The sequence below is a fragment of the Phoenix dactylifera genome, chromosome 1 (assembly GCF_051530095.1).
Source record: "Phoenix dactylifera cultivar Ajwa chromosome 1, Ajwa_hap1_PhDact_Kaust_v1.1, whole genome shotgun sequence".
Taxonomy (NCBI): domain Eukaryota; kingdom Viridiplantae; phylum Streptophyta; class Magnoliopsida; order Arecales; family Arecaceae; genus Phoenix; species Phoenix dactylifera.
This window is the reverse complement of record NC_143190.1, coordinates 75,157,572-75,229,038: the sequence shown is the minus strand read 5'-3', so window position 1 is coordinate 75,229,038 and position 71,467 is coordinate 75,157,572. Positions and strand designations below refer to the sequence as shown.

Genomic DNA, 71,467 nt, shown 5'->3' with positions numbered 1-71,467 from the left:
AAATTATTACTTAAGAAAAATAGAATTAATTTTGATGCCTTGGTTGATTGCTCCGATACGCATCTCAAACATATCATTTCTTATCTTTAAAGTGTACTAAAATTGGTCTAAATGATGTGTCTTTCAATGATCTTGATTGCGAACAAATGTTTCTAAATATATGATTTTATTTTGATATTAAAAAGATTTATTATGTTTCACGTATACATTGCTATGACACTATGATTAAGAAATTGAGTTCTATAAATATATACTTCAATGATCATCTATATGTTTTCTCTCCTGCATAATTAAATGCCTACATCATTAAAAGAAAAAGCTTTTTTTAAAGAAGAGTGAATGATCTTAAAGCTAGAAACATTTCAACTCACTCAAATAATTCTTAAAGGAAAGAAAATGTAATTGCTTTTGAAAGAAATTTAAGCTTCAAAAGAATTATTTTCTGATTAATATTTTAGTGCACATTCTCAAAAATTAAGAGAAAGCATGACTTATTTTTAAGAGATTAAAAAGAGTGATTGCTATAAATTTTAAAAAAATTCTAGATCACTCTACATTCTTGATATTATAGAATTTCAGTTTTATTCACACTTATCATTAAAATATGAAATTCAACAAAAATAAAAGAATGATTAAATAAGAATGCATCTTTTGAGGGGGAGCTTTAGACATTTAATCTCTTTACATGTTGCATCTTATTCAAAAGTCACCATCATTTGATGCATATCTTGAATATTTTATGGATTGATTTTGATGAACCTCTTTGTGCTGCCATAACTTGCCTTTGTAATATAATAGCTTATATTTTGTGTTTGGTTCTATAGATCTTTTCTTATCTCAAATGATTATGATTTAATACTTGAAAATATGCTCTCAATGGGTTAAGTTGTGCTGAAACTCATAGAAAATATATTTTTGAGATTGACAATTTTGAATGTTTTATTGAAAAGTATCTTCAAATTCTAAACTCTTAAATGAAATGATCAACTAAGAGGGAGAAAGAAAATTTCAGGAGAAGATATCATATGGAACTTAATCGCATAAATCTATAACTAAAGACGAGATAAAGAATACTAAATGAGAAGTGATCCAAATACTCTCCAATATGTATCATTTGAAATTTAAATCTGAAAATCTTTATGATACACCTAAAGGCTTGCTATTTGGTTAATATATCTTGTGCATCAATCATGAATCAAATTGTAATTCAAATGGTTGATCTTAAGTATCTCTAATTTAATAAAAAAAGGAGAAGAAAAATAAAAGTGAAAAATCAGCTAGGAACGTAATGTTTTATGTTTGATTCATGATCATTGTTGTCGATATCTGAAAAGCATGAATAGATCTCAAGAGGCTTACATAAATAAAAAAAAATGAATGTTCTTAAAAGCTAAATCATTAAAGATTACTCTTTAAATTTGGCAAAGGACTTTTAGTATGCTTTTAATGTCTAATTGGTTTAAAATTGATATCAATTTAAGGAGATTTTTGGTATCAAACTTTGTGCTTCATTGAATATCTTTTGAAAGTTAAATTTACATCCGTACTTAATTGGTAAATTATTTGTTGTGAAGGATTTCATCTGTCTTAGTACCAAAAATTTACATTGGAATCTACTAATAAGTTCTTATTGGCTTGCGCTTTAGAGTTTCAATCATGTGCCAATTCATTTTAATTGATTTTGATGTTATTCTCTTTAATGGAGTAAAAGAAAGTCTTTAAAAGAGCTCTAAAAGAATTTTCAAAGCTTTGAATTTTATGTGTACTCTAAGATATATCATAAATTGCATGAATTCATGTTTTGGTATTTGTGCCCCAATGCTTTTATTATCATAAAAGAACTTTGAAGTCATTAAGAATTAATGATCCAACATGATGGTATATTTTTCAAGTATATAAGTTTTGATCTTATGCTCTGAAAATTAATTAGTTTGCTCTCATGTTGCTAAATACTTAATATATTGGGCAAAAGATCTTAAATAAATAAACTTTCTTACTTGTTATTAAAGATCTTTCAAAAAATGAGGTTAGATTTCCATTCATGCTTTCTTTGAATATCATTCTTAACACTTCTTGAATTAACTTGAAAAAAGTTCCACCTGCACTTGATTTGAAAACTATCTTTGGAATCACATTCGATGTGCTCTCATTATAATTTGCTTTGAAATCATCTTATTTAGCTCTGATCTATGCTCATTAATCTTACACTAACACTACTGCCTTGAATGACATGATTCATATTCTTGCAATAATTTGACATACATTGAATGAAAATTAGAGTACAATAAGGGGGAGAAATTAGAGTATATGTTGCTTCATGTTTCATTATCTTGTAACCTTTTTGATATTGTCAAAAAGGAGGAGAGATATTTAAGTATATGCTCATAATGCTTTATGTATTTTCAATGAAATATAAATCAGCTTAGATTGAAATGTATTGATTAGGCTAAGTTGATTAAATCTAAAGCATTAAAATGAAGTATGTTTTAAATATGCATGTTTTCTACTTCATGCAACTTAGCTATGCATTAGTTGTAGAACATAATCTACTTTATATTGCATATACTCCAAGTTTTGTCATCATCAAAAGGGGAAGATTGCTGACCTAAAGATTGATTTTGATGATCACAAAATCTTGAAGTATAATTACTAATATTTGTATTGCAAGAAAAAGGATAATTTATTTTACAAGGAACATATCAAGTTGGAAAAATACAATAAGGCCTTAAAAGCTCTTAAGAAAAGTTGGAAGAAAGCCACACTTCATTCGCCCAAGGTTCAAGTTCAAAGGATTCAAGTTGGAGGAGCAAACTCCAAGAAAAATTCAAAAGAACAGTCCTCGAGTCGACTCCTGGAAGTTCAGAGTCGACTCTGGCACTCTGGAGTCTTAAGGAACAATGTATAGTCGACTCCTACTGTTCACGAGCCGACTCCTGCAGAAAAAGATAGAAAGATGATTTTCAGCACTACAGTGCTCGAACCGACTCCTACTATTCACGAGCCGACTCCAGCTGTAGTGCCAAGTCGACTCCTACTTCATTCGAGCTGTCTCTCTCAGTCAGGACAGGAAGTAGTTTTCAGTGCTACAGTTCTCGAGCCGACTCCAGCTACAGTGCGAGCCGACTCCAGCTACAGTGCCGGGCAGACTCCTATTCACGAGTCGACTCCTGCTTCAGCCGAGTCGACTTGAGCACACTGGGAGGCATAACGGCTAGTTTTTTCTCGACTCCAACGACTCTATTTTTATCTCTAACGACTAGATCTTTGTTTTCACGCTATCCAAATCTATAAAATCAAGGGAAGAGCGAGAGGAGAAGGAGAGAAGCGAGAGAGAACACATAGAAAAGAGATTTCAAAGAGATTTTAAGAGAAACCTCCCAAAAGCACAAAAGGGCCATTCAAAGCAAAAAAGAGAGAATAAGAGCATCTGAGTGAATCCGAAAGCTTCCTCTCCAACTGTGTGCTGCCTTAGTAATCCTCTACCTCGTGTGAAATCAAAAGAGGGTCAAGTAAAGAAGAAGCTGAGTTCTTTCATCTGCAAAACTTGTTTGAGGGCTTCTTCTCTTTACTCTATTTATTTATATTGTTATATCTGCTTGTTTGAGAAGTTTGTATTTGATTTAAACTTCTATTCTGACATCTTGTAACTTGATTCAATCAAGGGATTGAATCAAGGGGCTAAGAATTGTTGGTGAGCTAGTGAAAACCAACGTTGTAGGTTGTAATTGGTAATCCGGGGAAAACCAATTGGGTTGGATTGTGAGCCTGTGAAAAACAGTTGGATTGGTTCTAGTCGGTGAGCATGTGAAAATCGACCGAGTTCGTTGTGATCTCGTGAAAATAACAAGTTAAGTTGTGAGCTTGTAAAACAACGGCTGTAATCTGAGGGATTATAGTGACATTTTCAAGAGATCTTGGGGAGTGGATGTAGGTGCTGGAGTGCACCGAATCACTATACATCTTTGTATTTGTGATGCCTTATCTCTTGTGCTTCATGTCTTACATTCATACTTGATTGTGCAGTATCTCTAGCATTATTTTTTATTGATTTATATGTGATTGTTTAGAGCTTGCTTAGATTCCACTCCATTCATACCATTCACATAGATTAAAATTGATCATACAACTATAAATTAATTTTAGATCAATTGCACGTTAAAGCCATAGTGAAGTTGCTCTAGCTTAATTTTTCACTGCTTTACTTGTAATTGTCTAGAGCTTAAGTAAGATAACATCTTATCATTCCGCTGCATTCAATTCAAAGTTAATTAGGGAACATATTTTTTTTTTAAAACCCAATTCATCCTCCCTCTTGGGTTGTCACCTTGGGCAATATCTCATACCTAATTTCTTGGAGGTCTTAGATGACTCCTTGATCATGCTTTGCAGCCGCATATGTGCCCGGCCCCTATAGATTGTCCACGCGAAGCCCTAGATAGATCATTTTCCGCGGAAGTGCTAGCTCGCACAGGAACACTGTAGTGGCTGAAGCTTTCTCCTTCTAAACACTCAACCTTTGATTGTTCTTCAAGGAGATGGAGGGTGGACATGAGGAAGAAGGAGAAGAAGGGATGGAGGCCCTCAGAAAATTTTTTCAGAATTTTTTGAAACCTCTAAATATTGTATATCTTGAACCCTAGGCATGGGGGTCTTTTATAGCCAAAAGACCCCCCACGCCTCACACCCAAATTAATTTGGCCGATAAAATCTCCAAAAAATTCTGATGAATTGATAGCTAAGAGCAGATAAACATATCCAAATTTTGTGCATTTTTGATTCCTAAAAGATAGGAATTCATGCATCCAAAGTTCAGCTGCAGACCATCCCGTTTTATGCGCCATGCAATTCCTACAAATTAGAAAATCCATATAAATTTTTTAGGAAGATTTGAGGTGTCATTTTTATAAAAAAAATTGCCCCACGCCTCCTCTCTTCTCATGCCATTTTTTGGCCAAAAATAAATAGGATAGGCATGGAAAATCTTAGGGATAAATTAAGGGGTCATTCTTCTCCAAGAAGGATAAGGATGGGTTCCTAAAATTTAGGGATTCTTCTCCTTATCCAATTCTGATTATTTGGACTCATAATCCTCATCAAATAAGATCTTCTAATTGATTTGGATCAAGCCCAATCCAATTAGGTCAAGTTCCATTAATTGGGTCAAGCTCAATCTACTTGGGTTGAACCCAATCCAATTAGGTCAAATCCTAATGCTGCCCAAATTGAATCCTATTCAATTTGGCTCAATCTAAGCCCAATTACTCAATCAAATTGAGTTCATTAGCAATCTAATTGCTAATTAATCCTCCAATAATTCAATAATTATTTTAATGCAACTTTTGCTTAAGATAATTTGTCAATCGAATTGACCAAATTATCCCTGAATGATTCTTAATCATCAATCAGCCATTTGATCAACCTAGAAACTTCTATGCGTATGACCCCACAGATCGAACGTAAGCCGGTAGCACAAGAGCAACTTCTTGTACTAATCGAAATGACCATCCAGCAATGGTACCCGACGTCCGGATAGGCCGAATGATTGCAAAGCAACATTCAAGAATCCTTAGACTATGGTTACCGTATAATTCATCCCTATGACTCCAAATGCTCAGGACGACTTCATAGTTCACTGTCAACTCGATAATAAGTACATCCTCTATGTGATCAACTTTAGAAATTCTGTGACTCCTCACAAAGATTATCCTGGCCAAGGTTTTGCTAAATTGAACACAAAGCATTATTTCCTGTTTCTAGGAGGGGTCAATTCTATCTTGACTCACGTACTGATTTTGCAAGTACTTGACTGCACTCAGTAACCTTCCGTCCCAGAATTAGAAATTCTGCTAGTCCGGTACCAAAGTATAATGAGCAAGCCCTACTTGTTGAACTGTACTCGACCCTTCGTAATCAGGATCCCTTCTTTCGTCCGTCCACGACGTCCTCTATCCACACATAGAAAGCTTCCCCTCTTCCACACCCTACACGCCTCCGACGGTTCTTTCCTTTTGGCTCGGCGGAGCTGTTGCTTGCTAATCACTGTGGTGATCTCAGGTCTGAGGAATACTTATACCCATATCCACTCGGAACATCTCTTGACAGTAGAGATTCCAGAATTGGTCAAGTTCAGTAAAATGTACCCCTACACTTCACCTGTGTGATATATCAGTGTCTCCACACTCCTTGGTTGAGAGGACAACCAACATATATGTTACACAACGACCTAATCTCGACTATGTTGTCGTCCTAGGTAACAGCATATCATTTGGTCACGAACAGGTTTAAGGACTCGAAGATAAATCCTTCTTTATCATAAAATAAGTCCTAAGTACTTCATCATATAAGAGTTCATTTGAAGATGTACAATAAAATGATGAATAATGCCAAATAACACTTTATTAATTTGTCAATTCATTTACAAAATTCAATCATCAACATACTGACGATTGACACTTAGGATACAATTCCCAACAATCGGAATACCAGATTTTTTTGCCAGTCGACCATCATCAGGAGACAGCGGAACCGAATCGGCCGGATCAGGGACGATAGTGGGCAGGTGTCTGAGGACCAGGAGATAGTCAGGAGGATCTTGGTGTAGTTTTTTCGCGACAGATGGACCGAGTCAGGAGGTACAGATGGAGGAGCATGTGGACCGGCACCAGGGAGGCAGGTGTCAGTGGAGGAGAATGCAGCTTTGGTCAGTCTGGTGTCCGAGGATGAGGTACAGGCGGCCCTCTGATCTTTGGGCTAGGACAGAACTTCGGGCCCAGATGGTTTCCCTCTTTTCTTCTTCAGGAGGTACTGTCACATAGTCAGACAGGAGGTGGTTGCGGCGGTCCAGCAGTTTTTTATGTCGACGATGATGCCCGTGGAGTGGAGGACCTTCATCATATTGATTCCGAAGAGACAGGATCCTATTGAGCTGAGCCACTACAGACTGATTAGCTTGTGCATCATCTTGTATAAGGTGGTGGTGAGGATCCTGGTCCAGAGGATGAGGGGCATTCTACCCAGACTCATTTGCCCTGAGCAGGGGGCGTTCATTGGGGGGCGATCCATTTTCGATAATATCCTCATTGCTCATGAGTTCATGGCTGACTTCTAGAAAGCGTCTAAGGCAGGTGCTTGATGGGTGTCAAACTCGATATGGAGCGGGCATTTGACAAGATGAGATGGGAGTTTGTGCGGCGATGTTTGAAGGGTTTGGATTTCACCCACAGTGGGTCAGATGGGTGCTCGGATGTATACTGTCCCCGTCCTTTGCCTTACTGGTCAACGGCTCACCATCGAGTTTCTTCGAGTCGTTGGTAGGATTGAGATAGGGCTGCCCTTTGTCACCATTGTTGTTCATCCTAAATGCAGATTCTTTGTCCCGTGCACTCAGACAGGCCATCCAGGAGCAGGAGTTGGAGGTCTATGGCACGGCGGCCGGGACGACTAGGGTTTCACATCTGTTATTCGCTGATGATTGTATACTGTTAACTTGCGTGACGAGTAGATCAGCACGAGATATTAGCAGGATCTTGGGGGCATATTGTGGAGTGTCAGATTAGCAGGTCAATCTGACCAAGTCTGCCATTTCTTTCAGCCCGAAGACTGACCATAGGGTGAAGCATTCTATCATGAGCCTTCTAGGGATTGGAGAGCAGGAGGGGACCCTTACATATCTCGGGGTACCTATTACGGGACGTCGCCTATGCTGGGGGGAGTATACATCCATAGAGCTGGGCATCACCCACCGATTGGAGAGCTGACAGCTGAGTGCGTTGTCGATGATGGACCGAGTCATTTTGATACGGTCAGTGTTGAGCTCCATCCCCACTTACTTGCTTTCCAATACCCTGGTCCCTTTTGCAGCGATCCGGGGATTGGAGAGGATGTTTCGCACCTTCATTTGGGGACGGTGGGGAGGTAGAGACGACGTTCATCTGGTGGCATGGGAGACTATTTGCCAGCCGACCAGCAGGGGAGGACTTGGTATCCATTCGTTGGTTGAGCGCAGGGAGTTACTGTCGACCAGGATGGTAGCCTGGTTTCTTTTAGAGACTGAGAGCCTTTGGGGCTCATTGTTGAGGGCGAAGTACGGAGATCCTGCCCCCCCACTTTGCCCTACATGCTGGCCGAGGAGCTTCCTTTATCTGGAGAGAGATCTGTGCCCGCGCCCTGGGAGTGATACCGGAGATCAGGTGAAAGATTGGGGATGGGAGGACGATTAGTATTCTGAAGGACAGATGGCTGGCTGAGATAGCACTAATGGTTGGCTCACCGAGATTAACCATGGCTGGATGGAGGGACGCAGAGTATGTACCTTATTTGCCCGGGGGAGCAGAGGTGGGATGCGGGTCTTGTTCGGCAGGTATTCGGGGAGCACTTGCTGAGCGTGTCCTTCCTCTGCCGATCCCAGAGGGGAGGCAGTGGATAGGAGGGTGTGGAGCAGGACAGGGAGGACGACTGTGAGAGCTCGGGACCTCTCGTGGATAGGTAGAGGGCCCTCAGTGCGACAGATGGACTGCGGTTGGATTTGGAGGATACACATTCACCTCCGAGTGGCCTTGTTTCTGTGGAAGGTAGCTTGGGAGTGTTTACCTACCAGTGGGGTACTGGTAAGGCAGGGAGTGAGGGTTCCTCCCGGATGTGAAGCTTGTCAGGTGACGGAGGAGACCATCTACCATGTTCTTTTTGGATGCCCAAGAGCCAGTCAGATATGGAGATGTGCTTCAGCTCAGCCTGACCAGAGGTAGATGTGGGCGTCCACTAAGGAGTTCCTAGGACATTTGGAGGCCTCGATCCGAGGGTCCGTACGAGAGGAGAGGGGACTCGTGATGCCTACGTGGCCTATCACTACTGGCTGGAGAGGAATACACGAGTTTTCGACGGCGAGAGCCTCCATTCGAGGGTGGTGGCGGACCGAGCTCTATGGCATGCGGCGGAGATCACCGACACTATTGAGGCTTCACCTATTGGGTTGGTCAGGGATATCTGGGGCCCCCATTCTACTCTTGCAGCGTACAGGACGATATTGGTATCCTGGGTGTTCCCACCCCCTGGCTTTCTCAAAGTGAACTTCGATGGCAGCGTAGTAGCGGACGGGAGCTGCAGAGGTATGGGATTTATTATCAGGGATCATGACGCCAGACTTGTAGCGGTAGGTGGGCAGAGGATTTTTTATTCATCAGTGGTGACCGCGGAGCTTCGGGCGGTCTGGGAGGGTGTCTCCTATGCGAGGCGGGTACTAGGTGCGAGTCGCATCCTTCTCGAGAGGGACTCGACCACGATGATCGAGTGGATCCGAGAAGAAGGGTGCTCAGTTGAGGACCGGCCGCTGCTCCACGATATTCGCAGAGCTTTGGGAGAGGCTGACTCCTAGCAGGCCACGCACGTATATCGGAAGGCGAACAGTGTTGCAGATTAGGTTGCTTCCTTCACGGCTCATCACTCGAAAGGCTTTTTCTGGATAGACCATGGGGTTGTGCCTATGCCTTTGCGCAGCATTTTGTTTTCTAATTTTGTTGGCCATCTTCATACTCGTCAGGTGTGAGCCATCGATGTATCAAAAAAAAAGAAAGAAGAAATGGTTCATTTATTTACGTTTCTGCCATAGGTTGAGCTGCCTTACTTCTGTGGATCGTCTATTCGTCTCCATTAAATAATTTATGTAATACCACTATGTCTTGGATATTGAGAACGATGGAATTAAAATTCAGGCATAAATAGCATTCAGACTTCTATCTGGAGTTATTGGAGGCGCCTCCAATGCCGCAATATTTTATTGGAAAATGCCTGGTCCGTCAGGCTGGGTACCATAGATAGCCATAGGTGGGGGCTCTGCAGGATCTATTCTAACGAGTTGCACAGAGTTTCTTGGAACAGGTTTCTCGAACGCGTCGTAGCTCCATCACCGTCGAGTCACGAAATCATATCTCTGCTTGCTAGATGCCGACTCTATTTCAAGATTTCGACTCAGCTGCATGTTTTAATTAACAACGCCCTGTTAGGGGGAGAGGTATTTTTCACCGCTAATCGGTCATGACCATTTCAATCATGCCACTTGACCTCTAAGAAGTCCTTCCTCATGCTGTAAAGCTTTCAGCACCCGGCTCGAGCGTTACCTAGTTCTTTCCCCTACTGCTGAGACCACGAGCAAATCTTGGCTCCTGGAGAAGACAGTAGTGGAAGTTCTTAATCTCCATGCAACATGCTTTGTAAATGTTAACCTCTGGTAATAATAAGTTTAACTGGGTGGCTAAACCTCCCATTTTATCACACAAAAAAAAAAAAAAAAAATTGCTGCTCGTTCTACTTAAAATCTTTGCGTGCCTTTGGGTCTGGCTTGTTGATAAACATGTTCCCAACCTGCGAATCAGCTCTGGTTGAAGGAATAGATGGAGACACTCTTGTTGCTCGTGAAATAGACGATGCTGCAGCTTATGATCTAAATCACCCTGTTCTTTGTTTCCTAGTGCAGCATCATATGTTGTATCGGCACACTAGATAACGAGACCATGATAAGCGTACTAGATGATACGTCCATTGTGGGGCCCAAATGAAATTCCAATATGAGAGAAAAAGAAAAATACATATAAAAATTTCTCAATTTTATTTGTTTCTGATTGCTTGATCAGATTATTAAGATGCTTGCTGGTTTGTTTTTAATTAGACTAATTTTTGCTCTTTCTATTTGTGCAGCAATTGGCCTGGATGTCCTTATATTTTTCTCAAGGTGTAGTTCATTGAAGCATCTGATATTGTTTTTAATGTGCCTCAGGTAGAACATACATACCTTCTCTCTCTCTCTCTCTCTCTCTCTCTCTCTCTCTCTCTCTCTCTCGTTCATGACATGCTGCCGGGCTTCTTTTAGCTGCACAATGGTGAAATCAAGGAATTGGTGGACATTGAGGCATGAAACTCTTTCCAAGTCTATCAGGGTGTTGTTGGATGATAATCTTTTCAGTTCTATTGTTTCTTGACCTTCCAAGATGAATGTACTTGATACTTTTTCATCCATTATATGATTCCGGATCCCATGGTGGTTCTTCATAATTTTGTATCGTTAATTATGTCTGTTAGACGGAGGAAGAGCTTCCATAGCTTTTCTTTTCTCTTTATCCTAGGGGGCGCACGCAAATGGTTGCTGAATCTCATTCAAGTGATTGCTAAATCTAGCATCAGTTAATTGCTAAAAAAAAAAAAAAAAATCTAGCATCCATGAGTGCATGCTCTTTGCCATCAGAGCAGCCTTCGACCTGTCTGCTCCTAGCTACAGTCCACAACAGCATGCCTTCACCTGGTAATTACTACTACTGTTACTAAGGTGCCTTTATTCGCCCACTCGATTGCTGGCTCTCCTTCTGTAATTTTTGGTCATGTTGATTCTTAGGTACGTTAATATTTGATGCATAGAAAACCATTGGACTTATCTTCGCTGAGGGTGTCACGCTCCGGATCCGGATCCGTGACACGGCCGTGCTATTGCCGACTATCGCCCACAGTAGCACGCAGCCTCATACAGGGGTAACAGGTAGCCAAAAAGGATTCATCCTTATATATATATTAAAAGTTTGCAGTACAACCTTCAAGTTTGAAACCAAAAATACAGAACTTCTATGCTATTCAAATGTACAGAAGTATATAAGCTTCTCCAAAAATACGAAGCTCTGTAACAAAAATAAAAACATATCTGATGGCGATCACTGGTGAGGATCTGAAAGAAAACGAAACATAAACAGATGTGAGCTACACGGCTCAGTAAGTAATCCTGCATAATCCTACCGGATCAACCAGTAGACTAAACATGTAAATCAGGGTTTTGAGAAGCTGACATGCATGTTTATCTAATAATCATCCTGGCATAATAAGTATGCAATTTAAACAAAGCAGTAGTGCAAATCACAAAATTTTCATATTATATGCATATGAAACCGTGCCCCCCGGCATGCCGTGGTCCTTTTACTCTCGGATGCTACTGCGAAGTCAGACTCGGCCACTGGTGGGGCCAGCTCAGTTACTATTCAGCCACTGGCGGGGCAAGCTCAGTTACTATTCAGCCACTGGCGGGGCAGGCCCAATTCCAATTCAGCCACTGGCGGGGCAGGCTCAGTTACTATTCAGCCACTGGCGGGGCAGCTCAGTTACTATTCAGCCACTGGCGGGGCAGCTCAGTTACTATTCAGCCACTGGCGGCTCAGTCATTCTCAGTAGCATCTTTGAGCCCATTATAGTGCCTCTGGGCTAGCTAAGACTTTATAAACTTACATGCATGATTATAATATCAGTATCATCATGTTGCATACATAGCCATAGCTTCTGGGATCATTAAAGTTACTTATGCATTGTAACATATCATGTATGAAACATATATACTTAAAATAAATGCTTAGGAAACATTAATAACATAACATGATCCATAACAGGATTAGGACAGGTTACTTACAGTGATTCGTTTTCTCCCAAGTTTCTTACGTCCTGGTGACGGATCCTGAGTCACCTAAAATCACATTATAATGAGCATATTATTTTCTTTTACTTGTTTGGATTCTACCCGAAATTTAGCCCAAGTCTAATGTGTTCATATTGGAGCCTTGATTGGGTCCATATGGTTTAATTGGCCTTCTAATTGGTCATTAGGCTTAATCCCAAGTTTAATTTGGGTTTAATTTTAGTTAAATTTATAGTCTGGCTTGTCCAGACTTAGCCCAATTTGATTGGGCTCGGGTTTAGTCAAATTTGGCTAAACCCTTTCCCCCTCCTTTTTTTTTCTTTCTCTTTTTCTTTTTCTTTTTCTTTTTCTTTTTCTTTTTCTTTGGGCTTAACGGGTTGCGGGTTCGGATTCGGATCCGACCCGCGAACCCGTTATCAGGTTTTCTTCTCCCCTTCCAGAGGCTTCCGCCTCTTCATCTCCCGCTCTCCTCTCTCTCCTCTCTTTTCTCCTTCGTCTCCACCGAAACCCACGCCTCCGGCCAGTCCTCCGGCCCCCTCCTTCTCCTCCGGCCAGATCTGTGGCCTTCTCCCTCTCGGTCACTCCCTCTCCTTCTCTCTCTCTTTCTCTTTCTTTCTTCTTTGTTTTCGCCGAGACCCTAGCCTCCGGCCGAGCCCTCGGCTTTCTTCTTCTCCTCCGGCCGGATCTACGGCCTCCTCTCTCTCTCCTTACCTCCCTTGCTCTCTCTTTCTTCTTTTTTTTTTCTTTATTTTCACCGAAACCCTGACTTCCGGCCCACCGAAACCCTCCTCTTCTTCCTTTTTCTTCCCTTGCAGGCGGCCGGGGAGACGAGGCTCCCCCCGATCTACCAACCGAGGTGGAGTTTCCCCCCCGGAGCGCCGGCGGAAGGAAAGGCCAGCCCTTCCTCCCTCCGAATTAATGCCGGAGAGGGGAAGGGCTCGGAGATGGGTCGGGATCCGGCTATAAACGAGAGCCTCCACCCGCTCCGTCCACGGCAAGGCATGGCCGGAGGGGATGAAGCCTCAAGGTCCGGTGAGTTCTTTTTTTTTTTTCTTTCTTTCTTTCTTTCTTTCTTCTTTTTCTTTTCTTCGGTCCTTCCTTCCGGCACCACCACCCCTTGCCGGAGAAGAGGTGGTGGTCCGGCCGGGGCTGGCGGCCCTGTGGCCGCCTCTGTTGTCGTCCCGGCCAGATATGGCGGCCTGGGTTGCCCCCCCCCCGAACCCCAAGGTACCCGCGGCCGAGGCCGCGGTGTCCGGTTCGTCAACAGGCCGAACCCGGTTGGGTTCGGTCCGGATGGTCGCGGCCTGTGAGTCCGGCCCGACCCAGGGATTGTGGGTTTTTCTCCCTCTCCTGTGCCGGCCTCCTCCCCTCTATGTCACTGTTGACACAGAGGGAAAGAGCACCCCACAGAGGGGTTTCTCCATGCTTTATAATTTTATTAACAGGGAGTCCATACCTGGTTTTAGTCGGGTGTAGTCGGGCAGTGCTTCCTCCCTGGTAGTCCCCCCTTCTTCAGAGCTTCAGGGCTCCTTGGCCTTAGGCTCCAGGGCTTCGGCTCCCTCTCTCTTTCTCTCGTTCGGTGTTTAGGGGGGTCTGTGATTTGGGGTTGCCGGCAGAGGCTTAAATATTTGTTTAGAGGATGAAACCCCCCTCTGAGAGGTCCCATCCTCTCCTTTCCTCCATACTTCGGGACTGGCCGCCGCCCCCCTGTCTCCGGCGCGCCGGCATCGGCTGCCAGCAGGGGGTGCGGTAACCCCTCCCTGTCGGTCTTATCCCTTCGTTTTTTTTTTTTAAACATTATAACAGCACTGCCCACAGTGAAATTTGGGCCCAAACCCTTAACTGGGCCCATTTCTTATTGGGCCTAGTAGGTTGTGGGCCCGGACATTACAGAGGGAGCCATAGACGTTCATGTTGTAGCTTCTGGGCGATGTGGTAACCTACTTCTCTGTAGCAGTCTTCTCTCCAGCAAGGATGTGCCAAATGTTCCGGCCTGATCACTCCTAAGTTGTATGCTAGATTTTATTAGGTCTTTCCCTAATCGGATCCAACAATTTTATTCCTTGAAGAGTGAAGCTGCAAACCGTGTAACAGCGAACCAAAATGACAGGTGTGGTAGAATTGAGATCAACATCCAAATTGAAGTTAAAATTGACAAATCTATGTTTGTGCGAGGCCTTTTGTTGCATCTATGGATCGTTGTCGTGGGAACGCCGACATGGAAGTGATGCGGCAGCAGGGTTATTGGGGTAGCCAATTTGGGTGGTCTTTGTTTTGGGCATTAATTAAACATAAATTTGATGTTTATTGGACATACTGTTAGCATAATTTTAAAGATCCCGTAACAATCTGTATCAACCCAAAATATTTTTTTTTTATTAGTGTGATCCTCTATTGGTCAGTATTATTTTTTTTTATTAACATGATCTTGTTAGAGTGATTTTAAGAAACACATAACAACTTGTATTAGGGAGTATTATTTTTCTTTGTTAGCATGATCATAAATCAGTTTATATTATTTTTCTTGTATGGAGTCTGTACGCGAGCATATATAATCCCTAAGATGTACCAAATATGCTGGAACAGAGAAATAAAATTATTTTTTTCTTTCCTTTTTTTCTTCTGTAAATTTTTTAACATGGTATTACGGCCATCGATCATCTAATCTGCCGCCACCATCTTTTGTATCATTGTTGTAGTCGTCGTTGCTATGTTTAGAAGTTTTGAGGACCCCCATTGCTGATCTATCAATCTCTATTAACAAGCAAATCAACACTCAAAGATTTTCTATTTTTCGGTGGATCTGCAAAAATTCTTTGTTTCCTAGTGAATCAACATTCGAAGATCTCATATTTCTCAGTAAATTGCATATCCTCTATTTTTGGTAGACTAATATCCAAAGATTTTTTGTTTTCTATGGATCTGCAGCTCCTCTCCACCACTTTTTTTCTCAGCTTCAGATCTTCGGTTGTCTCTCCTCACCGTCGCTCAGCCCCTTTCTCTCTATCTTTGGTTTTGTTTAATGTTTCTGGCTCCTTCATCATCTTGTTCGAGGTCTCTTGCTCCTCTTTCGTGGTGCCTTCGTTTACAAAGATCGTCGACCTTCAGTTGCCTTCTCTCTGAGCTCTGTCCTCGCTGCAATTGTTATCTTTTATATATCTTCTCGCTACCACATCATCAGATAAGTCAATCAACTGATGCTCCTCTTCAATGGTGCCTCTATCTTTGAGAATCATCGATCTTCGATTGTCTTCTCTCTGCGCTCTGTCCTCGCTGTAAGTGTCATCTTCTATATGTATTCTCGCTGCCATATCATCAGACAAATCAATCAGTCACATCGACAGATATGTTAGTTTGTTATGTTAGTCAAACACATCAGTTTCTCATATTGATTTCTGAGTTATATCAATTCCTAATCTACTACGTCAACTTCTGAGTTGTTGTAATAGCTCATGTTCTACCACATTGAGCTCTATGCTGCCACATTAGTTCTTGATCTATCACCACGTCAGCCTCTAAGCTGTTATGTCAGCTCTTAATCTATCACATCAATTTTTGAACTGCTACTTCAGCTTTTGATCTAATAAGTCAGTTTGTAGATACATTTGTGATCTAGTTTCCAAATTCAAGTTAGCACCTGTAGTACTATCTTGAGTTTAAAGAGGGATGTTAACATAATTTTAGGAATTATGTAACAACCTGTATCAATCAATAATATTTTCTTTTTGGTAGTATGATTGTCTATCGGTCAGTATTATTTTTCTTTATTAGCATAATTTTGTTAGATTAATTATTTTTCTTTAGGCATGATCCTAAATCAGCTTATATTATTTTTCTTAAGTGGAGTCTGTACCTGAGTATATACAACTCTTAAAATGTACCGAGTATACTAGAATAGAGAAATAAAATTATTTTTTGCTTTGAGATCTTTTAACACATATGGTTGCCGGACGCATTGTTGGTTGCCCTTCATGCATGTTTGCGACTGCTTCTGGATCATAGTGAATGCAATGTATCTCTCGCATCTTGAGGGTACAACCAATGGCTGATGTTGCATCAGACAAGGTGCACATATATTTGGACTTCATGCTGTCTATCAAGAGGAAACCAAAATGGCTGGTTCATGCATGTGTGTTAACCTAGTCCGATTGGGTTCCCGGGCATGGTGAGGGAGGGAAATAGGCTTCCGTCCCGGTAGATGGAGGAAATCTGCACGCAAACAACGGAACAAGTCGATAACAATCCCGTTTCCCAATCACATCATGATCTATATATCGCGTTTTAGTTGCCAGGCTGGAAGAGCTGGGGTCGGCGAAGCTGAAACTGCCCCGGATCGAGTTTCCCTCTCTCTCTCTCTCTCTCTCTCTCTCTCTCTCTCTCTGATACTCTCTTTCGAATCTTTCAAGTACATTTCCAAGTAGAAACGACCGCTTCCCTAACCGCGTCGTACAAGACCGGGAGCCATCGCCATCGGAAACTAACGGCCCGGGAAGCCGGCGAGGAGGGCAAAGCAAGGAGAAGGAAAAAAAAAGAAGAAAAAAATTGTTGTTCATCATCAACGCCGCCGCCGCCGCCTATTGAAACACCATTATTCTGTTATCTGGATCTTTCACGGATTTCGTTTTCGATCCTTCTACATCATCGCTTGCTTCCGCCTATTTAGAAAGAGAGCGATAACATAGTTGTCATGGGTCCTCCCGGGAGCTCCAAGTCCCTCTCCGATCCTCAGGTTGTTCTCTCTCTCTCTCTCTCTTGTTCCTTTTCTTTTCTGCCATCCTTCTCTTCAAGCCGTAAAAAACCGAATCTCCATTTCTTGAATGCACTCTTTTATTCGATGTATCATGTCATTGAATCACCATTATTCTGTTTTCTTGGTCTTTCACGGAACGCCGTTTTCGTTTTCCATCCTTCTACATCATCACTTGCTCATTTGTCTTGGACTCTAGGATTGCCAATGAATAAGTTTCGTCATTCATTGGCATGAGAACCAGGGGATTTTTAAGAATTTAAGGATTATAAAAGACCCAAAAATCCATTTGTATTTCTTCAGATCTTACATATATTCAAGTCTACCGAACTAGTCTGAAAAAGTCTCCTACTACATTCACGAGTTTCATAATGCATTGTTCGCTCAAGAAACAGAGAGACAGAGATCAAAAAGTTTCATCATCCACTGGCATGAGAACCAGAGGATTTTCAAGAATTTAATGATCCTATCTTTTCGCATGCTCCAATCTCCAATTTCCTATTTCGTAACTATAATCTTGTTATTCTAAGAGCTCGTGATATTCAAACTTTAAAAGGAAAAAAGAAAAAGAAAAAAAGTTCCCCGCCACCCCCCCCTGATTTGGTGCTTCAGCTGTTTCAATTTTTTTTTATATAGCAGTATAATAATTCTTGTAATCAATGTAGGAGGATGGCACACGGAAGCATCTTCAACTCGAGGCCGTCGAGAATACCAGAGCTATTCTTGAGAGCGAAAATTCTTGGGGCCGGGCTACCGCTTTTCCGAATGCAGAGGTTTCTGTAATTCCTCCATGCTTGGCGACTGCATCTGTCTCTCAGGCTGAATCCGTTGCGACTTCTGGTAACATGAATGTAACTCTGTTAAGAAACTTCTACGGGTATCCCCCATCCGGAATACCACATTGGTCATCTACATCACCGGAAACCCATATGTCTGTCCTTAATGGCAGAAACTTCCCTGTGATAGCTCGTAGCTTACCCGGAACTGGCTTACATTTACGTACCATTCGAAGCACACAAGTGCCTGAAGACGACGGTATGAGAGTACTGGGAGAAACGCCGCTGTCTGGCCATGCCTATCGACGACCAGATTCTTCCATTAGTTATCAATACCCAGTTGATGCAGAAGCACCTTTAATCAGCTCTCCACTGCCGAATCATATTCATGCGAATCAAGATGATATTAAAAGCATGGCCTGTCCGCCAAATAAAAACAGCACGGCTTCGGGACATGCCGATGGCCTCACCGAGTCAGCCCAGATCAGCACTAGTAACAAAATGCAAGCGTATGTTGCTTCGCCTCAGTTGGTGTTTTAATCCTGCTTTTTCTTTTCCTCCTGTCATCCTACTGTGTGCTTGAGATGTTCAGGAAAAAACCAAGTGGGAAAGAGGACAGCCAGCGTTGCTCTTGTGCCAAGTCCAACTGCTTGAAACGGTAAGTGATCCTTGAATTTTTTTCGAAGAACATTTCTTTGGGAAAAGAATCCGCATGCACACAAAACTGCACCTGCTCCTCTTGCATTGATGTTTGTCTCCTCTTCCCATGAGCAGCTACTGTGGCTGCTTTTCATCAGGATCATTTTGTGGAGAACATTGTCAATGCCAAGACTGCTATAATAAAAGTGAACATGAAGACGTAGTGAGCGAGGCGAAAGAACATGTAAAATCTCGCGTCCCGTATGCATTTGCTCCTAAGATTATCCGGCCTGTCACCATTAGTGGGGTAAGGATTCCTTGCTGTGTCCTTCGCTTTGGTGAGATAAAACCGACTGCCCTTATATCTTTGCAGGAAAGTACGACTATGATAACAACCTCCGGCTCGCTCCGGATGGGATGCAACTGCAGGAAGTCCCTGTGCATGAAAAACTACTGCGAATGCTTTAAGGTTTTCTTTTTTATCAGTTGCATGATTTACTTTTATGCTTGAGTTGTTCCGTTTAATGGGTGCCGATCTAGTGTTCTAGTTTATTATTCCTCTCCTGCAGGCTCGTGTTGGATGCTCCTCTGCGTGCCGATGTGAAGTCTGTAAGAATGCTTTCGGCGTTAAATGTGGTAAAAGGCTTTCTCAAATCCTATATATTTTTGCTCTCACAAGTATCAGTTTCTCATCCTGTCTTGACCGAATGAGTAGTTACTAAGAAGCTTTTTAGCTGCTACCTACGGTCACCAAACTGCCACAGGAAGCATGCTTTATAAAGTAAATAGCCTCTATCCGTATTAATCTAGGTGCTTTGTCCAGGAGGAGCTATTATAATGTTCGAGCATGACTAATATTAGAAAAACTTATTGAAGAAAACTAGTATTAATATTGTGTCTGCAAAATTCCCCTAAAATATGTCTACTAACATCATTTCAGGTGATACCATATATCCAATGTAGGTTGATTGGAGTGCAGAACCTAACCCTGGAACCTAACATTTTCTAGGTCCAAGTACTGGGTTTCTACTAAACTTTGATTCGGGAGACAACAAATTAAGTATCTACAACCTGGAAGTAACATATTGAATAGCTTTCTTTACCTGTTCATACCATGCATGAACTAACCAAAGCTTATAATAGAGTCCAAACTAAAGTTGAGTTTGTGTATCAATAAATTTAACAGCATTATTAGTCCATTTTAAAGTTGGATAGTTTGAGACATGGAAGAATTTTAGCCCAGAAACCATCTAATGGAATGTCTTCCGAGAGAAACCACATAATAGGATGTCATTGTCATTTCCATACCAGTTTGAAATGCCGGTGTTTGTAAGAAGTTCCCTAATTCAAGAATAATTAAGATGCTCTACCGCACCTGTCAAAATGTAGGAACCTTCAATCAAAATGCTCTGTTATGTAATATTGATTTTATTCAAATTTATACATATTACTTTTAAATAGTGTCTCTAATTTATGTTTAGAAATTATTTTGTGAGCAACCCCTAGACATTGTTAGATTTGATAACTTTCTGGTTTTTGTTGAACCATTTGTGCACTAATCCAAGCATGTTTCAATGAATTTCATTTTGATCGGACTGACCGAAGTGCCGGGCACTCCCGTTTGGTCAGCCCTATGAGGGTGTTATATGATTTTTATTTTTTTAAAAAAGTAATTATGATGAAATTTTAATGAAAAATATGATTTTTGGATATTAGGCGCTAAGAAGGATTAATTAGATGCGTTAGTTGGATTGCGTTCTCAAGGTAAGTAATGTTTCACTTTTTTCTAAATTTATCGGCAATCATTAAACTATTTTATTCATGACTTTTGAGTGGTATTATTCATGATGCATAAATTTGATGAATAGTATATTATTACGGAATATATTATTTTGGAATACTATGATGATATGTGATCTTATTATGAATATGATTGATTGATTTTGACACCGCATAATTTTAGATCTGAAATATGCAACCTAGAACTATTTGAATTTTAACATGGCTATATTGAGAACTCTGCCAATAAGGGCTAATACGTTGGCACATGATTTATCCTAAAACTTACATCCAAAATGATGAACGACATACCACAAGCAGATACGTGATCCTGAAGGACTTTGCTGCAAGATGATATGTAGCTCATCGCAAGAAATTAGCTGGCATTATGACCCTGCCATAGGAAAGATGTAGTCATAGCTCAGGATCGATAAGACTGATTGAATATTTGAAAGAATTTGAATCTATGAATAGAATTTAATATTTTAAAAAATATTTGATTCGTATATTAGCATTGTGTATATGTTTATTTTCTACAAAATATTATCTATTTGATTGTCTGATTTGTTTAACTAAAGTGATCATTACTTACTGAGTTGTTTAGCTCATTATACGATTTCTTATTATTTTACAGATTCAAAGTATTGGACTGATCGGAGTTTTCAATATGGGAGAATGACTAGCAGAATTCTGGCACATATTATCTTAGATTAGAGTTCATTTAAATTGATGTATTACCTTAGAATAATATTAGAATTGTAAGACATTTAAATGTTGAGTTGGCAAATTTATAATATCATATTGAGATGTCCTGCATGCTTGTGGGGAGGGTTTTCTATGAGCATACGGCAGTTGACGCAACCCCCAGTTTGTGATCTCGGATCGGGGGTGCAACAATATATATGTATGTATGCAATTGAAACGTGCCTGCTTCATCAGCTTCATCTGGTCCATCTATTTTATCATCTTATGTGGATTCCGGAACTCTCCATTTGGTTCAATAAGCAGAACTAGTTTTGCAAAAACAGGACAGAAACTCCAACTTTCACCTCCAATTATCAGGCATCAGGCAGTCATGATGCAGAGAATTTTGGTTCATTCTTACCGCACCGCGATAACTTTTCTGGCAAATCGTATTCAGTCCTGCGTCAAATACTGCGTCAAATTGCGCGAGCTTTTACAGCTGAATCTATTTCAAGGAAGTGATTGCTTGTCAGTTAATTCGTTTCCTCTCCCTGGTGAAAGCATTATTAATGAATTAGAGCCGGATTCAAAATATGGACTGCCCAGCAATCTTGAACACGATTATGAGAGTCTGAAGGATTCTTCTTCGTCTATTGAGGCCGCGAAAACAAACTCACCCAAACAAGAGTGACTATTATCTCCATCACACAAAAACATTCAGGGGAAGCAGTTGAAGATGCTCATCCAACTTGCTTATTTAACGCGGCAGAGTTTGTCCTAGGACTTCAGATTGAACACGGTCTCTTTTATTCTCCAATTTGTATATGCATATGAGCTTGTTTATCACCCTTGCTGCACTCATCATCAGATAGAATTGAGGATAGAAGGCACTATGAGCATCCTGTACTAATATTTGGATGCTCGATCCTCTAGTGCTTACACAAACGATTCAGTATCCTCATGCATCAGAGCATCACTAGCTCTCCAAAACAGAGACTATGCATTCAATCCAGTCTTGAGCATGCACATATCCAATCTATTTAAACCATAAAATAATTCTCGATGATGCGATCACGTCGTGGCATATTCGATGAGCTCAACCATATATAATACTGCAGTTTGCATGGGATCAATGTTGATTAACATTAACAACATAGAAATAGTACCATTGCCGGCGAGCCTCAACCACCAGGAAGTATTTTCAAAATCTTTCATGTCATAGAGAAATAGTCACTTAACAATTAGATAACACACAGGTAAAATCCATATCCATACCACTAACATCTGAAAGAGTGATATTACTATAAATGTCTAGAGACATTAATGCCAAGCCAACCAGCCGAAGAAACAAACTTGTGAATATGTCTGTGTTTGTGTGTGTATATATATATTTGTCTATTCATTGTAGTTATTAGATAGTTCTTTCCCCCATTTTGTGGTGTTATCAAAGTCCTACTGAAGCTCCCTAGTTATGAGCGGGACCTATCGAGCCCCAATCTTTCAGTAAGCCACCTGCAAACATCATCCATTTCTTCAGGGACCGTGTAGTGGCCAAGCCTGCATAGTGCCAATAACTTGATCATGTAAAAAGCAGCTAATACTCTTTTCTGGGAAAAATCTTGCTAAACAAATGTTTTCATACCCGTTGTAAGTTTTGAACGTTAAATTTCGAAATCCAGATGATCTTAAAACCTCAGCAGATCTTTCCCCATGTTTATAAAGGACCACATCATCCCCTGCAAAAATAGAGAGAGTAGAAATCAAGACACCTGGCATCCATCACTTCTCCAATTTCAATGTCATTATTTAATCCATGGCTTATTCATCACTGGAATTGTGCTTCATGGCAGAAAAAATATATGTAAGCGAATGCATTTAAGGTTATTAACAGCTTAGTTGTTTGTCTGCACATAGATATACCTCTTCCATGACAGACCAGAAGAGGCAAGGAGGCAGCCCGTCTTGCAGCATCTGGTGAACTTTCCACCCTGTACTTCAAGGTCCTAGATAATGTGTGTGGAATAAACTGAAGGGCTTGATTTCGTTCGAGATATGAGAAAGATGATGAAAAGATCTCTGTGTGCCAAAATGGAACGTACCTAGCACACGGAAGCCAGCCACTTAGACCAATGACTGCACTTAGGTTGACTGGATACAGATTACTGTTTCCATATCTACCATAAGCGTAGCAAGAGGCAGAGTATAGGGCAATCGCAGAACCCATGCTAAAGCCACCGATACCGAGTTTTACTGTAACAAGCAATTTAATATTCTCGAGGTTAGCAAGCATTCCGGAATACAAGCCCATATAGATTATGCACTGCACATACATGGTACAGCATAGGTGATATAGATAGGATATGAAAAATTGCAAAAGATTAATCCTTGGATACATATTTTCTTATCAACATCTAGGAGACATCCACATTTTTCAAGCTACGTTCTTTTTCATTTCTTATTGGAACCTAAAGCTTGCTAGCTAGTTATTTGCGCATCTATTAGTTTCGACCATACAATATTAACAATGGGGCAAATTCTTTGCTTGACGTTGTATTCTTTAAAGAGAAAGATGTAGGAAGATCTGTCCGCTTTATAATCACCCAGGCCAAATATTCAACGATGCAGCTCCCATGACTCGATTTCAGAACCTCTACTAAAGAGAGAGCTTAGCATTATAGTAATGTCTTTGGCTAATCGCCCTCCCTCCATGGGAAAGTGTTCTATTTTGTTGCATGTGTGGGTTAACATGCGTCAGCCTATGATTGAAATAAAAAGAAAGTGAAATATATAAGCCAATACGAATATATGAACTTCATGACCTGATGAATATGTGGAAATACAGTAATGAACAAGCTAAGTATCCTTCTTGAAGAGCTTACCATCGGCAGGCTCAGTTGACAGGAGGTTTGCAACATGTGCAGCTGAAACATCCATTCCTTCAACATCACCAGGACCATCCTCTGGAAGTTCTCCAACGTCAAACCCTACGGCAAAAGGAAAAAAAAATGGAGGCTCAAAATATAATTAAGCATTCTTCTTAGCTCTACATCAGACGGGACCTTGATGTGACTATCAGCGAAAGAAAATAGAGAAAGTCGCTATCAAAACCGGCGAGCATGTAGTTCAATGGTTGTTCGAAACAAAGCTAGGAAGTTGGTAATTAAGCTAGAGAAATTACAGGCAGTGCACGGGAATCCACCGAAAGCTGCCACAGGTCGGGTAGGAGCAGTGGGGCATATCCATTTAATCTGCACTTAATAAGCTTTGGTGTAAATAAGCTATTAAAATTATGCTGGCAAACCACCAGATTATGCAGCAACCGAGTTAAAAAAGTCGATAGCTTTGGTAAGGAACAGAATAGCTCTGTATGATGTAATTTGAGAAATTGTCGAGTGCTTCAAGTAAAACATGATCATTCTACTTACATTCGGAAGAGGAAGAGTTTCCAAGAGCCGGGAGCCGCTGCGAAAGAAATCCAGAAACGAGAAATTACGCATGCATGTTTTGCAAATTTTATCAAAGTAATGAATGAATGCTGATTCACACATTTGAAAGCAGATCATTTCGAAAAAAGGACAGCGGTTAGCGTTTGGTTAATATGTGCCATTCCAGCAACAAGCCGATCGACCACACGCGTTTAATTATATACCAACACGCGCGAGAGACCCGGGGGGGGGGGAGAAAGAGGGTAGAAGAGCAAAAAGGAAAGTGAACCAACCATGATGCTTCATCTATGTTCATCATATCAAGCATCAACCTTTTTTCATAGAACAAAAGGATACTGGAATAACCATTGGCTCAACAAGCACGGCTCTTTTTTGGAGCAAGGAGAACACCCCATTTGCCTGGCTATACCTTTAAGCCCGGATATATGCGTGCCAATGTACTCGATATGGATATACTTCATTAATTATCGTAGAAAGGAGAAAATGGGCTGCTAATTAGATACTAAGGTTTGAGGCAGAAAAAGAAAAGATCTGAATCAAAAAGCATCGCAGGAACCAGGGAGGCACCAGTTCTTGCTTGCTTGGCATGCACAGTTGGTACCTAGAATTAAGCAACGAATAACTTCCTGCATGAGGTGGAAACAAAGACACCGAACCAGTGGTCCCCTTCTCTAATTCATGACCGTCGTAATCCAAGCAAGTCACTAAAAGAAAGGATAAGATACGACAAGCGCAAGGTAATACTGTCTTTGTTATTATGTTCACGGTTGTCGTGGCCCCTCCAATCGAATCATTTGGAGTGGGAATCTCTGCATGAACTAGACGGGGTCCCTACGTCTCAAAAGACATGATTCCCCCATGAGCTGCCAAGAGGGCATTGACATTCTCCACCTCCTTTCAGTCCCTCAGTCTGCACCAAAAAGAGAACAGCAGCACATACCAAGCACATGCTTTCGGAAAGAAGGAAAAACATATGCATCATTTCAGGTAAAGCAATACTAGGAATATGTGCGGGAAAAGAAAAAGGAACAAAACCTCTCCTTAATCATTTTCAGTAAAAATTGGAACAAAGTCATGGGCACAAGAATACTGTAAGAACAATCTTCAACAGTCTTTGCTGGCCATCTCATATCTATAAAGATAACTATGAACTGGTAGCACTTCGGTAATGTTTAAACAGACCCCAAACAATTTTCTCGAGATAACTCGAGCAACCACATGTACTAGAAACTCGTGTCTTGAATTAGAACGCGGATTCATTAACACGATGGGAAGCCAACTGGGGTTGAGGGCAATCTTAGCTTCAACATGCATGAAGGTGCACGGTGTGCAAATGGGTGAGGAGGTTTGGTTACGGATAAATAAATACCTTGCTCCATTATCACCAAGACCATGAAGCCACACGATGGTGGCCTGGTGCCTTCCCTTCGGTCTGACCACATAGGTTCTCCCATACTCAAGAGACCTCCTAGTCGTAGTCCTAGGACCTGCATTTGTCCATGTCAACACCCTAAACCACTAAAAAAACGTATCACGCATCAAACTACAGCTCTACGGTGCACCAAAGTAAAGGATTTAAACCAGAAGCATAAGAGCTGCTCCCGTTGTTCATCTTGGTGGCACAACTGGAAACCCCTGCCTCCCGAGTCCTGAGATGAGTGCTGCTGCCTAATCTACCTCTATTTATACACATCTGTGGGAAGCGGAATGTGCATGGAGGCCCATGGATCCCCTTCCCACTAGGCTACTGCTTACACCAGCTGCAAGTAGTTTCTGGAAAAGGCCTATAAGCCCAAGGTAAAAGGGGGGACAGACAGCACCGAATAAGGAAAGATAAAGCTAGAAGGGAAAAGCATGGGAGCTTTTTTTCTCGGGTAGAGAATCTATGGGCGCACCACACACTCCCATGCATGAGCGATCGAGCCAAAAAGGGACATGTGCGATGGAGCCAAATAAGAGACAAAGTGAAAATATAAAGGAAAAGGTGCGCAATGAAGAAAGGCAGTGATGCTTTGGGTTTGCATACAGGAATCAATGCCTGGGGGCAGTGGAGGGGGAACCCATGCCAACCCCAAGAATCTACAATAATAACACCATTAAATAGTCTTTCGTTACCGGCGTTCTCAATGGGATAACTAGCCCCGAAGAATCACATCATGATCACGTCATCAATACAGCGGTATAATATATATTAATGAATAAAATATAAGAGAAGGAGGTGGAAAGAAAATAAAGAAGGAGCTTGAAGTAGATGGAAGAGGGCTATGCTTTGCCAAGTTTAACTACTAACCTCAAATTGATGAGAGACAGCAGAAACATAGGATTTTTTTTTTTGTTTGTTTGCTTGTTTCATATTTTTTACCCTTTTTTTGCATTTTCTGTGTGGAATATTTTGTCCTTTTTGTTTCTTGGCTACAAAGAATACTTTGTCCTTAAATGGGCAGATTTATACCTGAAAATTAATCGGCCATCGGTCAACTATAAAAAATGGTCAAAAAATATATTGCTCGACCAATATCGGGTTCATTATTAGTTTATGCATGATGACTATGTTTGATCACTTGCACTCATATATGTAGCCACATATGGACGGTCTTTTACTGGAATTTAACTTTCTAAAAGAAATTATTTAGAATAAAAAAGTGAATCATGCAAGCAACCTCAGAATTGAAGTTACCAGGACAAGAAGCAACCATCCCAGGTGAAGTTTTGGTTGGAAATAACTCTCTCTTTCATAACAGATAACAAGACGGCCTCATCGACTCTCTCTCAAATATCCTCATACAAGACTATACGACAGATCTACTATGGTGTCTACACCAAATAGCCTACTTCAACCTTGTATCTTAGCTCTAGGATTCTTCACTATAGCAAAGATTCGATCTACTCTAGAGTGCATCTTATATAATTTTAGTGTATGAAAGACACTTGAAATTAGATTAAATAATATTTAAGCATTAATTCCCCCTTCTTTTTGTAATCTCATTTCTCTCTTCGATGCCTCACTTATATTATCTTATCTTTATAAATTATATATATTGGATCTATCAGTATTGCAAAATTTTAGATTAAATAAAAGTTGATTCAATATCTTTACTTTTAATTATCTTGTTCATGCTTTTGGTGCATGTTTTACTTTTCTTTTTCTTTTAGCCGCTCGGCAATATTGGGCTCTCTCATTTGAGGCGTGAAAAAGGAAACCAAGTATTTCTTTCATTGATCTAAATCAAAAAACATATATGTATTATTAGAAAAATATTAAAACAGTAGGTAATAGATATGAAAAATATTAAAAAGAAATCAAGATCGATCACAAGAAAAATATTGGAAAATGAAGAGCCCATGGCAAGTACACTCCCACTTCTATTTTAGGTTGGTTTGGGAATGCCCCTTTGCAAATCCTTCTTTTTATAAACCTTTTGCGGGTGGCAAGTCGATCCGTCCCATCATGCAAACGTAATAAACAACTGGAGTGAATCTAAACTACCATCTCCTTTTCTCGCGGGGAATATTAGAGAGCTTGGCTTACAATTAGGCCCGTCAGCTCCTCCGCATGCAAAGAGAATCTTATGCAACTCCACCTTCCCATTTTCTATTATTTGCATGGGGATGATGGCGAACAACTCGACCCAAAAACCAAAGTACTAGAGTGTGACGTCAAGTCATTATGTCCCTATGCCGAGAGCGCACACGTGTTACAAGTAGTCGGAACAAGGAATTGCAATCCTGCGAGGATAAGCTGTCTATAAAAATCTGTCCTTGGTTTGGATTGCAGGCTGATTCCATGGAACATTGTATCTATGTGCATTAGGATCTCAATTTATGGATCTATGGATTCGGAAAACAAGAGGATCAAACTATTTCCAATCAAACTACTTGTTACAAATAACATCTTGTTGTTGCATCGAAACATACAAATTTTAACTGATCTAGCGGACATTGAACCTAGTAAAATGAAATGGTTGAACAATTAAAAGATTAGATTATTCAAGAAGATGATATACGGTTCCGGTTGTTGCATTTCTTTGTTTCGAACAATTCTACTTTCTTTTTTTCTTCCAGATACTATCCTCGAGTTTGTTTCTTTTTTTTAACATTTCAAAGAATTTTTTAGAAATCCTATAAGATCAATTTATTCTTTTTTCTCTAATAGATGATCAGAAGTTTGTCTAGATTCAAATCCTACTAGGAAGTCTACTGGAGATTAAAAATTGTTGCAGAAAATAAAGATGCTTCTTTTGCCCCTTCCATGTGTTTGGAAAATCAAAAAATATTTGTTATATTAAAAATAATTATATATCTACAAAATGCCGTCTCAATTCATTCTATTTTATTATTTTATTTTTTATGAATAATATTGCTTGCTTTTGGTATTGAGGGGACTTGACAACGAATTGCTCAACAACAACAATGATTTGGGTAATGATTAAAATTGTTGCTGCTTCCTGATCTGGTTTCTACAACTTTCAACCCTATCTTAATTTATTCTCCAGCTATTGGTGGAGTTCTGTCCTAACTCCATCTTGCATCGAGTTTTCTATGAACAATGCATGACCATGGGGATCATTTGCTTTGGTTGTCAAAACCTCCATTGCTAGGTGATCCAGCTAAACTCCGCATGGTTAATTCAAAAGATTCCTTGGATCAGCGAAACTAACGAAATGCTTCCTGCAATTTTATCATGTCCGGCCATGGAGACAAACTAGCATGGGCGCGGCCCCGTCAAGTGGTTGATCATAGGATCCCCAAAGCGCGTGCTTGGAGCTTTGCCGTGGTCCAAATTGCTAGAGTGGAAGCCATCAGAAACAACCAAGAAAAGGAGGAGGACAAATCTAGCTAGCTACCTCGATTGTCAAACCCTTTGTTCATATTGTAATAGCCCAGCCTTGGCCTTGTGGGCCGGCCCGAAGAGGCCAGGCCCAAGCTCGGGCATGCCCTGTTGCACACAAAGGAGGAGAAGACTTCCAATCAGAGTCTTCTTCCTCCTCCAATATTACCGGACTCTGGGAGTCCTGAGGCAATCCCAACACCGGCTAGAACTCCGGGATTCAATCTATTTAAGGCTCCTTTTCTCTCTTTGAGATATCTATTTGATTCATCGTCAAAAAGGGCCGCCAAAATCTTGTCGGATCGAGGCGAGTGACGCTTGCCTTCCTCTCCTTCTTTTTCTAGATTTATAGCTGTCTTTGCTTGAATTTGAGCCAGCTAATAATCACTAGGATTTAATTAGAAACAGGGGTGCCTTGTTTCAGCATCTCTTCCCTCCGTGTTCACTGGCATCAGCTGCCGAAAAAAGGGCGAGCCTTGCCGCCCCTGAGGACCTTGAGATCATGTGGTGGTGGGTTAAAAAATATCCATGATCAGGCCAAGTTTGATTAGTTCTTTGATGATATTCTTCCTCCTTTTTTTCCTTCTTCTCATCGGCCAACCGCCGTCGCCGATGGTGCCACGGCTAAAGGTCGCTATCGCCGAAACTCGACCACCTTGGGTTGCCACCCCCTAATCCAAGAAGAAGAGGGTAAGATCGGGCTCTCCCCTATTTTGGAGAAGAAGAAGAGAGCCCTCTCTCTTTTTTCTCTCTCCTCTCTCTCTCTTGGTTTATCTTTCTTTGTTTTTCTCTCTTTGCATGATTCTCTGGACCCAATAGAAGAGTCCCAAATATTCTCATTGTAGACTCGGATTGACCTACTAGAGAGTTCTGGACTAGTGTCACTGCGACCACCCATCATGCTAGCCTTATCCTGACCATTGCCAAGTTTCGTTGGGCTCTATCATCATGAATCTCTATTGCGTTACTTGTACTATAAGCTGATTCTTGTTTCATGAGTTGACTAGCTTGATTGACCAGAGCGGACCGACCTGGATCGTTGGATGCTGCTACCTAGTTGACCCTGTCTGTCCTGCACCCCTACTGCTGTCAGTTACCATTAGATCTATAATTGATAACCCGTGATCTATTTCATTGATTGGATATATATATTTCTTGATCAGATAGATTAAGTTACGCTGTAGTGATTGATTCAAATAATTAAGCGTTGTTATCTAGTTGGCCTTGTATATCTTCATATATAAGTCTATTTTCACAGTGAGCCCTAATTTTGTATAGGGTTATAGTCATCTGGATAGGAACAAAGCCCAACAAAATTTTATACCCTAGTTTCTCTCTCTTTCTGGTTCTTTCTGTTGGTATTTTCTCTCTCTAGCTTGATCCAAAGAAATTTTAGTTAAAGGGGCTCAAAGGGTAGTCCTAGATTGCTACATAATGGTAAACCCTTGAGTGGACCAGTAAAGGGTTCTGGGTTGTCAGATATCTCAAATAATTTTTTATGTTGATTTGGTTCTATAGAAGAACAATTTTCTGGACAAAAGAACATTGAGCAGGATTCTGCGCACCCCCGGTTCGTAGACCACGGTGTGGGTAGATGATTAGTATATCTGGGCTATCAGCAAAGAGGTAAAAATTCTTATACACTAACCTGCATAATATAGATATTTTTGTATCTATATATATATGGTATGTTAAGGATCTAGATAAGTAAGAAGCAAGAATAGTTTTATGATGGTTTCTGTATTAAATCATATTTTGATCATATATGCTTATAATTGATAGTATGATGGATGCATATATATACATAACTTACACTTGCATAATCAGACTAATGGATGTGTTGCTTTGGACTAACCATGTTATATTGATTGTCCCATCAGGTAGAAAAATGTGACCGTGATTATTCTAAAGCTAGAAATAAAAAGAAACTAATGTGTGAATGTGAACTAAATTGAATAAATAAGAACTTGGAGCTTATCTCGTTACTATGGTAGACTCCATCACAGGCCAAAAATGTGATACTTTGATAGGCCCATCACAGGCTGGAAATGTGAAATTATAGCAACCCCCATCATAGGTTGGAAATGCGAAACTATAGCAAGCCCCGTCATATGTTGGATATGTGATATCTTGGCAGACCCCTTCATAGGGTAGGAAATGGAACTGAAATTTGGTCCAAAGTTGGAAAGATAATTGATCCGGATCAAGTTAAAAAGGAATAGAATGAAAAGCATTGAAAATACTAATAAAAATTTATGAGATATCATCCGATATATCACTCTTGAGTAGCTAGATTTCTATTAATTTTTTATATACATATTTATATTGATTATTCGAGCATTATTTGTAGTCGGTTTGTAATTTCATAATATGTTAAATAATTTTTTATGGTTTTCAAACTTAAATTATTATTGTATTGGTGTGGATGTGCAAGGATTCTTACTAGGTTGTAAAGCTCACAACTTTTTATTCTTTCTCTTTTTCAGAGTTGCATGTTGCATAATACATAGCTATAGTTGAGATCACAGGTGAAGGGGATGATTAGATAAAGCATCACTAGTACTAGTTGGATGATCAAATTTTGTAATTGGATCAACTTTATTGTTTGGTATAAATTGAGATCATTATTGATTACGAATATTGAGGTTGTAATATATTTTTAGGCCTCGCATATTTTCTAGGGTTCTGCCCTAAGAAGTGTGCAATCATGTCGCATGCCGGACCTAGGTGCTGGGTTCGTGACGTGACACATATCCCTATCATTCTTTTCCTTTAGATTATCAGATATAATTGAAAGCACTATTATTCTCTCTTTTTGCTTGTCAAAAAAAAGAAATTTGAAGCTGCACAGCAACTGATTCTATTCTCACCTTTGCACCTATGCACCTATGCACGGGCTCTGAGGGAGGACCTCTACAACTGGGACTTGGCATTTTGTAGGTACATGTACATGCATCATAGGGTTTACTATATATGTGGATGCTTCGATATCTTATGCGTAAATGCGAACTTGGGGCATCAAATTTCCAAATACATAGGGAGGGGCGGAGTAATTAGTGGACATGATATTCTGTATTATCTAGAATCATCTTTGGGGTCTGGCCTTTATCAATATCCTTTCACCTCAAACCCCTAAATTAGCATTGCAAGTAAATAGCTATTTGCTAGGAGAATTGAATGATGGTGTTCTAATTAATTAGGATATCGAAGCATCCCCTTCCGCGTATCATGGTTACAGATTGGACAGTGTTGTGAATGGAAGGAAAAGCTTGCACTTCTCTCAAAGAAACAAATAATTTATGGTTGCATTTCGCATGTCAAATATTAGTGCCATCTTGTTCCTTAAGAAGGGACAAATTATCACCATCATGTAAGGGACAATCAGGGACCCATTAGGTGCCTGTTGTGGTGGTAATGTATTTAGTTGAATCTGTCAAAATTGACGGTTTTAATATCAGGGTGCTATATTTTTACAAGATAATCATTAAAACCTAATGAATAAATCTACGCATATTTTAAGATGCATATATCATGACTACAAAATAATTTTTTTAATTTATATACCCTATCATATATTTTATCGCGCTAGGTGATTAAAAATATTCTTTTTTGTATTGACTTGATCGATGCATAGATCAAAGAGCACAAATATACATGAATTTTGATTTGCAGATCATGATCAATAATTTTGGTTTTCAATTTAGACGGCGTTATTATTGATTTTGAAGATGAGAGAACAAATATGTTACCCTGCGTCTCTATGAGTGCACGTATATAGAGACCACAAATATAGGTATCGTTGTATGTATATATGGATGTATTGACAAAAGCAAGAGGGTTACTCCCAACTCAGCGCGGTTCAGATTTAGGCACCATCCAAACAATATATGTGTTTATGCATGTGTCTGTGTATGGAATCAATAACAAATATTTTATAGTCGATAATCTGAGTAAAAAGGAACAGGACTGGAGGACATCATCATGCATGTTTTAGGACAAAGGATAGATTCTTCAGTCATCATCTCTACTGTTTGATGTGTGGTCACGAGATCTCGGCAGATGCACTTCGTCATCATAAAAATGAAAGCTCGCCTACCAAGTTGATATCTCTCTGGGCCATTTTGGAAGAGAATGATTGCAAAACGAACCAAGAATCCTCTGGATATGATTGAATGGTGATAGAAAGATGCAGAGAGAGATAGAGACTGAGAATTTTTGCTGCTTTAGGCTCTTGATGTGGTCTAGACGCGTGGGGCGAAATTCTTAAAAGTAAAGCAAGAAAGCACCGAAGGCAATAAATAGCAAATAGCTCCAGAGAAGAACTGAAAAGATTTAGTGCCTGAGAATATATAGAGGTAGAATCCAAGTTAGGTACCAATCGGATCTCAAATCTTTTATCATGAAACAGCGACTGTTCCTTTTGATTGTCAAATGGATTTAAAAGCACTATTAATTTCCTCTCTTTTCTTTTCTTTTCTTTTTTTTCACTTGTCTCGTAATATGAAGATGTACAGGATTTGACTCCAGTTACGCATGAGCCTCTATTAACTTACGTGATCCGACAAGCTCATTATTTAAGTAACAGGACTCCATGTACGACCATGACTATATGCTTGTAGATATATAATATGATAATTATAGCAAAAGAAAATGAGACTTAATCGTGCTTGTTGCAACCAAACGCCATTTCTGCCATCTCAACAGAGATGTGTTGCCAATTAAGGGGTAGACAAATAACAATTTAACCAGCCCTGTGGTTAATTGGTTAGGTGATAATTATCGGCGCTCAACACTAGCCATCCCCAATTAGCTATCCAGAAACCTAAAGTTATCCAGCCAATCAACCACACACCATACAAAAGATATGATAACCTTATTCAAGATGGATGGCCAGTTTAAAGCTAATTCAACGCCCCTATTTTCTTCATCACTTGTACCCTGGATGGTATTTATTACCATCCCCTCAACAAAACAAAGAATAACTTTATTCGCTGATTAGCTCATTGAACGATGAATATGAGCGAGTAAAAAGGTTATCCAGGGATAGTTAATTATTCGGCATCGAGACACAACCTTATGATTCTAATAAAATATGTATGCATATACATGCATAATATGTATATAAGTATTTAATCGTTGGTAATCAAAGCATTAATATACAATAGACCTATAACAGCACAAATTAAACACTTGATTCCTATTTGAGCCCAAAAATAGCTGCTGAAGCAATTCATAGAGTTTGAGATCTTGAAAAAAGGCTATAAGAATGCAGCTCATAAACCTTCCCACTTCTTCTTCCACTTCTTTCTCTCTTTTTTTTCTTTCTTTCTTTTTTCTTTTTTTCTTTTTTTTCTTTTTTTTTTTACAACGGCGGCTCACACACAACGAATATGAATGCAGCCAACAAGATCGAAAAAGAAATACTACACAAGGGCTCAGACAATGACACATGGTTCACCTAGATAAAAGTGGTGAGCTGCAAAGGAGGCAACCCAGTTTGTACCACCATTTGCCTCCCTATGTATATGGGTGGCCTGATGGAAGCTGCACCCCTCGAATAGTCAGTGGATGTCGTGGAGCAGCGATCTGCCCCAGTAGCGCATCCTCGACTCTGAATCCACTCGATCACTGTGGCCGAGTACCTCTCGAGGAGGATGCGATCCCAGCACCAGCTTTGCATAGTTAATGCAACCCAACACACGATGCCTCAGTAGTGCTGAAAATCTACGCCGCATGCAGTAGAGCCCTGTCCACCACCACCCTCGGATAAGAGCTGCCATTCTTGAAGATCCGAGCATTCTTATCCAGCCAACAATGGCAGACCAAGTAGGCAGGCACGTGTCCTCCTCTCCTCAAGCCCGAACCCCCGCACGGAGGCCTTCAAGAAGCACAAGTAGTCCTCAATGGACGTCCACCCCTACTGCAGATCGGGGTGAGCCATGGCATACTCCCAAATTTGACTAGCTTGCAGACACTCAATGAAAACATTGTAGATAGACTCCTCCAGCTCCGAACAAACCGCACAGACTAAAGAGATCCTCACTTTCTGCCGCACCAGTACGCCTCTAATAAGCAAATACCCCCAAGCCACCTTCTAGAGAAACATGGCTACACAGAGATGGATATGCGCGTCCTCCAAATCCATCCTTTATTAATCTGCCAAGCCAGAAATCTCTCGACCATTCCAGATAAGTCCCAGGCTGGCACGACAGACCTCTCGATCATACTTCAGACTCTCCTATCTACTCTCCCTGCAAGGATCGACAAAGGCAAGACCCGCTCAGCAATCTGCTCTCCAAACATCCGCCTGACAAGGGCCTCGTCCCACCTCCGCTCCTCTGGAGCGAACAAATCACAAACTCTGCATCCCACCTTCCCACTTCTTTAGTAACACAGATAAATTGAACGAAATCTTACCATAGATGATAACATACATGAGAAGCAGTCTTGAATACAGAAATCCACTTTTCCAGTCCCACAAAAACCCCCTTTCATATGTATATACAATCCTCATCGGGAGCATGCCAGGGATAGGACCTCCTCAAGTTATAAGATCTTGCCACTCCTAAAATAGCAACCTCTAAATAAGGCGGGCTCCAGTTAGGACCTTCTCTCCCTTGGGAATTGAACCTGCAACCTGAATATAATATATCTTGCATACCCCAGGCAGACGGTCCTACAGTCCCCTCTGCAATAGGCTCAAACTTACAGTGGCTCCACAATTCTCCACATAGTCAGCACTCAGTAGCCATTTGGGCTTGCCCTGAACACACATGGAAAATCAATCATGATCCTGTCTTACACTTCGCAATGTCAACATTTTTCAACATAGTTACTTGAATTCATAGTTGGATCCTAATTGATAAAAAGCTCAGTTACTCTTAACTACACCAACCATTATTTGAATACGATTGAAAGATAACGGTATTATAACCACAATGTTGGTGGAACCTTTTGGTCATCCCTAAAGAATCCATCCACACACTCGCTGCTCCTCTAGCAGCAGCAACATAAATACCAACAGACTATAGCAACTAGAAAGCAAATTGCAGCCCTACCTGAGCAATTTTCTTGACATGTTGCTTCTAAGAGCAAAGGTTTCCTGCAAATAGATAGATCAAATATAGCAAACTATAGATGAAAGTACATGCAAACTAACACCACAGGAAAAAACCTTTCTGATTTACTACAAGCAAAGGAAAGAACAGAACTTAACGTGGCCATTGATTATTCGACAATGCATCAAAAGGCATAAAATAATCCAAAGGTCACGTAGATGACCATTACACCATGCAAGCAAAACAGCCAACAGGAAATGCCTTCAGATTCACAGGCAAGAATATTGGTCAAACAGAATGACCTAAAGCTCTCTGAAGATTCACGGTATGACAGAAACCAACCATCTCACCAAATATTTTTATTTCCAGGAGTCCTATCCCTAGTGATGTTCATCATCACTGTGTGCTTCTGGGTCCCCTCCCTCACCAATCACCTCCAACTGCAAAATGATATGAAATTAATCAGGAACTCTTACTCCTAGACATAAAAGCAGCCAAAAATATAGAATATTTCTATATAATCCTGTTTGGTGGTACACTAGGAATTTTACAAGCCATCTCAATTACCACAAAATATTGGGAGCACACAGGGCACTCGTGTGGTTTGTCTTTCTCCAGCCAGAACCAGACAACATCATGCTCATCCTCTGCAAACACATCAAGAATTTGAACTAACATCAAACGCGGTCAACTGGTGGCATCTTATTTTAGAACTTTCCTTCCTTTCAGTTTCCTTTTCATATAACAGAAATTGAAAGATAAACATTCTTTTCCTCATACTTCTTTTCTTGGAGAAATTGAAAGATGATGAGCCAGGGTCAATCAAAATACAACAGATGTCAAAGAACTAGCTTGTCATAAGTGTGACAAAAGTAACTTACCACCTTCACCACCAGGGCAGCCAACTATTCTCTTGTTATAGTAGGACTTAACGACAGCAGGTGTTTCCTACAAGCAAGCCAAATAAAATTTTATGGCACAGTTCAATACTCAATGTTTTAATAACAAGTTAATACTGTGGACCAGCATAAACATTGTTATATTCACAATCAATATCCAGGAAAAGCTAATTTAATTTTAAAAACAAAGGGAAAATTTTCATTATACTCGAGGAAAGGAAAATTTCTAAACTATTGATGAGGAAGATCTGAGGAACGAAAAAATTAAAGGATACAGGTTGAATGTTGGCTGTATGCAATAAAGAGACAGATTATAAAATATATGGATTATGTTTTCAGTATGACACCATTTTCCTCATAAACCATGCCACAAATTGAACCAGTAGCATGGTAACAGAATGCGCAATGGCTGCCATGAGCATCACCGATCAGGGATACATGACTATGAAACCTGGTAACACCAATGGAGTGGCAAAGTTCCTGAACCAAAGATCTTGGGTGGACAAAGGATCTTCCACACAAAATTGAATAACTAGACCAAACCCATTAAGGGCACAAACATATTCAGGGATTAATTTGCTTTGTGCATCAATTTTAATGATGTGATATATTACATTCTACTAAAAGGAAAATGTGAAAAAGGTAAAAAAGAAAAAGTAAAAGCACACAGAACAAGTTGCAACAATGCCACATACACAAGCTGCATGACATGAATATCTGAAGGCAGACCTGAACATTAAGAAAATATAGTAACGAATGTGCATGAACCATCAATTTTTACTATCCTTCCACAATGCTCTCAGAAAAGAAAAGCCTCCAAAGAGATGAAACAAGCTAAAACAATCCCACTACATCCCACAAAGCATCAGTCTCTAGCATAAAGTCATAACTATTCTTTTCAAAACAAGAAATTTTGCCAAGGAGTTATATATATGGAGAATAAGGCAGAAAGTTTTGTTTGGACCAAATGACGGCTTTTCATTTACTACCACAAAGTTGGACCAACATGAACCAGTAATGAGGATATCATACTTATAATATATCAAAAAAATGATGTAAATATGAAAAAGCTAATTAAACAATATGCAAGACATAAAGTATTAAACAGTTGACACTAAGACCACTTAGATTTCCATAGATAGTTGATAGTTTTGGCAATGTTTAACAGGGATGATCTTTGGAAATGAATATATATTCTCCATACTGAATACTGTTCTACTCCTCTATGATGAAAGTCAGGTGTTTTGTCCAGAATCATGTGTTTCGTCCAGAATCATGTGTTTCAACCAAGGACATACCAGTTCTGTCCACAACATATCAAAACAAGATAAAAATGTACAAATAACAATTTGGTGTAATGTTTTGGTTAGATATGCCACAACTACCATTTCAGGTGTTACATTTTTTTTGCCTCAAAAAAAGTTGTAAAACATCGGAAACTAATGCAACTTCCACATGCCTCTCAACCAGAAGCATTTTTGTTGTCTAAAATCCAAATAAGATATGATAAGCATAGTACATATACACCCAAAATGGTTCCAATAGAAACTGGAAAATGCTTCTCATGATGCCAATGCAAAAAAGTTTACAAATATATACAATACGTATTTTTAGGAGACTAAAACCTGAGCATCCTACTTTCAACCATCAACATAACCAAAAGCCTCAGACCATGTATTTGTTGTTATCCTAGCAAATCCTTTATCACCACTATCATGATTAAAGTTGCATCATATACTAAGGCAAGCTTTTTCAATTTTAAGTCACAATATCTTGGAGGTTACAATCAACTCACCTCTTCTTTTACTCTGCAACAGATAGCAAGTTCATAATTTCACCTGGCACACCTAGTAACTTCAATGAACAAAGGAAGCCTAGGACCGCCAAAATCGGGTGGAGCCCTAGGGCTTTTCTATAAATAGAGATGCCTTCTTCTCTAGTACCCCACCGTCGAGATTCCCTCCAAATCACCGTCAATTGCAAGTTCTTTGGTCGAGATTTCCTTGGATTCTTGTTGGAAGACCTCACCGAGCCCCCATCATATCTCATCAGAATCGAGGTAATAACCCCTAATCTTTCTCCTCCTCCCTGTTTCGGTTCCATGGTTGTCATCATCACCTTGAATAGCACCAGCAAGTCGTCGGATTTGGTTGAACAAGACCACCCTTGCTTTGCGATTCTTCTCCTCTATTCCGGCTATAATCTCTTCTATTCCGCCAACCCTGTTGTGGGTTAAGGCTAAGGTTCTTGCCAAAGCTCTAATCGAGCTCTCAACCACCTCTTATTTTAGGCCAACCTATCATCAATTTTCTTCACCCTTTCGCCGTCGCTATCTTCGTCGAAGGCTGAACCTCGAGCGGAAGCTTGCGGCTGCCGCTAACAGCCCGAGCTTCCTCCATCTAGATCCAGCCCAAGCCGCCCTTTCCTATTTGATATGTTTTTCTTTCTCACTCTTGCTCTCTCTTCATCACTCTTTCTCTCTCTACATACTTTAAAGGACCAATGAAGTGTCCAAACACCTTTGTGAATCCCGATCAATCCTAAGCGAGGTCTCGAACCAGCATTGTGCGACCATCTACCATGTCATGTAATTTTCCACCATCGACCGTGGTTGTTTATGATTATTTTGTTGATGAGACTTGGCTTTGTAGGTGAGCGATCATTTGGGCAAGAAGATGCTGAGAATGATGTTCTATGCCTTAGTTCTTAGATCAAGAAGTGTGGTACGCATTGTGGTTTGAGTCTATCACACGTAGAGATCAGAATCCCTGAACATTGATCGTCTATATATATGTTATTTTCGTGCATCAATGATTTTGGCTTCGCTTGGAATATGATCGCAGCTCATTGCATGATTATATGTTGGGGATGTATGGTTCTTTATGTATCAATGTAGCATATGTTGCTGATTTTGGGTTGCATGGATTTTGATACTCGTGTGCATCGAATTTCATAAAGAATATAGCTTTATTTACTTAACAAGTATAAAAAATAAATTGTATAATCGAACGATTGTGGTGCTCTAAACTAGCCATGTAGTTCATGCTCCGTCATGGACTGAAAATGTGGTACTTGTTGATGCCCCACCACAGATTGAAAATATGGTACTGTTGATGCCCTACCATAAATCATAAATGTGGTACTATTGATACCCTATCAAAAACAATAACGCCACGGGCTAGAAACGTGGCACCATTGATGCCACACCATGGGCAGAAAATATGGTCATGGTTAGTCCAAAGTCCAAATGCTAAAACATTATTTGATCAGAATTATGCAAAACAAAAACAAAGATAATTAATGGGTGTCATTATTGCATGGAAAGGTATTTTGATGCTATATGATATATTGCTGATCTAGCATACTTATGTTATTATATTGGATAGTTGGTGTCAAGAGTTTTATAGCATTATACTTTAATTATTTGTCATTTTCAAAATTATATTACTATTATGCTGGTATGGGTGTGTGGAAATTCTTACTAGACTGTAAAGCTTGCACCACTCCTTCACTTCTCTCTTCAGATTTGCGGAATGCTTATTGCTTGGTTGCATTTTGGGATTATTGGTGAAAGAATGAATAGTTAGAGCATCATTGACACCGATCAAATAGCTGAATTGGTAACTAAATAATTTGTTACTTATTAATGATAGAACTATTTTATTGTTAATTAAGATCATTATTATCCAATTATGAAGACGTTGTATTGAATTTATAAGCCTTGCATATTCTTTTGGGCCTTGCACTAGGAGATGCACAGCCATGTCATGTGATCAACCCTGATGATGGGTTCAAGGCATGACAAAAGTGGTAATCAAAGCTTATATTTATGATCACTAGGAATTGAGACAGAAATGATCCATAGGATTTCTATAGAGGGGATGGTGAATTTGTCTCCGGTTATAATCTATGGGGTGTGGTTTAACAAATTTTGGGTCATATTGATTTAAGTATAGAGTAGTATTTTGATCGAAAATTATGTATCTAACTTAGAGAATTTTGGTGGGTTTAGATCAGAGTTGCGCAATGGAAGTGTGAAGGGTTGAGTCATTGTGAAGCTAATCGAAAAACATCAACTTTGATTCAGAGCGTGTTATGATGGAGAGGTTTCAATTCAAATCATAGACAAAAGGAAGGCTACTTAAGAGCTCGAGGATGAGATAAGGATTTAGCATCTTCAACTCTTTGAAGCCTCAAGTACATGAATTTCGAGGACGAAATTACTTTAAGGGGGGAGAATGTGAGAACCCAATTTTGAACTTGGTTGGGCCAACTGAGAAAGGGCACGTACTGACCCTCGTGCATGCCTCGCACGTGAGGCAAGGGCGCATGCCTTACACGAGGATGCATGCCTTACACGTGAGGCGGTGGATGCAGACTCCCGATGGAAGTCTGTATCCTCTTTTGACTCTATCGAGGGAAGGAAGCCCAGGGCCGCCACAATTAGGCGGAGCCCTAGGGCTTTTCTATAAATAGAGATGCCTTCTTTAGTACCCCACCATCAAGATTCCCTCCAAATCATCATCGATCGCAAATTCTTTGAAAGAAATTTCCTTGGAAGACCTTACGGAGCCCCCCATCATACCTCATCGGAATCGAGGTAACGACCCCTAATCTTTCTCCTCCTTTTTCCAATCCTATGGCTGTCGTCGTCGCCTTGAGTAGCATTGGTGAGTCATCGAATTTGGTTGAACAAGATTGCCCCGAATTGTGATTCTTCTCCCTTATTCTGGCTATAACCTCTTCTATTTCACCAGCTACGTCGTGAATTGAGGCTAAGGTTCTTGCCAGAGCTTTATTCGAGCTCTCAGCCACCCCTATGATCATTGAAAGAGACCCATCACTGGCCAACGAGCCAAGCAACTTTCGTTCCCTATTTTAGGCCGAACTATCATCAGTTTTCTTCACCTTTTCGCCATCACCTGCCACCATGGTCGTTGATACCATCAGTCTCCGTTGGAGGCCGAACCTCAAGCAGACGCTTGGCACTGCCACTGACCACTTGGGCTTCCCCCATCTAGATCAAGCCGAAGCTACCCTCCCCTATTTGATCTGCTCTTCTTCTTTCTCTCTCTTGCTCTCTCTCCTCCCTCTCTCTTCATCACTCTCTCTCTACATACTTTAGGGGATCAATGGTAGGTCTCGACACCTATGTGAATTCCGGTCGATCCTAACGGGGTCCTAGACTGGCATTGTGTGACCATCTACCATGTCCTGGACAAGAAGACACTAAGTAGGGTACTCTACATCTTAGTTCTCGGATCAAGTGGGTCAGCACGCATTGTGTTTGTGTCTGTCATTGGTAGTGGCATGAATCCTTGGACATTGATCACCTATATATATATATATATATATATATATATATATATATATATATATATATATATACCATTTTTGTGCATCAATGATTTTGGCTTAGCTTGGAATATGATAACCACTCATTGCATGACTATCTGTTGAGGATGTATGGTTCTTTATGTATATATGTAGCATATGTTGCTGATTTGGGTTGCATGAATTTTGATACTCGTGCACATCGAATTTTGCAAAGAATATAGCTTTATTTACTTCATAAGTATAAAAAATAAATTGTATAATTGGACAGTTGGTTGTAGCGCTCCAAACTAGCCATGTTGCTAATGCCCCACCATCCCCAAACGTGGTGCTTGTTGATGCCCCGCTATAGGCCGAAAATGTGGTACTATTGATGCCCCACCACAGGTTAGAAACGTGGTACCTGTTGATATCCTGCCACGAGCTAGAAACGTAGTACTATCGATGCCTTGTCACAGGCCAGAAATATGGTATTGCTGATCCCCCACCACGGGCCAAAAACAATGATAATTAATTGGGATCATTGTTGCATTGAAAGGTATTTTGATGCTATGTGATGTATTCATGAGCTCATATAATTATAGTTGGTATCAACAGTTCTATAATTTCATATTTATATTAGCTTTGATTATTTTCTATTTTCAAATTTATATTAGTATAATGCTAGTGTGGATGTGTGGAGATATTTATTGGGTTGTAAAGTTCACACCGCTCCTTCACTTCTCTTTTCAGAGTTGTAGGATGATGCTTATTGCTTGGCTACGATTTGGGATCATTAGTGAGAGAATGAATAGTTAGAGCATCACTAATACCAGTCAAATAGCTAAATTGGTAACTAGATAATTTTGTTACTTGTTAATGATGGAAATTTTTTGTTGTGAATTGAGATCCTTATTATCTAGATATGAAAAGGTCATATTAAATTTATAGGCCTTGCATATTCTCTCAAGGGTTTCCCTATGGAATGTGCTGTCGTATCATGTGACCAACCCGGGTGATGGGTTTGGAGAGTGATAGGAACCATGCCAGTAACCAATTGATCCAGTTTGGCACGCCCCGAAATCGGCCAACTTGGCATGGTTCAGCAAATGATGGATGGAACACTATTGGCATTTCACCTAATATTATATCCTACAAATTGAAGAAATCATGGATTTTTACTTTCAAATACATCTTATAGTTCCTATTTTAAACTCAATTTATCCCTTATCGATCAACTATATACGATCAACAAAGATGATCTAGATCGACATAATGGTAGACCATTAGTTTACAACACCTTGTCATAGGCTCACTACATCTAGAAAATCAACTATCACACCCCTACTACTTTGTCTCAATACCTTTGTATAAGTGCCTAATACATTTTTGTGATTCACGTTGAGGAAAGCATCCAATTAAGCACCTCATTTGATTATATCTAATATCTAATAGACTTCTGAAATTTTGTTAATTGAGAAAATGAATTTACAATTTAGTGTAACCAAGGCTGCATCAACCATGAATTCTTGTGCAAAATATATACTTATGACATATAAGTACTCACATGTCTATGGCTTATATGTCAAAATTTTTTACACTTTTAAAATCCCATCCATTTTATCCATGATAGCTTTCAGTCATCTTAACTGACCTGGAAGTGTTATATTTCTGACCCTATACGTTACACAAATTTAAACTATATAATTTGCAGATCTCATAAAATTTCTTGGAAAGAAAATAAAACAGAATGATACCTCATTAATTTCTACTCGTGACCAGTGGAATGTGTACCTAAAATGTATATTTTAATTATGATACCAAATGAAAAAGAGGGGCAGCTTCAGTTTTGTCCTCTAATATTTGTCCTAAGTTTTGCATACAAGGAGCTTACATAAGCTCAACATGCTAACAAAAACTAGCATGGCCAGAATTCACAGGCAGGTGCCCTCTTGACAAGGTGGATGCTTCCACCACATTATTATGAAGAATAGTAAAATATTGTTATGAAGAATACTAGACTTGAGAATAATGTAGAATGTCTGGTATCCCATTTCTTTCTAAGTTCACCTAACCTGTAACTACTTTTTTCCCAACCCTACAGTAGATATCATTGACCCATCCTGCACATGTTGTTCATGTATTGGGCATCCAAAGCTTTTGAAGACATCAGCAGAGTTTTACATTAGGGTGTTAAAAAGAAGGGGGCAAAACAAATTAATAGTCCAGGGAAAGAAATGAGAGTTGATGATTCAATCCTTCTAACTGTGAAGTTGCTGAATGCCAAGTTGACCGTATAGCAGTATGAAAATTCTCTTCAGGTTAACTCAGCAGATGGTATGATCTTTATTTTGCAGCCCTAGCAAATACATGAAAATAAAGATATACACAAGCATCATAGACCTACGAACAATCATTGTATTACAATCTATGTAGTTATAGCGATAAGGACGAACATAACAAGATGGTACCCATTAATCTAATGCACATTAACAAATGATATACCACAAGTATTCGCTTCCATTCTACCAAGTACTAAGAAACCAGCTAAAATATTGCAGCCAACACATATGAGAAGATCGCATTTTAATGCAAAAACACTGAAAGGGTCTAAGCAAGAAGGGAAAAAGACGGAAAAACAACACGTCATCATCCACGAACAAATCAGAACGAAAATTTATCAGGGATCAAGAACATCTTGCAGATTCAAGTTCAAGAATCAGACTAACTTTGGTGCCGAACGGACCGACCGGGGAATCCATGTCAGTAAACCGCTTCGTCCCCTAAAAAAGTCACGCACAAGAGAATCCATCAGATCCTGAATCGACCAACAAAGACGCAAGCAGAGTGCAAGTCGAACGAAACAGGAAAACTCGCCTCCAACTCGCCCTCGAGCTCCTCCCGCTCATGGCCGGTGGCGATCGGCATCACGTCCTCCACTTTCTTCTTCGTCGGGACATTATCTAAAGAAAGAAGACCAAATCGGATGGGTCAGCATGGTTCCACCCTAGCCAAAACAAAAGAGATCGGAGGAGGACCCACCGGATTCCGAGGAGAGGAGAGGAGAGGTCTTCCGGAACGGCGAGGAGGTGACGGAGGCGAGGCCACGGCTCTGTAGGGTATCTTGGGCGGAAAGGCAGAGAAGCTGGGGGCCGGATCGCCGCCATTGGCCAGCGAGGGTTTGGAGGTGGGAAGAGGCCCTCCGCCACATCGTCTCTTGCCGCCGCAGCCGTCAGAGTTCTCAGGTCACCCCCTATGGTCTCTCGCCGAGACTCCTCTCTCTCGCTTGCTTGACCAAGAACTAGGGAATTGGGTCTCCGAGAACCGCCGCCAGTCTCACAGCCAGTGGGGGAGGCGGCCCGGAGGCATTTAAAGGCCAATACGACGCGTGTCGGCTCAGGGCGTTCACGTGCCATCTGAGACTGTGTTATCTCAAGATTCGTGCGGATAGATAGCGGAATTTCCGATGAGGTGATCTGCAGTTTTATTTGATATATATATAAATAAGGATCCATCCCTGAGGGCATGACAGTAGCAGAGATCATTGATAATGGTGAATGATAGTGGAGATTGTTAGTAAAGGTAGGTAGTGATAGAGATCTTAAACAACGGTGGATGGTTATAAAGATTGGACATGGTAGTGAATGATGGCGAATATTAACGACTATGATGAATGAAGGTAGAGAGAACTAACTTGCCATGTCAAACTAATATCTCCTTAACTTACCATGTAGGCACCAACAGCGAACTATGGCCCAAATTAGAAGGTCAGTGGGAGCATTGCAATAATTAAAAAAATATATAGGGTTGACATTATAGCAATTAAAGTTACAGGAATATTTGCAAATCTAGATAAAATACAAAATATCTACTGGACTCTATTTTTTAAAAATAATAAATATTTTCTCTTATCTCATCCAACTTCTCCCGACTCCTTTAAAATTTTGAAAAACAAAAAGCATATATTTTTTCCATAATACATGTATATATATTTCTTATCTTCATATTTCTTAACTTTTCTATTAAATCATTTTTAACATATCTTGCTCAGGATATATTGGTGTTTAGTCCTAAATGAATTACTGCTACAATATTTTCCAGCCTATAGCAGTTGCATGGGCGATCTACTCTAATATTATTTATAATAATTCAGCATATTATCTTAAAAAAATTAAAAAGATTATTTGAGTGCTTAGGATCTATATGAGTAATTCAGAATTATCTAATAAATATTTAACGTATGATACACCTACATGGATCGTCCAAAGATCTAGAGTTAAAATCGGCACTGCGTGTACCGATATCTGTTTGAGTTGGACAAATAGCCAATTATTTACAGATAACTCCTCGCAGATCGAAGGCTGGGGTTGGGTGGGTTTGTGCCGGGTTGGGTGGGTCTGGCCGGCTAGGGTTATCGACTCTTCCCACCATCTGCAAATAGGCGACCCCTCCTCGCTCCTCTCGCTCTCCATCTCACCCCGGCCACTGCCGGAGCACTCGGTGGCCACCGCCTCCGATTCCTAGATCGAAGAAATGAGGGCCTTAGGAAGCTCCTCCACCCTCTCTCCACGGCTTCCCCGCTCTATCCGTCGTATCCCCAGGTCCTTGTACTCCGCCTCGGCCACCCTCCTTCCTTCCATCGAGGAGCCAACAGCGGCCGCGGAGAAACCGATCCCAAATAACGTCGTCCATGCCCATTCTCCTCCGATTCGAAGACTTATCTCCGCATTCGACCCCGAAAGATCGATGTCGACGCAGGAGCGAGTCGTCGAGTTCCTCTTGACCTATCAGCGCAGACCCCGAGAAGCTTTGAAGTACTTCAATTGGGTTCAGAATCAGGGGGGTCCCATGGGCGTGGAGCCCCTCTGCATCTTGCTTCATATCCTCGTGCGGTCCGGATGGCTGTCGAGTGCTCGAGAGTTACTAAAAAGATCGATCTTGGGCGATTCCAGCACCCGCCCCAGCAGCATCGTCGACTGCCTGATTGAAACTTCAAAAAGGTGCGATTTTGATCCTCTCTCCTACTGTTACCTCTTGTCTTGCTATGCACATGTCCATCGAGTCGAAGAGGCGGTGGAAGCTTTCAGTCGGATGGTTGAAAGCAGCATCTTTCCTGACGTAAAAGCGAGAAATGATGTGCTGAGTGCTATGCTAAGGTCGAACTCTTTCTCAAGGGCTCGAGAATTTTACCGAGAGATGCGAGCTAAAGGAATGGACTTCGATTGCAGCACGTGTGATATTATGATGCATGTGTGTTTGAAAGAAGGGAAGCCTGAGGATGCCGAGTTGTACTTCAGGGAAATGGTTGATGGGGGCGTGGAGCCGGATGTGCAAGCTTATGCTACCGTGATTCAGTCGGCGTGCAAGAAACCTGATTCCAAGAGAGCTTGTGAATTGTTCAGCGAGATGAAAGGTTTTGGCTTGGTTCCTTCCGAGTTTATATATACTTTGTTGATTGGAGCTTGTGCAAAGCAGAGAAACATGGGCGAGGCTGTAAGGTTAAAAGAAGAGATGGTCAGTAGTGGGCTGCCGCTGAACTTGGTAGCTGCAACTAGTCTGATGAAAGGATACTGTGCTCAAGGAGATATTAACACTGCATTGGATTTACTCGCAACTGTTCTCGAGCAAGGAATAGTTCCAAACAATGTGACATACTCGGTTCTGATTGAAGGTTGCTATAGATATGGAAATGTGGAGAAAGCCTACGAGCTTTACTGTCAAATGAAACAGCTGGGGATGTTGCCGAGCGTCTTCATTGTTAATTCAGTGATACGGTGCTTCTTGAAGAATAATCAATGGAAAGAGGCATTTGACTTATTTGAAGAAGCAGTTGGCTCTGGTGTACCAAATGTTTTCACATATAACATTCTTATGCATTGGCTCTGTCATGCTGGTAGGCTGAAGGAAGCTTGCAATCTATATGCTAGAATGGAGGATGCAGGAGTGAAGCCTAATGTTGTATCATGCAACAACTTGTTATTTGGCCATTGTGAACAGGGGGATATGGATTCAGCAGCTAATCTGTATAGCCAAATGACTGAAAGGGGCATCAAACCCAATGTCGTCACCTTTGCCACTCTGATGGATGGGTATGTCAAGAAAAAGGACTTTGACCGGGTTTATGATATGCTCAATATAATGCGTGGCTTGGGCATTGCTTGTAATGAATATACATTCAACACTGTTATAAATGGCTTCTGCAAAGCCTGCCGTACATCTGAAGCGAATGACATGCTGCCCAAATTTATGGAGGAGGGTTTTGTTCCTAACTGTATGACCTATAACAGTATCATCAGCGGCTTCATAAGAGAGGGTGCAATGAGCTCCGCAATCTCAACTTATCAGCAAATGCTTAAAAGGGGCATCTCTCCTAATGTTATTACATATACCAATTTCATTGATGGCTATTGTAAAAGCAATTGTACTGATGTTGCTTTGAAGTTGATGAATGAGGTGAGAAGGAAGGGTCTCCAATTGGATATTGCCGCATATAATGCTATTATTGTTGGTTTTTGCAAGGACAATAATATGGCTGATGCACTTAAGCTTTTCGATGAGCTGCTTGAAGCTGGGTTAAAGCCAAATGCAGCTGTATTTAACAGCCTTATCTCTGGCTATATAGATTTGAGTAATATGAAAGCTGCTTTTGAGCTGCACAAGAAAATGCTAGAAGAAGGAATACCTTGTGATACTGCTATTTACACAACCTTAATCGATGGATCACTAAAAGCTGGTAATGTGACAATTGCTTTAGAACTTTACTCTGAGATGTTAGCCAAGGGCCATTTTCCGGATGATGTTGCCTTCACTGCACTGATACATGGTCTTTGCGAGAATGGACACCTTGAAGATGCTTACAAGATTTTGCATGAAATGGATAGGATGGACGTACGTCCTAATGTTCTTATATACAACACACTGATCAACAGATACTTCAGGGAAGGCAATTTGCAAGAGGCCTTTCGATTGCATGATGAAATGCTTGACAGAGGCCTCATGCCTGATGATAAAACTTACGATATTCTCGTGAGTCAGAAGTTTGAAGGAGACGATGCTATTGCTGGAACTTAGATGTCCCTCTGGCATGGCGAGTGGATCTTGTTTGCATAAATTGGCCCATTGAGACAGATCAAATGGAGGAATCTCATAGTATTACTGGTAGCAATTATGCTCTGCCTGCAAAGGTAAGCATTATGGCTATATAAGTTGCTGTAAATTGGTAGCGATGGCTGCATTTAGTCTGAATAATTGTTTTATTTTTTATTATTCTCTTACCTTCCATAAGTCATCATTATTTTATATCATCTTGTGCTCATTTTTTTTTTTCATCTCCTCAAAGCTTTTAAAATTTCACCACACATGCATATTTTCAGTTTTTGATTACTTTCAATTTGAAAAACTGTGTATTCTTTCTCTTATGGACAATGACAATATGTCGATATCTAGAAATCCTAGTTTGATCAACTTTAAGGGATGGATCCGATATGCAAAATTTTTGCTGATAGTGTTGTTGAACCACTGGAAACATCCGGAATTGGATTGTTTCATGACTTTAATCATACAAATGTTGGCATGAGCTAAGAGGGAGGGAGGGAGCGAGCTCTCAAGAAAGAAAGACAAGAAAATTATGATGGATTAAACTCGGATGCTAATACCGTGCACATCATTTGTTGATATATTTGCTCTTTGATATGTGCATGGTTGAAGTAGGTATGGTTCAGTTTTGTGGTAGTTCAATAAGGTATCCAAATTGGACCTGGTTGATACCAGATTCATAGAGGAAAATGTGTTCTAAACAAATATGTTAAGGGAGTATTCACAACTAGCAGAAAACCAATATGTCTTTTGCATATAAAATATGAGAGAACTAACTAATTGCTCAGGTCAGCATGTTTCGCATAAGCTGGCTGTAAAAAGGTTCTGTTAATGTGGATCATAAGCTTTTTGTATTTTGGGGGATATAGCTTGAAACCTACAGTTTGATGCAATTATATGACTATATATTATTCCTAGTGCAGAAAGCAATAAATGTGCATGTGAAAATTGCTCTGAAATTTCAATCTCAGTAATCTAAACAAAGTAGAAAACTGACTTAGCTGCTACTGTGCAGATGCTTGGCTTTGCTACTAATCTCTCAAGTAACTACTTTCAACCCCACTTGAGTTGCACAGGAGAGCACCCGAAAAGCTATCACTGAAGAGGTGGCATCATACATACATTTCAACATGGTCCTACCGAATTTGGTAAGCAACTCTCAGGTTGCATTCATTTCATGCTTCAGCAAAGTTTCTTTCAATGACGTGGTGGTACATAAATTCATTTGTGTACGTGGACAAGCAGCATGGGGTGTGCCGAGTCCATTCTCTGCGGCAAACCATGTAGGCAAGTCCTTCAAATGGAGTGGAGATGGGTGAGAGGCCTGCGCGGCCGATGAAACCAACAGCATGGCGCAGAGATATTGGTTGAACGAACAATGGTGCTTGCGCCTTGGTCTAAATTCTTCTAATAGATATGGAATCTCACTGGGTTGGCATCCGAAACCGTGTCATCGCTTGTGGCTAGCACTTGGATCAATGGATACTTTTTTTCTGGAAACTAGGACTCGATGTCTTCTGTCCTTTGTGTATGCTGTGTGTTTACATAATAATTTTGTGCAAGACTGTTCATCCATCAATAATTGTGATCTTACATCTTTATCCGGATCCGAGTTCTTCATGTCTTTGTATTGGGGTTAACTTTGCCTTTGGTTTATCTCCAAATAGTCTCTATTTTTTTTCTGAAAAAAAAAGTTCATTCTTTTTTATGGTGGAGGGTGGTTGGGGTGATTGGGCGATGATAAAGGTCTAGGCCATAATCCTCGAATGAACGGATTGCATGCATATCCAACCAAATTAAATCGGACAACAATAAGGGAATCTCAAGTTCCACGCCTTCATGTACTACAGTCTGGTCCGATCCGCTTTCTTCTCTTTGTCGTCTCCTTAATCCAACCCGCTTCCACATGGGATCGGAGTCTGACCGAGTCTGCTCTATTGCATCCGCATTACCGCAACCTCCGCAAATCTGAATTAAAAGGCTGCCTCCTGCCAAATTCAAGAATACATCTTCTCCTTTGTTATCTTTCCTTCTCGCTGCTGTTGTTGTTGCTGCTGCTGCTGCAAGAGATGCACCGATCGGCGAGCGCATCAAGGACGTCAGAGGAGTACTATATGAGCATGACGACGGGAGGAGGAGGAGGAGGAGGAGGAGGAGGGGGAGGGGGAGGAGGAGGGAAGGGACTGTCATCGTCTCCCGGCTACCGGTCGAGCCTGGACGTGGACCAACTTCCCACCTACGACCCCCTCTCCGACGCCTCCAAGAAGGCGGCGCTGCGTGCCCGCTTCGCCGAGAACATGGTCCATCTCATCCCCCTCGTCCTCATCTTCTGCGCCATGGTCCTCTGGTTCTTCTCGCACCCCGGTAAAAACCACTCCTATCCCTTCTTGAAGGCCTTCTGATCCTGACGGACCGTAAAATAATTTGATGGCTTTTTCCCATGTGTCCGTCCGTCTTCTACTACTACCGCTCGTTTGTCTGCAGAGATCGATATGGTGAATACAGATGATTCTATTGTTGCTAGAATCAAGAACATGACCATCGATGGCTACAGCAGCTGGAATGGCTCATCGATGACGATAGGGTTGGGGGATTTGGATCCAATCGATGGGATCGGGATGGAAGACAGCGGCAGAGACACCGAGAACAAAGACAATGAGGAATGAGGGGAGTGTTTTGCTGCATACATCATTGCGATGAGGAAATTTGGTAATTCTTTGCGTCTTGGCTCTGCTCTGTCTGTGAATTTTGTTTCTAAAATATGGAAATCTTTCCTTTTTTTTTCTCTCCTATTTTTTTTTATTTTTTTAATAAATAATGTTTGAAGCTTCCAGGTAGGGCATGGTTCTCTTTAATCTTCTTTTTTTCTTGTTTTAAAACCCAGCCTGTCATGAAGAATGGAGGGTGTGGAGTGACAGGTTTCCCCTTTTTATCCTGTTTGGGAGGATGAATTCTGATCCAACTTCTCAAGAAAAAACACACAGAAAAATATCACGCCATGCTTGTAGATATCCATGTAGGGTTGATGCATTCACAATTTTTCAGGTCTCTATTGGTCGAGGTTTGAAATGATGCCTTACTCCATGATCACGCCATGATCAGCTTGCTATTGCTATTGCAACTAAGCTACCTGCATAAATTGCTCGCTGATCACAATGACGTAAGGACTTTGTATTACCATTGGTTAGTGTTGATTCTAATAATACAATCTTTAGACCATACTTCATCATTGTGGCTCTGATCCTTCATCTTATATGGACTTTCAGGTATCTAGATTTTTATAGATGATAATATCATCTTTATTTAATTATCCCTTCTTCTATTAAATTTTTGATAGCATGAATAGTTAGACAACTAAAATTACTATGTAATATCTTTGTAATGTCGTAAGTGCTGGAGCACGGAAGACGAGGAGGAGAAGGAACAATAAAATGGTGGAGAAAGATAAAAGAGAAACAATGGGACCATGTAGAGTAGAGCAAGCCCTGAATTTTATCCCCGTTCAATAGTCATAATCCTAGTTCCTGTGAATCTGGAATGGTTTCACGAATCATCCATATAACTCATAGTTAAATATAATTTAATATCCACGTAAGGGTGTGGATGTAGATAAAGGTATCTTGCAATTCGGATAAATACAAATTAGTCGAAGCCAACCCGATTATAAAAAGCTCGAGTATATGTTTGACCCGTCAACCCAGTGGCTTTTCATGGATTGAATAAATCTTTAAGATCCATGCCAAATTTATAGGAAGCAGTGGCTATGCGATGAGTTAAGGCTTCCTTAATGGTTGATGAAGATGATTACCAAAAAGCTATATTATTAATAATTAAGAGAATAAAAAAATAGAAAAGAAAAGTGAAGAGGATGGGTTTTATATTTTTTTTTCTGTTTACTAAGGTATTATAATGGTCAGGTAAAGCGATAATTATATTTTAGTATACTCTATATATAGTCTAGTTCTTTATGGAGGGGGGATATAAGAGATGTCGACCCCCTCAAACCGAGTTTGCTAGAATCTGATTGGTGTGAGGAGATAGAGGGATGTGGGTTGTCGTGATTGGAGGAAACCAGGAAAGAAAAGGAGAAGTGGCACTCACATGGCCAATATAGCAGGAAAAGAATGTATAAAAAATTTGAGGTGCAGTCTAAGAAGAGTTAAAGTTGAAACCTTGGATATTGTAGGGATGCATTGAATAATGCATAGGGCATAAAAGAATCTTAATTAGATTGAGGGATCATAATTATCGCTAGTGCTTGAAATCAATCTTAGTTACGCATAAAACATAAGATAGATTATGTTCAATTTTGGTGCCAAAATCATAGAAAAATGTCTTTGATGATTGGAAAGTGCTAGCGAACCCACCATAAGAACAAAATCATAATAACATGGGATAAATTAGATAATCCAAAATGACCTAACATAGGCTTTCCTTGTGGAAGAAATGCAAAAATCTATAAATAATGAATTCATGGCAAATGTTGGCATTTTAGCAATTGCCAAACATAAAAAAGTTGGCACCGCAAACCTTTTGAATTGAAAAAAAAAAAGACAATTATCAGAGAGCAATATATCTCTACGTGAAAAACAAAACAAAAATAATTGAAAATAAGCTATCTTGCTCAAAAAATGAAAAACCTCTAATGGTAGAATTATGAATATATGTTGCCTAAAATCTTAATTGAGAGTTGTTGCTTAACACTCAACAGCCTTATTTAACTCAACATTCAAGCTTCCATCATAATATTACTCAACTAGAACGGCATGCATACATTACAATTTTATTACATGATCATGGATCATGATGGTATATAATGGTGCATTTATTCTCTCTTCCACTAAGATATTATTAGGCGCGCTGCAAAAACTCTGGTACGATGGAATTAGTCCCCTGAAGCATTGATTTTTAATTTTCTCAACCATTATCTTAATAAGCTTCGGTGATGCTATCATGATTTGTTTTTGTTCCATGCTTCATCATGGTTAATTTGTGTGAGGGCATGCAGTTGATGTAGAGTATTTTTTGTTGGACCAAGTGAATCTGAAATGATTATAAGCAGTCTGTCATTTGGGGGCAAATGCTGAAACACGGTCAGGCCACAGCCACACACACACACAAATCCGAAAAAAAAAAAAGGAAAAGAAAACAAAACATGAAAGGAGTCTAGCTTGATGGCTTCTAATGATGAAACCTACTCCACGATGAAGACCTCCAGTCTTAACAGATCGATCAAAGCTGACTTCAACAACTTCAAGTGGTGGGGGGAGCCGATAAGTGCATGGTCTTGGTGGTCTCCCCAGACTTCCCTTGGTTGTTGAGTTAGATTTGATGATCTCCTAGCCCCGGAACTCAGCTCGTCAAACAGGTTGCTGCGGTGAAATAACGTCTGTCTTCAAACACTTTGACTCCAAGCAATCCAAATTGAGTAAACGAGGTGAAAGTAATTGTGGGACTTTGGTTTGGGCTATCAACACCATCATTACTTAATACAAATTTAGGAGATGATTTAGCCGAAATGGCATCACCTCAAACACATTCGCCTGGAGCCAGATTGCTTGTGCCGGGGGCAACGAAGAAAAACTTGATCCACTATTTCCTGTGATAAATCTATAGTCGTAATTGAATCGACCATCTCTTGGGAGAACATAGGAAACAACTTCTGCAAGTTTCAAGATCACATGAGCATCATTTTATTTTCAAAAAAAATAATAGAGCTGTAGATTGGATGGCTTTTCATACAATATGAGCTCCTGGGATAATTTCAGGTGAACCGCTAAGCCGCCCGTGGCATGGAGGCCTCGTCTCTTTCCACCCGCCACATTTTTCTCCTTTTCCGTCTCGATCGCATCACAGCAAACGCCAACCTAGACAAAAAAGCCCAGCTCAAGATGAAAACGGTTATGTCAAAATTATATTAGGGCTGCACATCTTCACCTTATAATGAGCGGAAACAAAAAAAAAATCAACATGCAAGAGCAAAAAAAAATAATAGAGTCTAAACTTTGAAAAAAAATTTAATTAAATATAAATTAACTATAACTGAAAAAAAAAATTCTATGGTGTTATGGATCGGATAGATATTTGTATTGAACTTTTTAATATTTTATTTGTGGATTCTCACGGTTGTATTTTTCTAGATTGATTTAATAAATTTAGTTTCTTTAGAAAAAGAGTTCTAATCACACTGGGAGTCTCCAACAGATTTTGTACTAACTTTTTTTAATATTGTGTTTGTGGATTTTCATGGTTGTATTTACTCTGGACTGATTTAATAAACTTGATTTTTTTTAAAAATAAATAGTTCTAACCATACTAGATCTACTTTGTGGATGATTCTAATAGATATTTGTACTGAATTTTTTAATATTTTATTTATAGATCCTCATGATTGTTTTTATTTTTAATTAGAAAAAGAGTTCAAAAATTTTGATTCAAAAGTTCATATCTATATTTCTTTTAAATAGATATAAATACAAATTGGATACCAAAAAATGGATATAAATCAGATAATTAAACTTTATAACCATATAATCAAAAAATATTACTAAATAGATGGTAAATCAAATTAATAGCATATTAGTTATTTATTTTTTAAAAAATATAAATATTATATGAAATTAAATAAAATTACATATAAAATTGAATATGATAGGATGATTGTTTATGCATATCTTTATCTTTTTTTTTTTAACAGATATGAATGCAAATACAAATATTAATCGGATGCTTATATTATATCAGAATAGATTTGAAAATAAATTGAGATAAATATTATCCAACCACTTTTGCCTTTATCCAACCAGCTTAGATGAAGTGCCCGGAATAACTCATCTCGGCATTTTCAATATTTCCCATCGTATCGTAAACCCTGTATACGAAAAAAAATATGCAATCGTATAAATCGGACGGCTGAGATTGGCGGACGGTCTCCTAGTTGGTACGGGAACTCGGACTTGACCGAGACGCGGATTATCGGATTTGATGGGTTCCTCAATTCCGTTTCATGAGTTCCGCAGCTCCTTTGAAATCCCCAGCTAAAAATTACTACGAGGAGGAAACAGGAGGGAGAGCCGGAGAGGAGGGGGTGAGAGAGAGAGGGAGAGGAGGGGGTGAGAGAAAAGAATTCTTTCCTTCCCCGTTCTTCCATCCGATCGATTTTTTTGAGTTTCTTCGTCACGGTCGTCGTCGAGAGAGGTCGGTGGAGTTCTTCTAAATCTCAATCGAAATTTAGCGTTCCAAATCGATAATAATTTCTAAGATTTTGATTCGACGTTGAATCGAGCGGATGGAAATCGAGATTTCGTCTCCTATTTTCTATTGCGATGCTTCGAGGATCCGCGATTTTTTTTTTACATGTTTTCAATTTTTACTTGTAATTTTATGTATTATTCATATTTTTTCATTCTTTTTTTTTATATGATTATCTTCTAAGTATCGGCGAGTTATAAGATTTTGTGAGAATCTATCTTGGCTAGGGTTTGGACTATTTCGAGGGTCTTGAAGAGTATTAGTGCACATAACTCTTGCGTTCATCTACTGAAATAAATATTTTATGCTGTTAAACTTTGATGATCGATGATGCATTCGATCGTGGGATGACGATTTAACCGATTATTGGTCTGGAGGACTTGTCTGTGTGCGATTAGTGTTTTGATTTTTGTGTTTCCCTCGGTAAGCCTAATATTTTTCCGTGTGCTAATTAGTTTATGCTGAAAGATTTGTGGCTTCTTTCATTGCAGTCTGCTTTAGTTGATGCGTCCGTCTGTATTTTTCTTATTAAGGTTCTGCAGTAGTTGTCAATGCAATTTGACATCATGTTTATAATTCTCTTTCTTCCGTGCATCTCGATAATCCTCAGTTGATGTCTTTTGATCTAATTATAGGGTCATGATCTTGGTTCAGAGTTAGCAAGGAATTCAAAGGTTTTGAATTTTATCACTTCGAATCTCATTTGCGAATTGCCCCCACGAGGATTTAGAAATCTGGGTTTTGACATCATTATGCTCATGAGGTTCAAGAAAGGGAGTAAGGTGGAGGTATTGAAAAAGAGGGAGGTGGCCTCAGGCTCCTGGTGGTGTGCCGAGATCATCTCGGGGAATGGGCATACCTACAGTGTCAGGTACGATCGATATTTGCCGGATATGGATGGGGCTGTCGAAAAAGTATCAAGAAAGGTTATCAGGCCATGTCCTCCTCCTGTTAAGGCGCCGAGGAGCTGGGTTGCTGGTGACATTGTTGAGGTATTTGACAATAACTCGTGGAAGCTTGCAGAAGTGTCAAAGGTTGTTGCTAGGAATTTCTATTTTGTCAGACACCTTGGATCCTTCAGGGAATTCAGAGTCTATATATCAGATCTCAGGGTACGACAATCTTGGCAAGACAACAAATGGGTTGTGATTCAGAAGGTAGCATCATAAAATCCTGTTATTAATATTAGATTTTTTTTTCAAGGGATGAACAGTCATTTTTCAATGATGCTTTAAGAGCATGCTGTTTTTTTTCTCCCCTTTAAAACATCATTAGCTTTACCTTTTTACTAAGTAGGTGCATTTGACTTTCTATGCTTTGTTTTCTTGCCCTTAAAAATGGTTTTGCTTTAATTGTTTCTGATTTCACTTTAGAGTCATCTTGAAAACATTTGTAATTGACTTATTTAATTGATGTTTAAGCTAGCTATCAAGCTTTTTTTTTTTTCTGCCTTTCTTATTCCTTTCTATTATCTAATGGTTCATCACTTGCTTGCAGGACTCTGGAAGATGTAATGATGGGCTTACAAACAGCCAGACAAAAACTGTAAAGTTCAGTCCCCAGTTACCCCAGTCATGCATAGAGTTGGAGAAATACAGGGTAGATGAGCAAATTCATGTCAAAAATAATAATGGATATGCAGAGCCTACTTCAAGAAGCATGAAGAAAAGATCACTCCCGGTTGATACATGCACTGGAACCCGCAGAAAGATGAGAGCAGTCCAGAAAGAAGGAAGGCATCAGCAAATTATTGCAAGGCATTCATCCCAATTACTAGAAAAGGTAGATGCTGTTGCTTCACCATGTAACGTGCTTGGTGAAAAATACATGCATGCTTCCTTAAACCACAGAATTTATGAAATAGGCTCGGACAAGCAAAAACGACTAGCCAATGTTGGCTATCATTTCATAGGAAGTGCAGGGCCTAATGATGCTGAGAGTGTTTCATCCTCTGTTGGTAGTTGTAGTCCTAACAAAAGTCCATATAGGTCTCTCCACTATCCTATTGCAAGCCCACCCCAAGGTCTGGATAATCATTTTGATGATGCTGATTCTTCTTGTGCATTAGGAAGAGATTGTTCTCTTCATGCAAAAAAGGCACTGGAGGAAGAAATTCATCATTTAGAGTTACATGCTTACCGTTCCACCATGTTGGCATTATATGCATCTGGGCCCTTAAGTTGGGAAAGGGAAGCATTGATGACTGACCTCCGCCTTATGCTCCACATATCAAATGACGAACATCTATTAGAGCTAAGGCATCTTGCATCTACCAACACAGATATTCGTCATAGTTCTCAGAACATTATTCTTAGATCATTGTAGGGTTCCTTGTGCTTTAGTTTCTACTACTGCTGCTTTAATTTCTCCATATCACTGTAAAGCAGACATTCATTTGTAGCTACATGGGTATTCAGGTTTTGAGGATGCAACAGTAAATTACTATGGCGAGTTTTTTTGTATGCTACTACTTTTCATAAAGCAATGGAATATCTTAGCATTGAAGATCTCCTGGCCCAATCTGTGTTAGTTTATATAGTTGTTATACTTGTTATATTATCCATACTTATTGTATAGTGGAATGTTGAACAATTTCTAAAGTGATGATCTTCAGCAAATTGTTAGCAACTTATCTAAAGATTATGCTTTTCTTTTTACGTGGATTTTGTTGATGCTATTTAAGTTTATTGCCTAAAGGGGGCATTTGCTTACCTGCTTGCTCTCATCGAGCTTTGTCAAGATGGACAATCAACCAATCATGCACACTTATATAACAGTTGAGTGGGGAATAATTTGTATTCTTAGTGGAGAGGCTGAGGTTTTTCCAATTCAGTTGTGGTTTCTCATACAAGAATTTGGCAGCTTGAAAGAAATGCTTGTTGCCAAGGGCATTTTGAACCCTCATTATGTGAGTACGTGCATAACATTAAATGGTTCATGTTTGGAGTTAAAATCCTAAGGGTTCATGCTCAGGGATTGCAATTATAATTTGTTTTCTTTGTTTACCGCCTCAGTTTTATCAAGTTCACTGCTTTAATTTGAAATTTCTTTAGAACAGGCCTCTTGTCGTGATCCAACGTGCTTCTGTGCTTAGCATTTTGATATTAGTCATAGAATTTGATACTGTAAAAGTATTCCATATTGAGGACATATTTGACATTCCCCATGCACTTTTCAGGGCCAAAGTTGGATGCTTGTATAGCTTGCCACAGGGCCAAGATTGTGATGGGGTTTGTCACCTATTTTACAGTTTGGATGTTATGGCAACAATTTCAGCTGATTTTGACACGTTAAGTCAGCATATGATGTAAAGTTGGTATCTTCTATATCTTTTGTCACTTCCATTTCAGGCTAGCTGCGTGCCTGGGATATATGATCTACAGAGGAAAGTTAAACCAAGATCCATAAATGAACCCCATGATATATAGATCGTCAGTATTTTTATTTGCAAAACCTTCTTCCAAGTTCCAAGCTACCTTATATCTTTAAATTTCATAACTTGCTTGCATTGTGTGCATGTTACAAGCTTCTATAAACTAAGGCAATGGCCAACTGGCTTGTTAGGCTTAAATTTGATCATGGATTGCAGACAATCCTAACAATTGTGGTCTTAAATCCAGACAATCCTAAGATAAGTTTAGAAGCAATGGTTGCAGGTGCTGAACCCATCGAAACATAACTCCGCGAATGAGAGCATATGTATAGAATTGCATCCAAATTTATATGATATCACAAGAAGCATTTTGTTTTACTTATTTCTTGAATTATTGAATATTGGCACAAAGTCTTAGTTTAATCAGAAGAGACGACTAGACGCAATGAAAATCATTCCATTCTTATGTTTGGAAGGTTCAGCATTAAAACACAGACACAATATTGCCTGCCCCTTCAGTGCTTCAGAACCAAGATTCTATCTCCACTCCCCTTTTCCCTTTTTTTGCTCCACTGGTGGTTTGGAATTTTTCTTGTTGGATGGGGTTGTGGGTTGCTACCATGTACCAATCAGTTGGGATTATGTGGAATTGTGGATATTCAAATTTTATTCCGATCACCATCAGTAGACTTTTTGTATGATATAACTTTCAGAAAGCAACAAAATCTCCTAGGCCAAAGGGGACTATCGTACACGCTTTGACAAGATGGACAATTGAATGCAGGCGTTTATCTTTCAGTTCTCTTGCGATTGGGTTGTGAGAGGGCACACATGCGTGCATATACCAGTGCTTGTCTGTCTGAGTATGTTCTCTAGAGAAAGGGTTGCAGCTCATTGTGATGTATAATATGTTCTTTTTCGGATAGAACTTAGCAGGTTTAAAGATGTATGTGGTTAACGAGGGCATCTTGAACTGTCATGTTCGAACATTTGCTTATTGTTCTATGTTTCATGCTGAGGCTTACATTTTCAATTTGTTTTCCCTCTTTTCTTTTGCTAAGTTTTATTGGTCAATTGATTCAGAATCTCTTATGTATAAGCAGCTTCTCTGTGCTCAGCTATTATCAATTGTTCTGATCTATTGATTAATTTTGGAGCGCTTTGATGTCATCTGTAGAATCTGACACTGTTAAGTACTCAATATTGAGGATATATTTAATATTATTCATGCATTTTTCAGGATCAAAGTTGGTTGCTTGTAAAGCTTGCCACAGGGACAGGTTGATGGTAGTGTTTTTCGTCTATTATACACTTCATACATTCTTGCAGCATTTTCATCATATTTTGACAAAAATTAGACAGCATAAGGTGATAAGTGGAGTGTCTTCCATTTCTCTTGTCGCTTCTCTTTCAGACTAGCTGTGGACCTTTGATGTATGAATTACTCCATGAAAATTGATTGCACTGTGCAAAATATAGGTGGTCAAATCCCTTGTTATGAAGATTGTGATTAAAAAAAAAAAAAATTCAAGACATGCTCAGTAGATTTATGCTCACTTTCATAACTTGCTGATTCTGGTTTTTTTGTGTCCATGCCACAAGCACCTATGAACTAAGGCAATTGTTAACTCAAGCATGTTGGTTTTTTGGAATAAATCTGTTCCATTTTTGTGGATGACTTACTCAAATAATATAACATAAACTTAAAAAATTGCACAGATTTACATCTAGAAGAATTCAACAAGAGCTTTCGAAGCAAAGTATGCATGTTTGGAATACTTTACAGGAGAACTCAGAAAATGAGAATTTATAAATGGAAATAGCATGAAAAAATGCATCTGATATTCAAGAAGCATTTCATTTTATATATTACTTGGATTATTTAAACATGTAGTATTTCAAAACTAGAACATCACAAACAATAAAAACCATTTCAAAATTTGTTTGCATACTTTAATACGGGCACAATTCAATCCGCATACATTGGTTCAGGAAGTTGCACTGACTATATTTTTCTTTGCCATTACTGTTCTTTTGTTATACTGTATGTTTAACTTATTTTATTTCAAGGAATTAGGTATGCAGGAATTCTATGAGCAAAATATCTGAAGGAGATGTTCTATTGTAGGAACAATAATAATTAAGGTGTTGTTATAATAGAGTACAGTATTTGGAGGTAGCAACTCAACACACCCAATTCCCAGATATGTTAATTTCGAAGTTATGAAATTAGTCTTCAGTTTGAAAAAATTGAAATGGAAATATGCATGTAGTAGTATATAGTTAATTTTGTTTAAGAGGAAAGGTTGCTTGGAATTAACTGGATGGATTATATTATTAGTGAGTCATTTTGGTGTTGGTTAGAAGCCTTGGAAGGTTTGTGCCTTTGTGCCTTTGTTTTCTCATACATTTTTGTGCTTTTGTAACTCCTTTATTCTTTTGTTAACCCTTACTTTTTTCAGTGTTTTTCTGCTTTGAAGAAATCTGTTAGAAAGAAATTCTGCATTTTACTACATAATCTGAAATTTTGTTAGACAACTTATGGTCGCTGCCCATCATGCACTCTTTTGATGTGCTTGATAGTTAAGTCTTTTTTCCATGTTATGTATGGTGAGTTGGAGAATTTTCTGTTGTATTTCCAGGTCTGGTGAATGTGCATGCATGACTAGCATTCTCACTCCTTCCTCTTGCACCCCTTTTATACATGCAAGATGAATACAGCAGCTTATAAACATCTTAATGAAATATTTGAGCCTTTAGATTCATGTAGCAACTTGAATAAAACCGAATTAGCATGATGCTGCTGACCAGTTAGATTAAACATCTGAATGCACTACATTTGAAAATCTCTACTATGCAAGTTAAACATTGAACAACATGATACGGGGTGAAACAGAACATAGCACTGAAATGCTCTACTGATCAAGAGGTGAAGCAAAAAAGTAAAAGCAACCATTCATCAGCTTCAAGATTTTAACTTGGATCTTGACATTGGGAGTGAATGATAGAATTTCATTCAGCAAAAGAAAATATACAAAATAATACTTTTGAATTATTGATGGATTTTGTATAGTTTTGCATTTAATTGAGTTAATCCAACTTGTATTTGCTTATACTGAAGAGTAGAAACTTTTGATAAACAGTTGGTTGAATACCTACCACATTAATTCTTGTTCTACAAATATCAGAACATGCCAATTTGCTATGTATGCCACTGCATAACCATGATATGCTTATACAGGTTTATATGCAACAATTGAAAATACACAAGCTCTGTATATTGTGCCCAAGGAACTTTATGACATGGTATGGATGATATAGTGGTTATAATTGTTGCCACTGAACTTTACTGGACCTATTCTGGTTTTCTCAGGTGTAGCATCTATGATGCTGAACTTGTTCAGGTGGATGGATCAGCATGCTGTGAAAGATATAGTTTTTAATCTGGTAGATGAAGTTCAATATTTTATGGTTACATAAAGATAATGTTTCATCGTTTGAATCTTTTCATGAAAGTACATGTCTGCAGAGTTTCTTGCTAATCTTGAGGCATGGCATCTTACTCCATCGAGATGCCATGCCTACGAAAAAGTCGAAGCAAGAGACTTAGAGAGCTTTAAATATAAGCAAAATTTTCAGCATACCAGGATCGAGCAAAATATTTTTATTGAGTACAATTGTGACCATCCTGTCATTTCATGCAAAAATCAGATGGCTGTTGTTATGGTTATGATTTTTTTTTTTTGGGTGTAAAAATCTTCAAGCTTGGTACCCTTTTTCAGCGGGAGTTTTTCTCATCTAATTGCTGTCTTCAACAGTTTGAAATGAAGCTTTTAGGATAACAAACCTGCTGTTCCAGCCTCTTGAAGCTTGACAGGCTAGCTCTCCCTCCCTCCCTCTGTGTTTGTGTTTGGGGGGGGGGATGTGTTTCTGTGCAGTCTGTTTGCGTGGCACATGCATGTTTTGGATATCAGAGAAACTTTTAGAAGGGGTCCTCTGGGGGTGGTCTTCTGCCTCTGGCTGAGCATGCTTTACCTTTTGATGAATTAGCTGGAGAGTTTGGATCTTTGATTTGTTGGTCTCCTGGAAGACAGCCTCCTCCGAAAGTGCAGTTTTAACACTTTCAGCCGCTGCTATCAGGTATGATGATAGGATCTATGATGAACAATGAATTTGCATAGAAAGAGTTGAAACATTTATTTCTATTCGGTATTGGTGCATTGCAGGGTATGGATACTGAAGTTGTGAGCTCATGCAATATGGAACGGAAGGTTTGGAACTATGAGGATTGGCTAATTAGATTGCCAACTATCCTTCATTATTGGCACGATTACTTCATGGTTGAGTGGGTTGATGCAAGATGCACAGATTGTTGTTTTTCTTTAAGCAATTCAGATTGATCCACGAGCATTTGTTTTACAGAATAACTAAAGAAACACTCCTCTGAAGCTTGGACTTGGATACTGAGGGTTGTGCAGCAGCTGAAACATGGGTTTTGCAAAATCAAGGAAAATGGACTTGGAGTCCAGGCCTCCACGCTACATCGGCACCTCTGCTGGCCCTCAGCCGATGCAGTGCGCAGGGCCTGTTGTACACACTAGTCATGCGCGGGGCACATGGCGGGTACACCGTGCACAGGCATAAGAGAATCCAAGCTTTTTATTTTTTCGGATTCTGTTGTGCAAAATTGGGGTTAGCAGTATCAGTCGAGTCTTTTTGTTGTGTGGTGTGTATCTTAAGCCAGAAGCTTGCCTTAATCCTTTTCCTGTGAAAATGCTTGTTATATTTTTGTTAGAATCCATTGATTGATTGATTGTGCTAAATTTAGTTGGTCTTACCAAACTTCACTTTGATTGATTTATGATTGATCGTGTGAAAGTTAGTCGGCCTTATAAAACTTCATCAACCTCTTATGAGGGTAGAATTATAATTTTCTTCTCTTTTTTTTTTTTTTTTCTTTTCAAAATGGTATCAGAACTTTTTGAACACCTGCTTTTAGGTGCTTTTGTTCCTTTGGAGATGGAGTTAAGCTCCTCGGGAACCCACTGTTGGTGCTCGTGTTTCTTTGGGAATAAGGGAGTTAAAGCTCCTCGAGCATCCGCTTTCGGTGCTCCTTTTCCTCCGAAAATAAGGGAGTTGATCTCTCTAAGCATCCGCTTCCGGTGCTCTTGTTCCTTCATGAAGGCGGCATCGTACTGTCAGAAGTTTGGCGAAGGTAAATTTAGCAGGCATAATTTCTTCCTCGATCATGTAAGAGCAGCGTGCCACACCGTACCGTCAAAAGCTTAGTGAAGATAAACTTGGCATATGTGGTTTCGCTTTCCATCATGGAGGCTTACATTTGCATGGGGCCACTCCAGCCTCAACCTCCGATTTTATTTACTTTTCTCGGCTCTTTCATCATCCAATTTGAGGTCTCTTGCTCTTTTTTTATGGTGCTTTCGTCTGCGAGAATCGTTGAGCTTCTCTTTAAGATCTATCCTCATTTGCAGATGCCTTCACCGAAGCTCATCATTCTGGCATCTTTCGATTTCTAGTTTCCAAACTCAAGTTGGTGTCCATTTTACCACCTTGAGTTTGAGGGGGATGCTAGAATCCATTGATTGATTGATTATGCCAAATTTAGTCAGTTTTACCAAACTTCATCTTGATTGGTTTGTGATTGATTGTGCTAAACTTAGTCGGCCTTGCAAAATTTCGTCAGCCTCCTATTATTATATAAAGATTGTTCCTATATACTGTAATTGATGGGTAGAAGTATAATTCTCTTCTCTCTTCTTTTTTTCAACAATTTTAATACTTCTAATGAATGGTTAGGAATTTGGAAAAGAAAAAGGAAGCGCCGTCGGGGATTTGCTTTGGGTTATCTGAAAAAGATGTTCTTTTCAAGTTGCAGGTCTTTTCAAGGACTATTGATTTGATCAGGTCTAATGGAGTCAAGCCAAACGGACAAAGTTCTAAAGACGGCCAAGCGGTGGGCCCTTGTCTGCATTCTTTTAAAAAAAACTCTAGATTGTTAAGGAAGCGTTCCAAGTTTTGGGCCCATCCAGTCTTAGTTCGAGAAATCTCAAGCCATGTTTCGAGTTTCAAACCAAGTTGTTCGGCAATTCTGGCTGAAGTTATAGTTATTCTCCGTCCAAGTTCTTTGCATAAATGCACGCAAGCAATCCGAGCTATCCCTATATGATCTGAGTATCTGCTTGGCTGAACACCCTTCAATCTAATGTATCCAACTTTTTTTGTGGGAAATATTTTGTCCGACATTTTAAATATTTCGGTTAGCCGGTTGAATATATTTTACAGTGTCAAAGTGGTCAAATTGGCTCAAAAGTTGCAAGTACCTTGATTCCTATTCCTGCTCTCCCTCTCCTCTTCGCTTCCGACGATGGAAACTTCGATGCTCTAGTTGAAGGTCGACCCGCCTTGTTACTCTCGACATTTCTTACGTCGGATTCCATCGTTTGTTGCCGTCAAAGATAAGCTGCCTGAACTGGCTCATCAATCTCAGCATTACCTGTGACTGGCGTGACGGCGGGATCCTCCACATAGTTTGCTCCGGTCTTGCTCACGAATCTCGCGAGATGAGGCATTAGGTACTCGCTGCCATGAAGAAGAGGAACTCTTTAGGCATCTGCCTCCGCCATCCTCTGCTAGCGTAGCAACCTTCGTCACTGGGGGCAGCGAGCGCCTGCACCACCAACAGCAAGAACTTCTTGCCAACCTCAAACGTTCTTCGATCGGTCCAGCATCTGCGTCAGCCTAGTCGCGCTCTTCCCCTCCATTGATAGCCCATTTTGGTTTGATAGGATGGCCAGTAGCATCACGGTTGTCGAATATGAGGAGATCGATCGGGGCTAGTATGATGCCTTCCTCGGCAATGGTAGTCTGGACGTCTTCAATGGTGGGCAAGGGCTTGGATGAAGGAAGGGGATGCATCTCCCGACCGGTGGCTAGCAATCAGGATCAGGACACGGTTGTATGCAAAGACATCCTAGCCATTTGCGAGATCGATGGTGATGGCCTCCATCATGGTGGCATTTGCGAGATCGATGGTGATGGCCTCGATCATGGTGGCATTTGCGAGATCGATGGTGATGGCCTCGATCATGGTGGCAACGTGCTCGTAGCCTCGTGGGGAGGTCGTCCTCGGCGACGAGTGGGGCGAAATTGGGGGATCATTGAAGGTACCGCTACTGGAAGATATGTAACCTCAAACTATGCCAGTTTACTGCATCCCACTCTCATCGTGATGCCAACAGAGCTGCTGGTTTCATAGCTAAACTAGCTCTTCAACTAGACTGCTTTTGGACCTCTCAGGACGTTATGCACTGGAACCTATATTCCATTGTGCAGGGGCAGGGCGATGCTCAAGGTGCCATATATAGGACATCAAGACGACTGTGCTGGGATGGTTTTGGTTGCTTCTTCAGACCGCGATGGAACGGGCCTTTTAGTCCTGAAAACTGAACGGGGATCTTCAAACATATATCGTATGGGTATAGTAAGTCTTTCTTAGATGTTGTGTCTGTTGTATTAATATAAGTATTCTGTATTGTTTGTGTTCGGGGAGTGCTAAGTTACATTGTTTAGAAGTACCACTCACAGGTGGTTTGTAGCAGGTGCGAACTGGGGGGAAGACCTTATCCAATAAGAGGGAGGTTAGAAAGTTTCAGGACTTCATCACGAGCAATGGCCTGATTGACCTCGGATTTGACGGTCCGTGGTTCACTTAGTGCAACAATCAGCAGGGACAAGTCGGGGTCTAGGAGCGAATTGACAGTTTTCGCCATGACTGGATGGGTGCAGAGTTATCCAGACTACTGTGTGAGTCATCTACCTCGGATCGCCTCATACCACTGTCCGGTTCCAATGAGTACCTCATCCATCATTCCTTACCGTAGTCCATTCAGATTTGAGAAGCTATGGATGTCATATCCCCGCTCCTGGGAGATTGTTCGTGATGCGTGGTGGGTGCCGGTCGGGGGCAATACCATGTATAAAGTTTCTCGCAAGCTGGAGATAACTAAATGGCGGCTGCAGAGATGAAATAGGGAGGAGGTAGGCAACATCTTCAAGAGGGAAGAGGAGGCCGAAGAGGTTATCTCCAAGCTGCAGTACCAAGAGGTTCAGAGGGGGGCCTATCGGCGGCGGACCTGGAGGAGCTTAGATCCCATCTATCCACTCATGACTCACTCTAGGAGACGTTCTCGAGGTAGAAGTCTCGGATTCAGTGAATCAGGGAGAGGGACAACAACACCAGATTCTTTCATCAGTCAACCATCATCACAAGGCAGAGGAATAGAATCATGGGTATTAGAGGGCCGGATGGCAAGATGATTGAGGATTCGGATGTTATTAGAAGAGTGCTAGAGCAGTTCTTCAAGTCCAGGTGGACAGACCAGACGGGTAGGGGGAGCTCGCCTTCCATGCCGCCTCCTTCTGCCAGGGTTTCAAAGGAGGAGAATGCTGCTCTGATCAGACCAGTCACTATCGAGGAGGTTTGAGAGGCTTTGTGGTCCCTAGGGGAGAATAGGGCCTCGGAGCCGGATGGATTTCCTTCGATATTCTTCAGGAGGTATTGGTCGATCATCTGGCAGGATGTGTTGGAGGTTATACAACAATTCTTTAGCTCACAGCCCTACCAGCAGATTGGAAGAGAACCTTTGTCACGTTGATTCCGAAAAGACAGGATGCCATGGAGCTGTGCCACTACCGGCAATCAGTTTGCGCACTATATTGTATAAGGCCACGACAAAGGTTTTTTGTTGCTAGGTTGCGGTGCATTCTACCTAGACTTATCAGTTCGGAGCAGGGGGCCTTCGTGGGAGGGAGAAGCATTACAGATAATATCCTTATTGCCCAGAAATTCTTATTCGACTTACGGAAAGCCCCGAGGTGGAAGAGCTTGATGAGCATCAAGCTAGACATAAAGAAAGCTTATGATAGGATGAGTTGGGAGTTCCTGCGGAGTTCGCTGGTGAGCTTTGGTTTCCATGAGCAGTGGATTGACTGGGTCATGGGTTGTGTGTGCGCTCCTTCCTTCGCTATTCTCGTGAATGGCTCACCCACTCAATTCTTCGAGTCTGTGGTTGGCCTCCGTCAGGGTTGCCCTTTGTCTCCTCTGCTCTTCATTCTGTGTTCAGATGCGTTATCAGGGCCCTTCGGCGTGCGGCGGAGACTCGGATCTCGGAGGCTTATAGACCAGTGGTGGAGTCAATGACGCAGAATGAAGGTGGGTGCTGCTGAATTTTTATAGAAGATTGCTGAAATTGGTTGAACCCAAAGATAATTTGAGTTAGGATGTGGTAATAAAGGATTCAAGGCCTACGTTTGAGGTCTAAAACCTAAGGGGATTTATGATGAATGACAGATTGAAACAATAACAATAAAAGTGCTGCGAGTTGAAAGTAATGGAGATAACTATGGGCTGAATATAAAAGTCTCACCTATACCCAAAATCCAAGAAGTTTTTCTAACATCTTACTAAGGAAGAAGAAGAGCCTTTGGAGTCTCACCAAAGAATGGAGTGCTTTTCACCCCACCACCTTCCTTTCACTTTTTTTTTTAGCTCAGCACAGGATTTTTCTCTGAGTTCCTAAGACAATAGAGGGGTCGCGCCTAATCGTCTTAGCTGGGTTAACCGGGGTTTCCTCAAGTCCCAAGATCGGGTAAGTAGAGAGGAGAAGGAGAGGTGAGAGGTAAGGGTCTTATTGGCTTTCTCTCTCTAGGTGAAGTACTACTGCTTTTCATTTTTCGAATCATTCAATCAACCGACAGCATAAAGAACTGGAGCAGGAAGACGAGTTGGAATATTGTTGTATGAACAGATCTATTGGAGAAGAAGAAGAAGCCTCTCGCCTCTAGATCACAAACAATTTGCAAGCCAAAATATTCTACCTTTATTTTTCAATGTCTATCCTTTAAATAGATGGGGTGTTGGAACAAAATAGAAAATTAATCTTATGACAAAACTTAGATTAAGTCTCATGACTAAACTCGTAACTAAAGTAAGATTTGACCATGTCCAGGGACCAAGTAGGATTTAACTAAGTCAAAAGATCAAATATTTTTGCCCTTCCAACTTGATTTTGGTTGCAAGACCTTAAGCTCACAGCTGCTAATGATTTCCTTAATCATTCTCCTCTTCGAACAGTAGCTTTTTTTCAAGATTTCAGCTACCCTCATGGCTTCTTGCAAAGGAGCTGATTACTTCAATTTTAGCTCTTTCAAAAGCCAAGGTTTCAACCCATCAATAAAGTTTCCCAAAAAAGCTTCATCCGGCCAACCCGTCACCATAGTTTGAAGTTGATGGAATTCATCAATATAGGTTTGGACCTTCCCTTCTTTCTTCAATTTCGCCAATTGCCCGTGATGATTGACAACCGGCGATGGCCCCATTGTATCATGAACTCTTTGACAAAGGTCGTCCGCTCCAATCTTCTTCTCTCACTCTCATAAATGGATCTTAACCACCTCCACCATCGGCTAGCCCTTTCCTCCAAATGAAAGCTTGCTAAGGTGACTTTCTCATCTTGGGGTACTTCATACACATAGAAGAATTGCTCCGCTTTATCCAACCATGGATCTCCTCTACTAAATTTCGAAAAGTCTATTTTTGGTTTTCTTGACTTCCGATCTTAAGCTCTTGGACTCCCTTCTTCATTACTATATTCTCCTACATGTGGCCTTCTTCTTCTTCTCTCCTCATGACCTCTTTGGCCATCATGTCATGGGGCATGATAAAGCCTCTCTTCTGGCTCCGTAACTCTCTTCATAACATTCTTCTTGTCTCATACTCCCTCCAAACCTATCTACACAAGCACCATAGCCTTCGATCCTACTCCCTCTTCTCACATTTTCTCTCATATTTTTCCTCACATAATAACCCCTATGGTCGGGAGCCGACCCACTAACACATTCACTCTCTCTTTTTTCTCTAGCTTGGCCCTACCGTAAGGCATGCGAACAAGACCTCTCCCTCTGATTTTTTTCTCTTTCACCCTCACCCAATCTTCTTTCCAATCTCTCCAAACTAACATTTGTCACTCTTCTCATTTCAGCCATGGAGGTAAAGAGTTTTTCCAAGAGTTCGTTTACTTGGTTAGATTGACTTTTGAGGGTTTCAAGTCGTTGTTAATGG

At 40.2% G+C, this 71,467-nt stretch overlaps 4 protein-coding genes across 15 annotated transcripts; 2 read left to right on the top strand and 2 right to left on the bottom strand.

Moving 5' to 3' along the window:
• Positions 1–22,262: 22,262 nt before the first annotated feature.
• On the bottom strand, positions 22,263–26,309 carry LOC103695477 (uncharacterized). Of its 2 annotated transcripts, none has more exons than XM_026800538.4 (9): positions 26,092–26,309; positions 25,880–25,997; positions 24,490–24,526; positions 24,243–24,312; positions 23,944–24,048; positions 23,164–23,314; positions 22,985–23,052; positions 22,707–22,800; positions 22,263–22,621 (listed from the first exon to the last, which is right to left on the bottom strand). In XM_026800538.4, exons 1-9 carry the CDS (start codon positions 26,201–26,203, stop codon positions 22,534–22,536), a joined length of 843 nt encoding a protein of 280 aa, XP_026656339.2. In that variant the 5' UTR covers positions 26,204–26,309; the 3' UTR covers positions 22,263–22,533. The 2 variants fall into 2 exon arrangements, with proteins under 2 accessions (XP_026656339.2, XP_017702449.2); XM_017846960.4 differs by having other exon boundaries at positions 22,985–23,067; positions 26,092–26,292.
• A 9,430-nt stretch (positions 26,310–35,739) lies between these two features.
• Positions 35,740–45,970, bottom strand: LOC103695470 (cytochrome c oxidase subunit 5b-2, mitochondrial-like). Of its 3 annotated transcripts, XR_015973868.1 has the most exons (8): positions 45,651–45,970; positions 45,486–45,571; positions 45,338–45,391; positions 37,278–37,344; positions 36,964–37,043; positions 36,747–36,836; positions 36,397–36,440; positions 35,740–36,101 (listed from the first exon to the last, which is right to left on the bottom strand). XR_015973868.1 is itself a non-coding variant. In XM_088712127.1 (7 exons), exons 1-6 carry the CDS (start codon positions 45,817–45,819, stop codon positions 36,777–36,779), a joined length of 516 nt encoding a protein of 171 aa, XP_088568253.1. In that variant the 5' UTR covers positions 45,820–45,970; the 3' UTR covers positions 35,740–36,101; positions 36,747–36,776. The 3 variants fall into 3 exon arrangements, 2 of the variants coding, with proteins under 2 accessions (XP_088568253.1, XP_008775030.1); XM_088712127.1 differs by lacking the exon at positions 36,397–36,440; XM_008776808.5 differs by lacking the exons at positions 35,740–36,101; positions 36,397–36,440 and having other exon boundaries at positions 36,504–36,836; positions 45,651–45,969.
• A 987-nt stretch (positions 45,971–46,957) lies between these two features.
• LOC103695471 (Pentatricopeptide repeat (PPR) superfamily protein) lies at positions 46,958–51,310 on the top strand. Of its 2 annotated transcripts, XM_008776810.5 has the most exons (3): positions 46,972–49,792; positions 50,719–50,851; positions 50,949–51,310. In XM_008776810.5, exon 1 carries the CDS (start codon positions 47,142–47,144, stop codon positions 49,677–49,679), a length of 2,538 nt encoding a protein of 845 aa, XP_008775032.1. In that variant the 5' UTR covers positions 46,972–47,141; the 3' UTR covers positions 49,680–49,792; positions 50,719–50,851; positions 50,949–51,310. The 2 variants fall into 2 exon arrangements, with proteins under 2 accessions (XP_089783408.1, XP_008775032.1); XM_089927282.1 differs by having other exon boundaries at positions 46,958–49,792; positions 50,719–51,310.
• Positions 51,311–56,689: 5,379 nt separating this feature from the next.
• LOC120106090 (uncharacterized) lies at positions 56,690–65,150 on the top strand. Of its 8 annotated transcripts, none has more exons than XR_005508317.3 (6): positions 56,712–56,900; positions 57,590–58,111; positions 58,452–58,736; positions 61,568–61,614; positions 64,146–64,467; positions 64,554–65,150. XR_005508317.3 is itself a non-coding variant. In XM_039118964.3 (3 exons), exons 2-3 carry the CDS (start codon positions 57,707–57,709, stop codon positions 59,277–59,279), a joined length of 1,233 nt encoding a protein of 410 aa, XP_038974892.3. In that variant the 5' UTR covers positions 56,690–56,900; positions 57,590–57,706; the 3' UTR covers positions 59,280–59,461. The 8 variants fall into 8 exon arrangements, 1 of the variants encoding a protein (XP_038974892.3); XR_005508324.3 differs by having other exon boundaries at positions 60,133–64,467; positions 64,554–64,598; positions 64,750–65,150; XR_015973865.2 differs by having other exon boundaries at positions 56,757–56,900; positions 61,568–64,467; positions 64,554–64,598; positions 64,750–65,150.
• Positions 65,151–71,467: the final 6,317 nt, after the last annotated feature.

Coding starts and splice junctions, on each gene's coding strand:
- LOC120106090 (XM_039118964.3), top strand. CDS start 57,707: ATGCTCATGAGGTTCAAGAAAGGGAGTAAGGTGGAGGTATTGAAAAAG. Junction 58,112..58,451: donor AATGGGTTGTGATTCAGAAG/GTAGCATCATAA, acceptor ACTTGCTTGCAG/GACTCTGGAAGATGTAATGA.
- LOC103695470 (XM_088712127.1), bottom strand. CDS start 45,819: ATGTGGCGGAGGGCCTCTTCCCACCTCCAAACCCTCGCTGGCCAATGG. Junction 45,392..45,485: donor AGCTCGAGGGCGAGTTGGAG/GCGAGTTTTCCT, acceptor TGACTTTTTTAG/GGGACGAAGCGGTTTACTGA. Junction 37,044..37,277: donor CTGCCCTGGTGGTGAAGGTG/GTAAGTTACTTT, acceptor ATGTGTTTGCAG/AGGATGAGCATGATGTTGTC.
- LOC103695477 (XM_017846960.4), bottom strand. CDS start 26,203: ATGTGTATAAATAGAGGTAGATTAGGCAGCAGCACTCATCTCAGGACT. Junction 24,313..24,489: donor AAACTCTTCCTCTTCCGAAT/GTAAGTAGAATG, acceptor TATTAAGTGCAG/ATTAAATGGATATGCCCCAC. Junction 23,315..23,943: donor GTCAACTGAGCCTGCCGATG/GTAAGCTCTTCA, acceptor TGCTTGTTACAG/TAAAACTCGGTATCGGTGGC.
- LOC103695471 (XM_089927282.1), top strand. CDS start 47,142: ATGAGGGCCTTAGGAAGCTCCTCCACCCTCTCTCCACGGCTTCCCCGC.